Source organism: Humulus lupulus, chromosome 1 (assembly GCF_963169125.1).
Source record: "Humulus lupulus chromosome 1, drHumLupu1.1, whole genome shotgun sequence".
NCBI lineage: Eukaryota > Viridiplantae > Streptophyta > Magnoliopsida > Rosales > Cannabaceae > Humulus > Humulus lupulus.
Genome location: NC_084793.1, coordinates 290,367,870 through 290,439,958, shown reverse-complemented (window position 1 = coordinate 290,439,958; position 72,089 = coordinate 290,367,870). Strand labels below are relative to the sequence as shown.

General features: G+C 37.8%; 1 protein-coding gene and 1 non-coding gene across 2 annotated transcripts; one reads left to right on the top strand and one right to left on the bottom strand.

Moving 5' to 3' along the window:
- The first annotated feature begins 39,272 nt into the window (after positions 1-39,272).
- On the top strand, positions 39,273-41,076 carry LOC133778892 (uncharacterized). The gene is made up of 2 exons (XM_062218907.1): positions 39,273-39,768; positions 39,845-41,076. Exons 1-2 carry the CDS (start codon positions 39,273-39,275, stop codon positions 41,074-41,076), a joined length of 1,728 nt encoding a protein of 575 aa, XP_062074891.1.
- A 25,767-nt stretch (positions 41,077-66,843) lies between these two features.
- LOC133813016 (small nucleolar RNA R71) lies at positions 66,844-66,950 on the bottom strand. The gene has a single exon (XR_009884066.1). It is a non-coding gene; the product is annotated as a small nucleolar RNA R71 (small nucleolar RNA).
- Positions 66,951-72,089: the final 5,139 nt, after the last annotated feature.

The window sequence follows — 72,089 nt, the reverse complement described above, 5'->3', positions numbered from 1 at the left end:
ATCAGAAAAATTCCTAAGTTCATATATGTGATCTCAAACACGTATTGGTACGGGAGGATTGTGTTTGAGATAAATGAACTTGAATAGTTTGCAGTAAAATAAAGTTATGGAATCTTTAGATTAATTAGTGCAAGTACAGTCCACAAGTATTATGAATACATGTGATCTATATCCGGATCACTCGTGTGGTAAGACACTTTAGTGGAGGTGCTTTATATATTAGAGAATATATAGAACTGGACCAGATATGTTTATTAATACTTAGTTAAATATCGTTTCGAATTATTAATTAAATATATCAACTGATGATCATATACAAATAAATCTTAATCCTGAAGTTACTATGAACTTTTGTTTATGTTATATGAGTTCTTTGATTCACTCATTAGGGTCTGTCAGAATGATCAGGCTAAAAACTTTTGTTTTGGGAACTCATTAGTGCAGATGGCTGGGGACATAGTATACATATATGGAATCTATGCCTTCTCGTAAGAGATTGAATAATGATTCTCTTAAGGGTTGACTTTTGGGACTGAAAGGTTATTAAGCTCAAATTCATAATTAAGTTATGAATTAACATTCACTAGTAAAGTCAATGGTACTTAAGGAAACAAGAGATAATTAAAAGGGTAAAACAGTAATTTTATTCCCAATTAATTATGAATCATTATTAGAGGGTCAATTTGTATGCAATGATTATATCAATGGATGCTTTATAATTATAAAGTACTCAGTAAATGAAATGTCTATAATTACAAGAGTGCAGTCTCATATTTATAGTGGAATAATCATGAGATTAATAAATTAAGATTATTTAATTAAAGATTTTAATTAATAATCTCAAATTTTTTGGAGCTTGGAATTATAGGTCCATAGGTCCCCATAGCGGCTCTATCAACACTATTCAAGGTAAGAGTTTATATGAAGGGAAAAATAGTTTAAAGATATATTTAAGAAGAAATTTGTTCTTCACGCCAAATATGCAATTATATGATAATAGTGATTAATTAATTAATTACAAATTAGTTGTAGTTAACAAAATTAATTAATATTTAATTATTGTATCATTTTCAAAATTATATTAAATAATTAAATTAATTTCGAAATTTAATTAAATAATTAATTATAATTTTCAAAATTATAGTGAATTAAATATTTATTTTTAAAAATATTGGATTTAATTAATTGATAAAATTAATTAAATATCTTTATTTGAGTGAGAGATAATAATCTGATAAGTTCAAATTGGATTTGAATTTAAAATATTGATATTTATTCAAATAATTAATTATATTTGATAATTAGTTAAAAAGATATTTAATTTAAATTTGAATTAGTTATCAGGTTGTTAGATCTTATCTGACAAAGTAATTTGAATAAATAATTAAATAAAAATAGAAAAATCAAATATCCCTAAAAATAGGGGTGGTACACGTGCGTGTACTCCTATTTTTCAGGGATATGATTCTCATTTTATTTATTTATTTAATTCATTAATGGATAATTCAAAAAATTAGTTTTTTGATATTTTCATGAATAAATAAATTAATTAATTAAAAAGTAAATTGTATGTTGGTTACATATTTATTTTTTAAATTTGAATATTTTCTTTTAAGTATGACTAATCATAAAATATACAGATAACCAAGACAACTAAGTCTATTCGCTCTGTGAAAAATAGAATGATATTTTTCTCTCCCTGAAAAATAAAGAACCAATTCTCAGGCCTATTCTCTTGATCTCATGTGTTGAGTACATCAAGTAGAATCACAAATAAACTATCGTTCATTCTCTAAGTGCCCACACACTTCTTGAGGTGTAGAGAACGCTTTGGAAGATCTTGGTGTGAGTACGCAACTTGGATAGGAAGATCGTTCTAATTACGAAAAGATAGCAAGGACACTTAATAGGCTTCAAGAGGTATGATTTCTATTCTTAACTTGCTTATGATTTATGTAAGTATATTAATGGATCTGTATATTTAAAGGTAGTTTAAATATGTTACAAAATTTTTGTTGTACACTGGGCCAACCCCACCACCATTCTGCTACGTATTAGGAAACTCGTTCCTAACAATTGGTACTAGAGCGGTCATTAATCTCTGCATACATTAATTACTGTGTGGGCATAATATGCATTCTTATGTGTAACGCCCTGCTAATTAGGGTCCATTACCAGGTGTGTTTTGAAACCAGTGCTGGACTTACTAACAATTCATTTGAACTAAACATGTGATTAAGCCACTAAGGTACGGGCATTAAAAACTTTTGATCATTTCATAAACATATCCATTAAGTTAGTAACCAGTTCTTTACATGGGATTCCAAAAACATTAGTTTAAAAGCCTGTTACAAAACTCATATTACACATTAAGCCGTCCTAAGCGGCAAAAGCTGGGTTTAACCCTAGTTCCTCTGAGCATCTCGGTCGTGGTGGTCGAGCGAACTGCATATGTACATACCACTGCTAATGCCCTCTCACTCATGGCTGGTTGAGCTTCTCTTTACCTTTACCTACACCACAAAGCACCTGTGAGCCAGAAGACTCAGTAAGAAAACTTAATCAACAGTTCAGCGAATAAAACAACCATCAAATAGTAATAACTGAATCTAGTGCATTCATTAAACCCAATTGGAGACCATAGAGTCACACAAGTGCATGTCGCACTTCCTTTCAAGTTGTTGGCATCCGAGCCAGTCAAGTGCATGTTGCACTCCCAGGGTGGCCCAGCCATGGTGGCCTGCACTCCACGTGCATTATGCCAATCTTAGCTTATAAACTAAGTTCCTTATGCCCTTGACTTATAAGTCAAGCCACCACGTGCCTCCAACTTATAAGTTGAAGCCTTGGGATTTTCAACTATTAAGAATCTCCCAGAGCCCATCATATTCTCAACTAATAAGTTGATCCCCATTTAACATTCTAATTATACCCTAGTTTATAAACTAAGCCTCACAGTCATAGCAGACAGCCACATGTTTCACATAGCATACTTAACAGATAATCACACAATGCATTATAATACATTCACTCAACAATCATAAGCATAATCATAATTATGCACGTTACAGCATACCTAATCAGACATTCGCAACATAATTATAATCATGTTCATCACCTTAACTAAGCTCTAATCATGCATTCACATAACAGGTGCAGTTTTCTTACCTTTGGTTCGTATGCAGGTTACTAGTGACAACCCTCTGAGCACGATCCCCAATTCAAGCCCTTAGCAAAAACCTAGTCACAGCCGCGATAAGGAAGTTCCTATCAATAACAAGTAAATAACAACTTCCAGACCAACTCTTAGCCTCCGGGACATCGAATTCCACTTAACAAGGAAGTAGGATCGATCCCGAGCCCAAATGGTTAAGTTCCCAATCTAAAAATCCCATTTAAGCCAATTTTCCCCTTAAGAGCCGCGTCCCCTCACACCCGAACCGCGGCCCGCCTCTAGATCCAGAGACTTGGCCTCCCTGGAATCCAACGCGCACCGCGGCCCGCCCCTGCATCTGAGCCCTACTAGCTCCAAAATCTTCTTCGCAGGCCGTGGCTCACCATAGAAGAGTCGCGGCTCATCACCACGAACCCAGAAATTTCTGGGTTTTTCTTCAACCAAATCTAACCAAAGCTTAACCAAATCCAACCCACACCTCCAATTCAATTCCCACAACATACATATTCATTCTCACCAATAAAACTCAACTAATTATCCCACTAAAACTCATCAAACTTACCAAACCCAACCTCTCAATTATCAAGCATGCATAGACATCTTCACTCTAAATTATTCAGCAAAATTAACCAAACAAATTTCTGTTCAGAGTTCATACCTCAGCTGTGATGAAACCCTTGAGCTAAACCTCTAGTTTCCCCAAGTTTGGCACCTTAATTCCCAAGCTTCACTCTTTGAATTTTCCAAAAAAAACAACTTAAGCTTCCATGGCACATAGAGAAAACGAGAGAAAGAGAAGGGAAGCTGCTGAGTTCTTTTTCCTTTTGTTTCCTTAACCTTCTCAGCAATCCCAGCTCACCAAAACACTAAACTTAGCCCAAAAATGACCATTTTACCCCTTGCCCTTATCTTATTTTATCAAGTGTTCACAAGGGCAATTTTGTCCTTTGCCTTAAATCCCGCTATCCACAATTTGCATCCTATAATTCCTGCTACTCCCAATATACTCACACAATCACCAATAAATTCCCATTACCCACTAATTCTCGGTAATGTACTAAATTACTAGAATACCCCGAATCGGGTATTTAGACCCCGTTGTGACTTTTTCGCTAACTTGCTCATCGGAATCGCCTCTCGTCAAGTAACCCAAATATATCCACATAATAATGTGGTCTCAATCACACAAGCACATATTCGCATTTATACCTCAAACCGGTCAAATTACTAATATACCATTCTTGTTAAAGCTAATTTGAATTAACCGATATTTGAAATTTTTCCCGCATTTTTTCTCTCGGTGATTTCTGCACCGGCGCCATGGCAAAGGGAACCAAGGTCGGGGGGAAGGGCAAATCGAAGAGCAAGGGCAAGAAAACAGGGCCAACTTCTGCAGATAGGGTCATGAAAACTCGATCTATGGATGCTATTCTTGGTGTCCAGGAATTGGAGTTGTCAGAGGATGAGCAAGGACAAGGGGCAGAGCGAATCTGTAGTGATATTCCTTTGCCTCGAACTGGAATTTGTACGAATGTTGACGATTGGAAATCGGCTACTCAGCAAGCTATGCAAGATGTTCATATGGGTAAGGTTGTATCATCTCCGATTTTACAGACTTCGTATACTAATAGATATGCTAATGGAGACAAAGAGAAGGTTATCGCAGGGAAGGGTCTAGATCAGAAGAGGACCGCTGGAGTCAAAATTGATATTGAGGATATTGCTGAGGAGGTGAATTTTTGGCAATCCTCTTTAGTGTGCTATGTACTGGGTGCGAATCCACCAATCCGAATTCTGGAAGGCTTTGTGAGGCGATTATGGAAGGACCAGGTTGATAAGGTAGGCATTCTCTCATCTGGTATTTTCATCATTCGATTTACGACAATGGAAGTTCGAGATAGAATATTGGAGGGAGGATATCTGTTCTTTGGGAATAAACCTCTCATAATGAAGGCATGGAATCCGATTGATGATTTTACCAAGGAAGATATTGATTCTGTTCCAAATTGGATACAGTTGGGAGGATTGGATATTAAATACTGGGGTGATAGGTCTCTGTTCAAAATAGTGGGACAGATTGGGAAGCCAATTCAAGTGGACTCCATTACTAAAAACAGAGATCGCTTAGCTTACCCCAGAATTCTCATTGAAGTGACCATGACACAGGAATTTCCATCTCGAATCAGTTTCCTGAATGAATTTGATCAAGAAGTAGATATTTTCATGGAATATGAGTGGAAGCCTACTGTCTGTATGAATTGTTCTGGTTTAGGACATGAGGCACAAGTTTGCAGGAAGATAAAGTTGTGAAGTAAGAATGGGTTCCTAAACAGAAGGCTTCATCGCCAACTGTAAGCAAAGTTAATGTAGATCCTGATGGTTTTCAAACAGTTACTAAGGGGATTAAGATACAGGATTCTATTGTCCTCCCAACGAGTGTGAAGAACAAGTTTTGCCTGCTTAAGGGTGACCCTGAAATGGAGACTTTACAGAAGAGAAATACAGTAAGAGAGGGGGGAGGATCCTCTATACTAGATGGATAGAATTTTAACTTGGAATGTTCGGGGGATTAACAGCCAACATAAACACAGAGAGATTAAACAGTTAATTCAGTCAAAGAAGGTTGGCTTGGTTAGTCTTCTCGAGACAAAAGTGAAGAATAAAAATATGGGGTCTATTTACATGAATCTGTTTTCTTGATGGTGTTTCACAAATAATAACCCTTGGATTGATAAGGGTAGGATCATAATTGCTTGGAATCCGAGTGCATTTACTTTGGATATCAAGTTATGTACAGCACAATTAATCCACTGTCAAGTACAGGTCCCTAATCGAGCAAGAAGTTTTTTGATTACTTTTGTATATGGGTATAATGATGCAGCAGCTAGGGAGAGCCTTTGGACTGATTTACAAAGTTTGGCTAGGAGCATATCTGTCCCTTGGCTGGTGGTTGGTGACTTCAATGAGATTTTATCCATGCATGACAGGATAGGCAAAAAATCTGCTATGAAGTTCTCAAGTAAATTTTCAGATTGTATGTCAGCTTGTCATCTGGAAGATTTGAAGTTCTCTGGATGTTTCTATACTTGGAATAATAAGCAGAGAGCTGATGAGAGGGTTTATTCCAAGATTGATAGAGCTTTAGTGAATTCCAATTGGACTGATCAGTTTCCTAACTCAGAGGCTGTGTTTTTTCTAGAAAGGATCTTTGATCATTGCCCAATTCTTGTCCATTTCACGTTGGAATTGCAGATGGACAAGAATCCATTTTGTTATTTTCGTATGTGGAAAGAGGCACCCTATTATGATGATAAGCTTAAGGCAAATTGGGAACTATCAGTGGATGGCACACCAATGTTCCAGTTAGTGTCAAAGCTTAAAAGATTAAAGCAGGTGCTCAAGACCATCAATAGAGAAGGTTTTTCTGATATTCAACAGTTGGAATTCAAGGCAGGAATTGTATTGAGGGAGACTCAGGAGCAGTTACAAAAAGAGCCATTAAATGACAGATTGATCTCTCAAGAGCGAATATATAGAGAACAGTATATGGCTTACCAAAAAGCGTACATGAGCTTTTTAGCACAAAAAGCTAAAGCCTCTTGGATGATTAATGGTGATGAAAACACTCATATCTTTCATGCTTCTCTTAAGGCAAGGAGACTTCAAAACATAATTTTATCCATCAAGAATGAGGCAGGGGATTGGGTAGATTCTCCTACAGCTATAACAAATGCTTTTTTGGAGTATTATAAAGGTTTGTTAGGGACAGTAATGGTATGCAGGAAGAAGGTGTCATGGTCAATCATGAAGCTGGGACCAGTCTTAAACGCAGGGCACATTCAGGCGCTTACAATGGAGTTCTCAACTCAGGAAGTTAAGAACACGATATTTTCCATCCCAAGGTTGAAAGCTCCAGGCCCCGATGGATTTGGTAGTTTTTTTTACCAGGATAATTGGGGATTGGTGGGTTCGGAGGTCACTACTGCTGTGTTATCCTTTCTTACTTTAGGTAAAATTCTTAGAGAAATAAATAACACAGCTATCACACTTATTCCCAAACATATATGCCCAGATTCGGTGTGTGATTTCAGACCTATTGTAACGCCCTGGCTACCCCAGAACAGTTACGGTGAACGGTGGACCGGAAATTTGACTCATTGCCTGAGTCCTTTGGTCTAAAACTTGCTCTAGGTGTAATTAACGGGTTAAGGCATAAAACCAATGAAAAGGAAATGGAGAATTTATTACAAACTGCTCTGCAGAGCTAAACAAAACATTTACAAGTGGTTCTCAGTACAAAATGGTCATTATAGTTTTAAATTTACAACCCCGCCGACCTAAGCGGCAAAAATAGGGTAAACCCCCTAGTTCCTCTGAGAACACCTTGACCGTGGCAGTCAAGCGGCTGCATATGTACACACCATCACATCAACTCTCCACTCAAGGCTAGGTGAGCTTTTCTTTCCCTTTACCTACACCACATAGCACCCATGAGCCAAGGCCCAGCAAGAAAACATAACACTCTATATAACATTATCAAATGATTATCGTTATAATCACACTGAGCATAAAGCTTTTAAACAAATGAGCAAACACCACATGAGATCCTGACAAACCACATTGAGTGACTGACAAGCAAGTCACTAATTCAAGTGGGAGAGTGGCTGCTGAGTAAGCCACTAGCCTCCAAGCGCTTATTTCATTCATCGACCCCCGGGGTCGGTCTGGCATTAATGCTCTTTGAGCCATTCAATGCTGATAATTGATTTGATCCAATCTTACTGACTTGCGTGACACACGCCAAAGTCGTCCTGACTAATAAGTCAGCTCATCGTGACCAATGCCCAATACCACTACCGAACCTGACTAATAAGTCACAGCTTCACAGTGATACTAGCACCCTTGTCAAACCTGACTAATAAGTCAGTGCCATGCACAAATGAGCAACATATGCTAAGCATTCCATATATAATCCATGTCCACATTCTCACATTCAACATGCCTCAGGAATATCCACGCATGTCACACTTGGGGTGCAGTTTTCTTACCTCTGGTTCGAGCAAGAACGAATAAAAGAACAACCCTGAGAACGATCGACTTTTTGGTCCTTTAGCGGTTACCTGGTCACAACCAAATCATGGGATTCCATCAATAAAATGAATAATAAAAGGTTCCTAAACCAAAACCTAACCTCCAGGACCTCAAACACTACTCAACCGGGTAGTAGGTTCAATCCCGAGGCCTTAGGCTTGCATCCCCGAGCCAAAACACTCTCTTTGGCCAAAAATGCCTTAAGGGCTGCGGCCCTCCTTGGCCATGCCGCGACCCACCCCTCAAACAGAGGCGCCCAAACTCAGATTTCACCAAGGGCCGCGGCACACCCTGGCCATGCCGCGGCGCAACGCCCTTTTCAGCCAAACCCCTATTTTTCTTCCTCTACGATTTCACTTAGAACCAACCCTTCAAACCCAACTTAAACACCACCCAAACCTCTCTTAAACACCCATTAAAACCCCTGAACAACACTAAAAACTCTCCCTCATCATAACTCAAGGCAACCCCCTTAAAACCTCCATAAATTCCAACAATCCTCCATAAAGACAAAAACTGAAACTTATATTTAAAACAGGGCAAAACCAGAAAAGCTATGATCAAAGCTTACCTCAAACTTAGTATTGAACCCTCTCCAATGGCTGAACCAAAACCACAACCTTAGCCCCTTGATTTCCTAGCTTAGCTCCACACTTAAGCTCAAAATTCCAAAGAAGAGAACTATAGAGATGAATGTACGGGAAGGAGAAGATGAAGCAAACTCTGTTTTGGGTTCTATTTCACAGCCATCCATACATCATATATATCCACATACCAAAAGACCATTATACCCCTAGGCATAATAAAGATTCTAAAACCTCTCAAGGGCAATTTTGACATTTTCGACCTACACCGTTAATGATAATTAACGCTTCCCAATTCCCGCTAATCTCAAAATTCTCAAACACCAATATTTCACATCCTGTTACCCTTTAATGCCCGGTAACACTCTAATCATTAAAAGACCCCGAGACTCACCCCGAGCCCCGAGCTTAAGCCTGTTATGACCAAACCGATATTTTCCTTGATCGTCTCATGCCAAATGGCTCGAACGAACCCACATCATAATGTGGTCTCAATTTATATCACCAACATGCGTTCAAATAACCAATTTACCCTCAACGGGCCAAATTACTATCACACCCCTGTATAAAGAAATATGGACTCACATGCATGCATTTCACATCATATCATAATATAATCAATACATACATGCATTTTATCAACTAATAACATAATTAAGCAAGTACGGCCCTCCCGGCCTACTGTTCACACCGTTAAACACAATGGAGAATTCGGGGCATTACACCTATATCCTGCTGTAATGTCATTTACAAAGCTGCATCTAAGTTGATTTGTTCAAGGATAAGGAAGGTGCTACCTGAATTAATTGCAGACAATCAAGGGGGTTTTGTTCATGGTAGGTATATAGCATACAACATTATGATATGTCAAGACCTAGTTCGGCACTATGGGAGGAAAAATAGTAAGCCAAGTTGCTTGATTAATTTGGACTTGAGGAAAGCATATGACACCATTGAATGGGAGTTTATTGAAGAAATGCTCACTAGTTTTCGATTTCCAAAGAAGTTGATTCAGCTCATCATGGTGTGTGTGAGTACTACCAGATTTTCCTTGATGATTAATGGCTCATTAAATGGGCATTTTGAGGCTAAACGAGGATTGAGGCAAGGAGATCCAATCTCCCCCTTACTTTTTGTACTTGGCATGGAATACTTATCTAGGATCATGCTTAAGGTTGGTACTCACCCTAGTTATAAGTATCATGATCGGTGTGCTCCTTTGCGGTTGAACCATCTATGTTTTGCTGATGACATTTTGATGTTCAGCCATGGTGATTTTAATTCTATACTTTTGATGCTCAGAGGTCTCAAGTTGTTTTCAAAGACTTCTGGACTCTTTCCAAATGAGGCAAAGTCTGCAATATATTGCAGCGGCATGAAGGAAGCTGAGATTGAGAGAGTACTAGCTGCCTCAGGATTTTCAAGATCTACATTACCCTTTCGATACTTGGGCATTCCTATTTGTTCTAAAAGGATTTCTAAGGTTGAGTGTGGGATCATCTTAGACAAAATGGTGGGCAGAATTAGACAATGGAGTTCCAGGAATTTGTCATATAGTGCCAGAGCAATCTTGATAAATTCGGTCTTAATATCCATTCACTCTTACTGGGCTCAAATCATGGTATTGCCAAAGAAATTACTGAAGGACATAGATGCAATTTGCAGGGCATTCTTATGGAAGGGAGTTGCAGAAGCTCACGACCCAGGTGCAGTTGCTTGGGCTACTATCTGCTCTTCAAAGTCTGCAGGAGGGTTAGGCTTCAGGAAAGTTATCGAATGGAATTTAGCTGCCTTGGGGAAATATGTCTGGGCAATTACAACTAAAAAGGACAACTTATGGGTGAAGTGGATACATAGCATTTATCTGAAGGATAAGGACTGGTGGACATATTCAGTTCAGCAAGGTTGCAGCTGGTACTGGAAAAAAATAGTGGAAATTAAAGAACCTTTTCGAGCAAGAATGGCTGAAGCAGTGTTCAGAGCAGTGAAGTATGGAATACACTCGGGGCATACATTGCTGTATGATCAACAAGCTAAGGTTCAATGGAGTAAATTTGTTTGGGAGAGATGCAATATACCAAAACACAGGTTCATCCTATGGTTGACGATACATCAGAAGTTGAAAACCAGAACTTTTCTTAGTAGTCATGGTCAGGTAATGGATAAACTATGCGTACTGTGTGGAATGCATAATGAAGAGATCTCACATTTATTTTTCCAATGTGATTACAGCAAAATCTGTCTAGTGAAACTAAAAGAATGGATCGGTTGCAGAGCTCAAACAGGGGATTATATTGCATTACTGAGTTGGATATCCAAAGCCAAACACATCACCAAATTAGGAGAGGTTGCTATATAGCTGCTGTATCAGCTTTAGTGTATCATATTTGGAGAGTCAGGAATCAGGTTCTATGGTCCTCAAAGTTGTGGCATGTTAATCATACAATGGAAGTCATTAGGAGAGAATTAAAGCTGAGATTTTCTGTAATGTATAAAGAGAAACCAAATAGGGATAAGGAATGGTACCAAAATTTGTAAAGTTAGTTGTGGATTGTAAGTACTATAGAAGTAGGGAAGATCTATATTGTACATGACTTGTTTTTTAGCAATACAATGATTGTTATTCACCAAAAAAAAAAAAAATACCATTCTTATAAGAAACGGGCCCACATACACATATTTAATATCTTTAAAAATACAAGCATGATTATATTATAATATAATTCACATAATAACGCAATTATTGCCTCCCGACCCCCTAATCTAGGCACTAAGCCCTATTAGGAAATTTGGGATTTTACATTATGTTATTGTAATATATGTGAATGGATGGATGTATGTATGATTATAGTTTATTCTTAAGGGTCGTTAATTATATGGTGTTTTGGGTTTAGGAAATGTTCTTAAAATTCTAGATGAAAAAATGTAAGCCATTTTGGGACATAGGAATTTTTGTAATTTTAATTTTATGCGTTAAAATTATTTGAAAATTTCTATAAGGCCCGAGCCCCGGGTTCCGAGCCTCAAAGCTCGAGCCTGTGCCCAGCACCTGTTGCTGCCAGCACGTCCCTGCACACCACGCCAGCCGCGCGCCCCTGCACCTGCATCAGCCGCGTGGCCAGCGCACCATGCACCTCGCCCAGTCGAGCGCCTCTGCATGCCGCACTCCGCGCCTGCACCTGTCGCATGCGCACCGTGCGCCCCATCCAGCTGCTACCGTGCCCCATGTCGAGCCACCATATGCAGCCACCCCTAGGGTTTCTAAACCCTAGGGCTTACATCTAAAATTATCCATTTAAATTATGGGCTTAATTAATTTTAGCTCATAATTAAAATTGTTTTATTTTGAATTAATTATATGAGCCCAAATTCAAAACTAGGTCTAATAACTTACCGGGCTTTAAAGCCCAAGTTAATTATTCTTAAAATTTGTTTAAGATAATTAAAAGTTATTTCAATTCAAAATTAAATGGATAAAGTGACTTAATGAATCAAGACTACTTGTGAAGGCCCAAAGTTAAGATAGAGATCCCTTTAGATCTTATTTAGTTTCTTATATTTTTTGTGTATATTTTTGCAAGTATTGTAATTTTTCTAGAAATACCCAAGACAGTCGGCCCGCATTTATTTATTTATTTAGTTAGTATTTATTTATTTAAATATTTGAATGTGATTAAATTGTTTAATACTTTATCATGCATTATTTGACATGCCATACATATTACCCACACAGTATTTAAAATTGTGCATGCATCTCATATGAGTAGAAACATGCCTTAGGATTGTCCTATGTGATTATATGCTGGACCATATAATAATAAATCTAGTTTTTAACTAGTTCAAGAGCGGAAATAGATTTTAAAAGTTGTTTAATTTCTACTATTTAATAAAAATGTTTTATTAAATTATAAATGATATTCTTAGTAATTATAGCAAAATAAAATTGAATTAATTAGGGCATAGTTCTATAATTTTATTTTTGCTTAATTGATTAGTAATTATTAGAATATCATTTGGTAAAAATAGATCACTTTATTTTTACAACCAATTAAAAAGCATAGGATGTTTTGAGAAAACACATATTCTAAAATAGTCAGTGGGAGAGGGAGTTATGACAATAAGTCCAATGGTCTCCATTATTAGTTAGCATCGAGGTAGCATGGAGAAGGCCTCGCGGCACCATTGCTTGTGTCCCCCTAAGGAAGGCTTCCAACTGTGTTATTCTCAAGGTGAACTTCTTTTTCAAGAATAGGATTTAATGATGTATTTCAAGTTTGACTGACCCTAAGTACACTCTTGAGTTAAGTCATTGATCTAAAATAATGGGTTACACTCACAAGGTTCATTAGGCTTTCGAGCAGACTAGTGTATTCTTGACCAAACAAGCGATTGTTTATAAGTCAAAAGAGAAATATTGATTTAAGCTTTCACTTATAAATTTGAGAACTTGTATCAAAATTAATTTGGAATTAGTCTGACCTACCCTAAGGCTGGTCCATTAATGTTCAAATTAATTAATCGTGGAATTAGTAATTATTTTTATGTGTTCTTTAATTACTGTATTCATGCATCACGTTTACTATTCCGAAAATTACTGATATTTATTATATGCAGAAATTCATTTTGTTTATTTATTTATCCCAGCAAATATGTCTATTGGTGAATTACACACCGATGCCTTTCTCAATTCCTTGGTTTTTGAACCTGAAAATATGCAACATTGGTTTCGAGGCATGTTGACCATTTTTTCTTATAAAAAAATGATGTCAATCCTCTGTAACAAACCTCCAATGGAACCCCCTTTGGCTACTAGCTATGAAGCAGAAGAAAAATATGCAAATTGGATGAAATCCGATCGGTTGGCACGTTATTGCATGCTTTCAACCATGCCTGACGAAACAAAGGAAAAATATATACACTATAACTCAGCACATGAGATGTGGCGAGCAATGACAAAGGAAGTCTTTGCTGAGTGTCATTGCTTATATCAAACGTAAAAGGTAAATAAGATTTACATATATTTTTCAACTTTGAATAGTAGATTCAAATATTATGAATATCATATTCAAATTTTTGGATTGTAGATTAAAAAATATATGCCACTGATCTATTTTTCTTTTGTTTTTCCTTTCGCAGAATCAGAACCCTGAAAAGGAGGAAGAGACTGATGAGGATTTTGATAGCGAGTAAAGAACTGGAGGAGTTGGAGTGTAGTTTTATTTAGTAATTTTATTGTTAGTTGAACAATTTAAATTTCTTCATTTTGTTTTAGAAATTTTAGATTTCTTTAAACAAAGAAAACTACAGTCTAGAAATTTAGTTTATTATTAGTAATTTTGATTATTAATGTTTGGAAACTTATTTCTATTTTTTGCATAACATTTATTTCTTTTATTAATAAAGTAGTTATTATTTAAAGAAATTATCTATTTACTTGTTATGGAAATGCTTTGGGATAAAAAAAATTTACATACTTACAATGAATGACAAATTTTTTATAATTCTGAATTATTTAAAACAGCTAATCCTAGATCTATTAAACGACAAAAAACTGATTCCGAAAGTGAAACATATTTGTGACACTTGAGATTGGGCCATATTGGTCTAGACAAAATAAATAGGCTTATGAAGGATGGTCCTTTAAGAGAACTATCTATTGGATCTCTCCCTGCTTGTGAATCCTATTTAGAAGGCAAAATGACCAAGAAACTTTTCTTTGCTAAAGGTTCAAGAGCCACAGAACCACTTCAGCTAGTACATACATATGTTTGTGGTCCACTTGATTTACAAGCAAGAGGAGGTTATGAATACTTTGTCACTTTCATTGACGATTATTCAAGATATGGTTACCTATACTTAATGTAAAGAAAATCTTAAACTTTTGCAAAGTTCAAAGAATTTCAAGCAGAGGCTGAAAAGCAATTAGGTAAATCACTAAAAGCTCTTTGATTTGATCAAGGAGGAGAGTACTTGGATTTTGAATTCGAGGACCATTTGCGTGAGCATGTCATTCAATCCCAACTCACAGCACCTGGAACACCACAGCAAACTGGTGTTTCAGAAAGACGGAATAGAACGTTATTAGATAAGGTTAGATCAATGATGAGTTTCTCATCATTACCACTGTCATTTTGGGGCTATGCGATTCAATGTGCTCTATACATGTTGAATGTTGTTCCATCTAAGTCTATCCAAAAGACACCCATAGAATTATGGAATGGTTGTAAACCTAGTTTACACCATTTTCGAATTTGGGGGTGTCCTGCACACCTGCTTAAAGGAAAGACTGGAAGTTAGAATCACGCTCTGAAGTGTGCATGTTCATGGGATATTCCAGAGAGACTAGAGGTAGAATTTTCTATAGTCCAAAAGAAAATAAAACATTTGTATCGACAAATGAAACTTTTCTTGAACATGACTATGTTAATAACCACAAACCTCGCAGTGAAGTTATTCTGGAGGAGATGGTCTCGAATGAAGTTGCAAAGTCACCAGCAACAACCAATGAAAAATGGCAAGAGGAAACTGCTAGTTGTAGTCAGAATAGTAGAGAACCTCGTCGTAGTGGGAGGGTTAGTAAACAACCCACACGCTATGAACACGAAGTTCAAATGCTTGTGTCTGACACAAACAAAGAAGATCCATTGACATTTTAAGATGCAATGAATGATTCTGACAATGAAAAATGGCAAGAAGCCATGAACCAAGAAATGGAATCAATGTATTCCAATTCTGTCTGGGTTCTATAAGATCCACCTGAGAATATCAAACCCATTAGTTGCAAGTGGATATTCAAGAAGAAAATGGGAGCGGATTGGAAAGTAGAGACTTTCGAAGCAAGGCTTGTAGCCAAAGGTTACACACAGAAAGAAGGGGTTGACTATGAAGAAACCTTTTCTCCTGTAGCCATGCTAAAATCCATTCGTATACTCTTGTCCATAGTTGCATGCATGGATTATGAGATTTGGAAAATGGATGTCAAAACAACTTTTCTGAATGGCTACCTTGATGAAACCATCTACATGTCTCAACCAGAAGGGTTCGAATTAAAAGGTCAAGAGCAAAAGGTTTGCAAGCTTCTTAGGTCCATTTATGGACTCAAACAAGCTTCTAGATCTTGGAATCTTAGATTTGATGACACAATTAAAACGTTTGGTTTTGAACAAAACGTTGACGAACCTTGTGTCTATAAACAAATCAAAGATGGTGTAGTAGTATTCCTCGTTCTTTACGTAGATGATATATTACTGATTGGAAATGACGTAACATAATTATCCAAGGTAAAGAACTGGTTAGCTGACCGATTCCAATTGAAAGATTTGGGAGAAGCCAAGTACGTTCTGGGCATTAAGATTCTTAGAGATAGACAGAGCAAAACTTTGGCACTGTCTCAAGCAACTTATATTGATAAGGTGCTAGAACGCTTTAATATGCAAAACTCCAAAAAGGGTGATATGCCAATCCGTTCTGGAGTATTCCTTTCCAAGGAGCAGTGTCTCGAAACACCTTAGGAAGAGGAAGACATAAGACAGTATCCCTATGCCTCAGCAGTAGGCAGTCTGAAGTACACCATGTTGTGTACAAGACTTGACATTTGTTATGCAGTAGGGATAGTCAGCCGTTATCAATCCAATTCTGGATTGAGTCATTGGACTGTAGTGAAGAATATTCTCAAGTATCTTAGAAATACTAGAGATTATATGCTTGTATATTCAGGTGAAAACCTGAACCCCACTGGTTACACTGATTCTGATTTTCAATTAGATAGAGATAGTCAGAAATCGACTTCTGGATCAATGTTTACTCTTGGAGGAGGAGCGGTAGTATGGCGAAGTATTAAACAAACCAGCATTGCAGACTCCACCATGGAAGCCGAGTATATAGCGGTTTGTGAAGCAGCTAAGGAGGCTGTGTGGCTCAAAAAGTTCTATTCCGATTTGGAAGTTGTACCAGATATGGATAAGTCACTAGTCCTATACTGTGACAACAGTGGGGTAGTAGCTAACTCAAAGGAACCATGGAGTCACAAGAGGGGAAAGCACATCGAGAGGAAGTATCACTTGCTAAGAGAGATAGTTCATCGAGGAGATGTTGCAGTTATGAAGATAGCTTCAGAGCATAATCTTGCAGATCCTTTCACAAAGACTTTATCCATAAAATCTTTTAAGGAGCATGTAAGAAACATGAGAATGAGAGAGATGCCTCATTTTCTTTAGGGAAAGTGGGAGATTGTTGGGAATTGTGCCCTAAAAGCATATGTAGTAGACATTGTTTTATGAAATAAATAAATAAATTGAATTTGTTATGCATATATTTTATGGACTATATTATTCTGTGATAATATTATGTAAATATCAGAAAAATTCCTAAGTTCATATATGTGATCTCAAACACGTATTGGTACGGGAGGATTGTGTTTGAGATAAATGAACTTGAATAGTTCGCAGTAAAATAAAGTCATGGAATCTTTAGATTAATTAGTGCAAGTACGGTCCACTAGTATTATGAATACATGTGATCTATATCTGGATCACTAGTGTGGTAGGACACTTTAGTGGAGGTGCTTTATATATTAGAGAATATATAGAACTGGACCAGATATGTTTATTAATACTTAGTTAAATATCGTTTCGAATTATTAATTAAATATATCAACTGATGATCATATACAAATAAATATTAATCTTGAAGTTAATATTTAATTATTGTATAATTTTCAAAACTATATTAAATAATTAAATTAATTTTGAAATTTAATTAAATAATTAATTAATTATAATTTTCGAAATTATAATGAATTAAATATTTATTTTCGAAAATATTGGATTTAATTAATTGGTAGAATTAATTAAATATCTTTATTTGAGTGAGAGATAATAATCTGATAAGTTTAAATTGGATTTAAATTTAAAAGATTGATATTAATTCAAATAATTAATTATATTTGATAGTTAGTTAAACAGATATTTAATTTAAATCTGAATTCAAATTTGAATTAGTTATCAGGTTGTTAGATCTTATCTGACAAAGTAATTTGAATAAATAATTAAATAAAAATAGAAAAATCAAATATCCCTAAAAATAGGGGTGGTACACGTGCGTGTACTGCTATTTTTCAGGGATATGATTCTCATTTTTATTTATTTATTTAATTCATTAATGGATAATTCAAAAAATTATTTTTTTGATATTTTCATTAATAAATTAATTAATTAAAAAGTAAATTGTATCTTGGTTACAGATTTATTTTTTAAATTTGAATATTTTCTTTTAAGTATGACTAACCATAAAATATACAGATAACTCAGATAACCAAGACAACTAAGTCTATTCGTTCTGTGAAAAATAGAACGATATTTTTCTCTCCCTGAAAAATAAAGAACCAATTCTCAGGCCTATTCTCTTGATCTCATGTGTTGAGTACATCAAGTAGAATCACAAATAAACTATCGTTCATTCTCTAAGTGCCCACACACTTCTTGAGGTGTAGAGAACACTTTGGAAGATCTCGGTGTGAGTACGCAGTTTGGATAGGAAGATCGTTCTAATTACGAAAAGATAGCAAGGACACTTGATAGGCTTCAAGAGGTATGATTTCTATTCTTAACTTGCTTATGATTAATGTATGTATATTAATGGATCCACATATTTAAAGGTAGTTTAAATATGTTACAAAAATTTTGTTGTACACTGGGCCAACCCCACCACCATTCCGATGCATATTAAGGAAACTCGTTCCTAACACATGTCACCTATGACAAATCATTGTTCAAGACCATTGAAGAGTCAAAGGGAAACCATGAGATTCGAATGGTCAATGAGGGCAAATCCATGGTACTTGGAAAAAGTACCATTGAAGTCTTTTTCACCTCCGGCAAGAAAGTAACATTAGTGAATGTACTTTATGTTCCCGAAATGAGTAGAAACTTGGTAAGTGGTGATTTTCTTGGCAAGCCCGGCATTAAAGCCATTTTTGAGTCTAGTAAACTTATTCTTACCAAATCCAATGTATTTTTGGGAAAGGGATACTCTTGTGGGGGTATGGTTAAGTTGTGCACCAATGATATAACTTTCAATGTTATCAATAAAAATGTTAATTCCACCTATATTGTTGAGTATGATTCTGTATTTTTGTGGCATCTTAGACTATCTCACATAGGTTTTTCAACCATGAAAAGAGTAGTAAAATGTGGTATGATTGCATGCAATATTAAAAACTATGTTAAATGTGAAACATGTGTTAAGGCAAAAATGATTAAGAAACCATTTCCTAGTGTAGAAAGATCATCTAATTTACTAGATTTAATCCATAGTGATCTTTGTGAATTAAATAATGTTTTAACTAGAGGTGGTAAAATGTATTTTCTTACTTTTATAGATAATTTTAGTAGATATACCTATGTGTTTCTTTTAAAGCATAAAGATGAAACTTTTGATGCTTTTAAAGTATATAAATTAGAAGTTGAAAATCAACTCAATAAAAAAATAAAGGTGCTAAGAAGTGAAAGAGGATGAGAGTACTTCTCTAATGAATTCAATACATTTTGTGAAAAAAATGGTATAGTTCATGAGTGCACCGCACCTTATACACCACAACACAATGGTGTTGCCGAAAAGAAAAATAGGACTTATCTAGAGATGATAAATTCTATGTTGGTATTTTCTAAGTTTAACTTCAACTTATGGGGTGAAACGTTGTTAACCGCTTGTCACATTCTTAATCGAATACCGATGAAGAAAGAAGAGATATCTCCATATGAGTTATGGAAATGAAGAAAACCCAACATAGGGTACTTCAAAGTGTGGGGGTGTAACGTCCCAAAATTACCTAATAAGGCTTAGGGTCATGATTAGGGGGCCGAGATGGCAATATGTGAAAATATTGCTATATTAATTGTTAATATGTGAATTATGTGATAATATGATTAATTAAATGCGCATATTTAGGGATATTAAATATGCAGGTGGTCGCTTCTTATTAGAAGGGCGACTTTGGTAATTTGGCCCGTTGCAGGCATAAATGTGTATCTATGTGCATGATAACTCTACAAAATAGAGTTATTTTACCATCTTTTATGTGCTAATTGTTGCTTAATTCGTGAGTTTTTAATTGATTTATTAAGTTTTTAAGTAATTTTGAATTTATTAGGTTTATTTTGATTTTATATATTTTTGTGTGTTTTTATAGTTATTTTGTTGTAAAATGTTGTAGTTAATTATTTGAATGATTATTGTTAAGTTAGTGGTAAAAAAATGTTGTATTATTAAACTTAAATGTAAAATATAAATTAAGTTATAATTAATATTTTCAAAAAATTAAATTGATTTATTTTATAGTTGAAAATATTGTATTATGATTTATTTTATATTTATTTTGTAGGGAATTTATGCTCTTGAAAAGTAAAGAAAATAAAGGAAAGGTGGCATTTTTAAGGAAAAGAAAGAAGGGAAATGGCATTTAAAAAAAATGCCATGATCAAGTCATGGGCCCAAGCCCAATTTCTCCTTCCCAGCAAGCTTCCACGTGCCAACAAAACTCCAAGCATCAAGACTCCAAGCATCAATCCTTTATTCAGCAATTCTCTCACCTGGAACCAGCCTTCATCACGCCTCTCACCTGCCGAAATGCCACAGACCATGCCTGCCTCAAGCACAAAGCAGCCCCTTTTACCACCAACATTTTGAGCCCATAAAAATGTCACTTTTGTACCCTTGTTCCATTTGCCAAAAATACCACATTTTTACCCCACTTTCTACACATTTTACCCCAAAACATCATTATTACACCCTATAATTTACCCCTATTTTTCATATCATTATTAAGTTAATTAATTTAATCAATTTAATTCATTTAAATTGATTATTTTAATTTACTCATTTTGGCTATAAATAGGGAATTTTGAAAACCATTTAGGGTGTCCATTTTAGAGGGAGGTTACTATACCATAGTTTCTACACATTCAAAACCTCTCAATTCTCTTCTTCATCTTCTTCTTCTTTTTATTTTTTTCTATGTATTTTTAGAGGAAAAATTTGGGGGTTTCTCCTCCAAATTTTCCTATTTATGTTTGTAATTTTTAGTGTGTATTTGCTATTCTAGTTATGTGTTTCTAATCTTTTTAAGATTATTAAGGTGATGATGAAACATTTTGTAACTAGATAGTATTTATTTTGTATGTTGATTTCCCATTTTGTACAACAAAGTTTATGGAATTTTCTTCTTCAAATATCTTCTTTCATCTTAAATATCATGTATTTTGGATTGTTAGCACATATTTAAACTTTGTTCTTCATTAGTGCAAATACATAATATTCTTTGTGTAAGATGTGTCATTAAATTGTACACATCCATGCTTAGAACAAAAATATTATGTTTTGCCTTATAAATAATGTTCATTGATTTATTTGTTATTTCATTAGATTGATTTACACTAAATGCTTTGAAATTATAATTTTGAAAAGTGAAGAAAATTCCTATATTTTTAGAAGTAATTTGTGCTTAAAATTATTAAATCTATTTAGAAAATGATAGTTTGATTTATTTTAACTATCACTAAAACTTGGGAATCAATGTACTTATAAATATTATTGAACTTATATTTTGTGGATTCTAATCCTTAATAATCTTATTTTACCATCTTCATTTCTATTATTAATTTATGTTATATATATATACATTGTCTTTAATTTCTGTATAATTATTATCTTTTATTTTATTTTTATTATACAAAAATCTCATCAATCTTTGGAACTAGGTTAGAATTTATTAATTTTGATTTAAAATAGTTTTTTTTTCGATTTTAAGACAACTCCTTTGGGTTCGACATCCTTGCTTACACGATCACTATTCTATATGAACGATTCGTGCGCTTACAATACATAGATATTTAAAACATACCCGTTTTGGGTCCATCAGTGCATATATGTGATATATGTGAGAGACCACATTATTATGTGGGTTTATTTGAACTATTCGGCACGAGGCGATCCTGGGGAGCAAGTTAGCAGGAAAGTCACAACGGGACTCGATACCCGACTCGAGGCGAGTCAAGGGGTATTTTGAGTATTAGATATTTATTTGGGTTATTGGGTTATGAAAATAAATATTTTTGAGTTAGAGAGTATGGGAGGGAATGTTGGGGAAATTTACCATTTTTCCCTCAGGGACGTTTTTGTCACCCCGAGCTTTGGGATTAACTTAAGTGACTTAAGTTAGATAAAACAAAACAAAAGAAACATTTAGAACTTTGCCTAAACCAACTTCCTCTCTCCTTCCTTCTACTCTTCCTCTTTCAAGAAACTTTTTCAAGAAAACATTTGAAGCTAAGAAGGAATTTTGGGCTAGGAATCACTTGAATTAAAGCTAAGGACTTGGGAATCACCTTAGTAACTTCTTGGGGGATTCAATCTTTAGCAGAGGCAAGCATTTAAATTTTGTTTTCAGGTCATTAAATTATGGTTTCTATTGAGCTAGTGTTGGGTGTTCTTCAACCTTTAAGCTCAAGGATTGAGTTGGAGTTTTAAGCTAGTTTTCCTATGGGTTTTATTACTAGGAACATGTTAGAGTGATTAGGCTAGTTGAATAATGTTTTGGGGTGAAGTTTGGTATGGTTAGGATTGAATTTAGCTACTGAAATGGAGGTTATTTCTGGGTTCAAGGGGTCAAGTCGCGACTTAGCTTGAACCAGGCACCTTGGGAGGGCTCTGCCTGGGGGGCATGCCGCGACTTGATAGGCCAAGTCGCGACCCGTACCTCTGGACAAAGAAGAGGATGAGGCTGGCTGAGGGGCGCGCCGCGACCCACAGGGGGCAAGTCGCGGCCCATCTGGGCAGTTTTTCCTTGGGGAGTTTGTTTTAAAATAAAACCTTTTCCTTAGGGCCCAGGATTGTTTCCACTACCCCGTTTGGTGGAACCCGAGGTCTTGGAGGCTAGGACTTGGTCCGGAAGCCTTTGATCACTCGATATTAATATAATCCTATTTTATGGTTGTGACTTACGGTATTGCTAAGGGCTCGAAATTGGGATCGTGCTCGAGGGTCGTTCTTGTTTGTGCTTGCTTAGACCTAAGGTAAGAAAACTGCATCCAGAACATGTTGTATGTGATTAGGGCTTGGCCCGTCTGTTGTATATTAATATGATTATGGCTTGGGCCCCAGGATTGATTATGTTTGGCTATTGTTCTAAATGCTTGTTGATAAATGCTTAAGTGCTTATATTCGTTACATGAATTCTATGATTAGGGCATGCGACCCCTTATGTGAATATGTTTAGTATCGTGGGTATGGTTATTAAATGGGATTATATGATTAGCATGAATATGTGCTTAATGGTTGGGATGTGCCTATTCACATCTGTTCCTTATAAGTAAGGTATGAAATCCTGGATCAGGGCTTGACTTATGAGTCAAGGACGGCAATAGCGCGTTGTGCTCTAGTCGAAAGGCATTGGCCTAAACCAGCAACGTATTATTACGTTAATTGACTCTAAGGTCGAAGGTGAACCACAGGGGTTAGGTTAGCTCTATGGCTAGTGAGACAGAGCTAAGGGCGACGCCCCAGGTGACTCTATGGTCACATAGCTAGGTCATAGGCTCGAGAGTTGGCTTAAAAGCCAACTAAATAGGGCGACGACCCCAGGTTGATCCAATGATCGTGTGTTTGTACTAAATGACATTTGATATGAAATTAATGTTGTTGACTATTGTTGAATGGTTATTTAAAGTTGTATTCTCTATTATTGTACGTTCCGTTTTCTTGCTAAGCCTCGGCTCATGGGTGCTTTGTGGTGCAGGTAAGGTAAAGGGAAAGCTTGACCAGCCATGAGTTGGAGAGCTTCGGTGGCGGCGTGTACATATGCGAAAACTCGACCATCACGGTCGGGGTTATCTCAGAGGAACTAGGGTTGTAGCCTATTTTGTCACTTAGGTTGACTGATGTAACTTTTGATATGTATCTATCCTTTTTAACAGTTGAGTTGTAATATTTTGGGATCCCATGTTATATAAAACTTTTGGAGTAAAAGTCAATGGTTCTTTGACCAAAATTTTTAACCCTAACCCTTGTCACTAACCTTAATTACACGTTTTAAGCCAAATGACCTGATCAGCAGATCTGACACAATTTTAAGTACATATTGTAACGGTCCTAGATTAGGAGGGCGTTACAACTTGGTATCAGAGCTGCCAAGGTTTAAGGGTTCCTAAAGACTGGCTGGGTATGTACACTCACCACTAAAGACAAGGTCGACTCAGGGTTCGGTAACTGTTATATGTTTATATGTGTAAATGTTTAAACATGATGTGAATGTCTTATCTGCATGCCTGTTTAGGAAGCATGAGATTATCTGATAAGGCCTGGCCCTTAACTGGTGCGTGAATGTTAAAGAACGTGCTTATTAGCATCGTTACTGCTTGTGGATGCAAGGGAACCACTTATTAGCACTATTATTTGTATATAGGCCAGGGGAAAATGTTTTTTAGCATTATTATTACTAGCAGGAATCAAAGAACATGCTTATTAGTTATGTTGGATTTGTGGAAAATAGTTGGATATGCCTATATGTATTGTTATTTGTTGATGGATATCATGAGGTGCTTATTAGCACTATGAATGAACAAGTATATATATTATGTGATGGCATGCTTATTATCATTGCATATGTGTGTTTTCTGATGATCTTGGACCATCAGGCGGCAAGTGGTATAGTTAAGACTTACCTAATGGCCGATTTGATCTCTGTAGGGTGGATAGAGTGTCAAAATGAACCCTCGAAGGTTAGAGAGACTGGCTAGCCAAGAGTTACAGGGCAGTGAAGGGAATATTTAAGGTCATGTCCCACCGCCAGCTCCAGAAAGCTGGCAGCAAGTGCTTGCTAACATGCAAGCTAGGTTAGAAAGGCAGGAAGAAGAGTTACGCCTCTTGAGACAGCAACAGGTTCTAGCAGAGAACCTACAGGCCGCGGTGCCAGCAGTGGTACAACCTAAGGTATCGGCAGTTGTACAGTCCCAGACAGGGGGAGATAGGTGGGAACCCCTATATGAGAGATTCAAGAAGCATCACCCTCTAGTTTTTTAGGATAGTTCTGATCTACTAAAGGCTGAGCAGTGGAAGACCATGATAACCACTATCCGGGACTTTATGAGAGTAGGTGGTAATGAGAGAGTGACCTGCACCACTTATATGTTGCAGGGGGATGCCCGAATATGGTGGGAGGTGGTATCCCAGACTAGAGCAGTTACCACTATGGAGTGGGAAGAATTCAGAAACTTGTTCAATGAGAAATACTACAATGACGCAATTAAGGCTGCGAATGCTAAGGAATTCAGCAGGTTACTTTAGGGTAACATGTTAGTGACCGACTACGCCTTGAAGTTTGACAGATTGGAAAAGTTTGTCGAGGATCTGGTGCCCACTAATGGGACCAAAAGAGAGAGATTTCTACAGGGGCTACAACCTATGATAGCTCGGGATGTTCGCATTACTACTATGCCGGGAGTGACTACCTATGCACAGGCTGTAGAGAAGGCGCTTAAAACTGAGAACAAAATCTGGCGTGATAATGCAACCAGAAGGGATTCTAGGAGGCTGTGACCTCCATTTTTAGGTTTTAGTAGGGGCGGAGGCCCTGGTGATCAGAAGAGGAAGACCCCAGACACAGTTTCAGTTCCAGGGCCAGATAGGAGGCCATGAGGTATGCAGATGAGCCACCAGGGTGGCGATGAGACATGGAGGGCATTCCCAGAGTGTCCTAGGTGCAGGAGGCGCCATGTTGGTGAATGCCAGGCGAAGGCCTATTTTGTTTGTGGTAGTACGGGGCACCTGAAGAAAGACTGCCCGAGAGCCAAAAAGGAAGAGCGAAAGAAAGTTGACAGCCTGATGCCGGCTCGAGTGTTCACTTTGACCCAGACAGAGGCCGAGGCTAGTCCATCGGTGGTTACAGGTCAGCTTTCTAGTGCTGGAACCTTTTATAATGTTCTTATTGATCCGGGTGCTACGCACTCCTTTGTTGCTAGTAAGATTATAGATGGGTTGTGTAGACCATGTGACTTCTTTTCTTTGGGGTTTGGTACGGTATTGCCTGCTGGAGAGTTAGTGGTATCCAGGAGATGAATTAGGTCACTACCAGTTATAGTGGATGGCAAGGAGTTGTCAGTTGACTTGGTGGAGTTAGAGATGACTGATTTCAACATAATTCTTGGTATGGATTGGCTAAAGAAGTATGGAGCATCGATAGACTGTAAGAAGAAGATGGTAACTTTTGAGCCAGAAGGTGAGTATCCCTTTGTTTTTGTTGGCACTGTGCATGGACCCCGTATACCTATGATATCAGTACTTAGAGCTAGAGCCTGTTGCAGGGAGGATGCATAGGGTTCTTAGCTAGTGTGGTAGATACTACTCAGGTCGTGCCAGTGGGACCAGAATAGACTCGGTTAATCTGTGAGTTTTTGGATGTGTTTCCAGAAGACTTGCCAGGGTTACCTCTACACAGGGAGATTGAGTTTGTGATTGAATTGGCGCCAGGGACAGAACCAGTGTCTAGGGCACCCTACAGGATGGCTCCAGCAAAGCTGAAGGAACTGAAGGTTCAACTATAGGAGTTACTGGAGTTGGGTTTTATCAGGCCCAGTTTCTCGCCATGGGGAGCACCGGTTCTCTTTGTGAAGAAGAAGGACGGTTCTTTGAGGATGTGCATCGATTACAGGGAACTGAATAAGTTGACTATCAAGAACAGATATCCTCTACCAAGGATTGATGACTTGTTTGACCAGTTACAAGGTAGAATGGTATTCTCTAAGATAGATCTTCAATACAGTTATCACCGGCTGAGGATCAAGGAGGAAGATATACCGAAGACAGCTTTTCGCACCAGGTACGAGCATTATGAGTTTTTGGTTATGTCATTCGGATTAACTAGTGCCCCGGCAGCATTTATGGATCTGATGAACAGAGTGTTCAAGGACTATGTAGATCAGTTTGTGATTGTCTTCATCAACAATATATTGATATACTCTCGGACGGAGATAGATCACGATCATCATCTCAAGTTGGTATTACAGAGGTTGAGAGAGCACAGGCTGCATGCAAAGTTCAAGAAGTGTGAGTTTTAGTTGCCATAGGTGACTTTCTTAGGTCACATAGTCAATAAAGATGGTATTAAGGTGGATCCAGCAAAGGTTGAAGTAGTCAGAGATTGGCCAAGATCGAAGAACGCTTCAGAGATCAAGAGTTTCTTGGGTTTGGCAGGTTATTACAGGCGCTTTGTGGAAGGGTTCTCCAAGGTTGCATCATCATTGACAGAGTTGACACGCAAGAATCAGAGATTTGTTTGGTCAGATAAGTGTGAGGACAATTTTCAGAAGCTTAAGGAGAGTTTGATTATCGCACCAGTTTTGAGCCTTCCTACAGATTAGGGTAAATTTGTGGTTTACTGTGATGCTTCGAGGCAGGGTCTGGATTGTGTACTTATGCAAACAGGAAAGGTGATTGCCTATGCATCATGTCAGTTGAAGGATTATGAGAAGAGATATCCCACGCATGATTTAGAGTTGGCAGCGGTTGTTTTTGCACTAAAGGTGTGGCGACATTACTTGTGTGGTGAGAAGTGTGAGATATACACTGATCACAAGAGCCTGAAGTACATTTTCACTCAAAAGGATCTGAACATGAGGCAGAGACGTTGGTTGGAATTGGTAAAGGATTATGATTGTGAGATCCTCTACCACCCTGGGAAGGTCAACGTGGTAGCAGATGCCTTGAGTTGGAAGGGACCATGATAGTTATATAGTGTCAGACAGATATCGAGGAAGTTGGCTGATGAGATGACTCGAGCGGGGATAGAGTTAGTGGTCGGTCGGTTGGCCAACATCATTTTACAATCGACTCTCTTGGAAAGAATCAAGCAGAGATAGTTATAAGATCCGCAGTTGGGGCAGGTTAGAGAGGACGTCCTAGCTGGAGTAGCTAAGGACTATTCGGTGTCGAGTATGGGTTTACTGAGGTATAAGGGTCATATTTGTGTTCCGATGGACACCGAGATTAGATGAGAGATTCTAGATGAATCTCACACCACCTCGTATTCTCTTCATCCAGGCACCACAAAGATGTATCAGGACCTGAGGGTTTTATATTGGTGGCCTGAGATGAAGAGGGATGTGACCGAGTACGTAGCGAGGTGTCTAACCTGTCAGTAGGTAAAGGCTGAGCATCAGAGTTTGACAGGGCTGTTGCAGCCTCTGGATATCCCAGCGTGGAAATGGGAAGATATCATGATGGATTTCATGGTAGGCTTGCACAGGACAGTGGGCCAACATGATTCTATTTGGGTCGTTATGGATCGGTACACAAAGTCAGCTCATTTTCTACCAGTGAGAATGAATTACACAGTTGACCAGTATGCAAATCTCTATGTGAGAGAGATAGTTCGCCTTCATGGGATGCCGAGGTCTATCGTGTCTGATAGGGACCATATCTTTACTTCTAAGTTTTGGGGGAGTTTGTAGAGGGCGATGGGTACACAGCTGAAGTTCAACACAACTTATCATCCTCAGGCTGATGGTCAGATTGATGGTCAAGAAACTTTTTCAAGAAAACATTTGAAGCTACGGAGGAATTTTGGGCTAGGAATCACTTGAATTGAAGCTAAGGACTTGGGAATTAGCTTAGTAACTTCTTAGGGGATTCAATCTTTAGCAGAGGTAAGCATTTAAATTATGTTTTCAGGTCATTAAATTCTAGTTTCTATTGAGCTAGTTTTGGGTGTTCTTCAACCTTTAAGCTCAAGGATTGAGTTGTAGTTTTGATGAGTTTTAAGCTAGTTTTCTTATGGGTTTTATTACTGGGAACATGTTAGAGTGATTAGGCTAGTTGAATTATGTTTTAGGGTGAAGTTTGGTATGGTTAGGATTGAATTTAGTTGCTGAAATGGAGGTTATTTCTGGGTTCGAGGGGCCAAGTCGCGACCTTATTCTTGACAAGTCACGACTTAGCTTGAACCAGGCACCTTGGGAGGCCTCTGCCTAGGGGGCACGCCGCAACTTGATAGGCCAAGTCGCGGCCCGTGCCTCTAGACAGAGAGGAGGATGAGGCTGGCTGAGGGGCGCGCTGCGACCCACAGGGGGGCAAGTCACGACCCGCCTAGGCAGTATTGCCTTGGGAGTTTGTTTTAAAATATAACTTTTTCCTTAGGGCTCGGGATTGTTTCCACTATCCTGTTTGGTGGAACCCGAGGTCCTGGAGGCTAGGACTTGGTCTGGAAGCCTTTGATCACTTGATATTAATAGATACCTATTTTATGGTTGTGACTTAGGGTACCGGGATTGTGCTCGAGGGTCGTTCTTGTTTGTGCTTGCTTGGACCTAAGGTAAGAAAACTGCACCCATAACGTGCTGTATGTGATTAAGGCTTGGCCCATCTGTTGCATATTAATATGATTAGGGCTTGGGCCCCAGGATTGATTATGTTAGGCTATTGTTCTAAATGCTTGTTGATAAATACTTAAGTGCTTATATTCATTACATGAATTCTATGATTAGGGCATGCGACCCCTTATGTGGATATGTTTAGTATCGTGGGTATGGTTATTCAATGGTATGATATGATTAGCATGAATATGTGCTTAATGGTCGAGATGTGCCTATTCACATCTATTCCTTATAAGTAAGGTATGAAATCCTGGATCAGGGCTTGACTTATGAGTCAAGGACGGCAATAGCGCGCTATGTGCTAGTCGAAAGGCATTGGCCTAAACCAGCAACGCATTATTATGTTGATCAACTCTATGGTTGAAGGTGAACCACAGGGTTAGACTAGCTCTATGACTAGTGAAACAGAGCTAAGGGTGAGGCCCCATGCGACTCTATGGTCACGTAGCTTGGGCATAGGCCCGAGAGTTGGCTTAAAAGCCAACTGAATAGGGCGACGACCACAGGTTTATCCAATGATCGTGTGTTTGAACTAAATGACATTGGCTATGAAATTAATGTTGTTGACTATTGTTGAATGGTTATTTAAAGTTATATTCTCTATTATTGTACGTTCTGTTTTCTTGCCGAGCCTCGGCTCACAGGTGCTTTGTGGTGCAGGTAAGGGAAAGGGAAAGCTTGACCAGCCATGATTTGGAGAGCTTCGGTGGTGGCATGTACATATGCAGTTGCTTAACCATCACATCCAGGGTTATCTCAGAGGAACTAGGGTTGTAGCCTTGTTTTGCCGCTTAGGCCGGCTGATGTAACTTTTGATATGTATCTATCCTTTTTAATAGTTGAGTTGTAATATTTTGGAATCTCATGTTATATAAAACTTTTGGAGTAAAATTCAATGGTTCTTTGACCTAAAATGTTAACCCTAACCCTTGTCACTAACCTTAGTTATACGTTTTAAGCCAAATGACCTGATCAGCAGGTCTAACACAATTTTAAGTACATAGTGTAACGGTCCTGGATTAGGAGGGCATTATAGGGGGTGTCTTGCATACTGCAAGAAAAATCAACCTAATAGAACAAAATTAGGTTCAAGAGCCACAAAGTGTGCTTTTGTTGGTTATGCCAACAATAGTAAAGCTTATAGGCTATTAAACTTAGAGTCTAATGTTGTGATTGAATCTAGAGAAGTTGAATTCTTTGAGAACATGTTATGTGACAACAATTCTCAAGCTTCAACATCTCTAAAGGAGAATTTGTTATATGAGAAAAATTCTCAAGCTTTTACTTCCAAAAATGATTCTCAAGAGGAGAACTCTCAAAGGAATGTAAAGCAACCCATTGAACTTAGAAGAAGCCAAAGGCTTAGAAAGGAGAAAAGTCTAGTATTGGATGAGATAGATTCTCAACGAATTTCTTTCTACATGGTAGAAGGAAATAGAGAGGAAGTCATTAGGAAAATTCCTATTTTACTTCTTATTGAGGATGATCCTAAGACTTATAGAGAAGCCATGCAATCAAGAGATAGTGCATTTTGGAAATAAGCCATCAATGATGAGATGGATTCCATTCTTTCCATCAACACTTGGGAATTGGTAGACCTCCCACCGGGGTCTAAGCCAATTGGGTGTAAGTGGATATTTAGAAGAAAATACCACACTAACGACACTATCCAAACCTTTAAAGCTAGATTAGTAGCTAAAGGGTTTAGGCAAAAAGAGGGTATTGATTATTTCGATACCCATGCGCCTGTTGCAAGAACAACTTCTATAAGAATTTTGTTTGCTTTGGCTTCTATACACAACTTGTATGTTCATCAAATGGATGTCAAAACGACATTTCTTAATGGTGACCTCAATGAGAAGGTCTATATGGAACAACCCGAAGGGTTTGTCCTACCAAGATATGAACATAAAGTATGTAGACTTGCAAAATCCTTATGGATTGAAATAAGCTTTCAAGCAATGGCATGAGAAATTCGATCAAGCCATCATGTCTAATGGAGACAAATGTTTGTATTCCAAAACTTGTAAGGGATATGTGATCATTGTTTTCTTATATGTGGATGACATGCTTATTCCAAATGATAGCATGAAAGAGATAGAAGAAACGAAGAGGTTTCTATCATCAACCTTCAAGATGAAAAATATTGGAGAAGTTGACACCATACTTGGTATCAAAGTGAAGAAACATAGTGGGGGTTTTGCATTAGGGCAAGCCCACTATGTTGAGAAAGCATTGAACAAATTTAACCATCTTAAGGTTAAAAATGCCAATACTTCATTCGATCATAGTGTAAAACTAGAAAAGAATGAAGGAAGAGCGGTAGCTAAATTGGAGTACGCTAGTGCTATAGGGAGTCTTATGTACGCTGCCCAATGTATTAGACCTGATATAGCATTTGCGGTAAGTAAACCTAGTAGATTTACAAGTAATCCAAGTGTGGATCACTAGAAGGCTATTGGGAGAGTCCTAGGTTATCTCAAGAAAACCAAAGGACTAAGCCTTCACTACTCCAAATTTCCTTCATTCTTAGAAGGATATACAGATGCAAGCTGGATATCCAATCTTGGGGACAACCTGTCTACAACTGGTTGGGTATTTACACTTGGTGCGGGTGCAATTTCTTGAGTTTCCAAGAAACAAACTTGTATATCTCATTCCACTATGGAAGCGAAGTTTATAGCTCTAGCTGCTACCAGCAAAGAGATTGAATGGTTAAGGGATCTCTTGATAGAGATACCCCTAATCGAATAAAATGTATCCACTCTATCGATACATTGTGATAGACAGGCAACATTGGCTAGAGCATACATCGGAGTGTACAATGGGAAGTCTAGACATATTAGTCTAAGACATGGATATGTAAGAGAATTGATTCAAAGAGGAGCCATCTCAATATCCTATGTAAGAACAAGTGCAAACCTGGCGGATCCTTTCATATCCACTAACGAGAGATTTAGTGGCTACATCATCTCGAGGGATGGGACTCAAACTCTCTAAAGAGTTTCACGATTGATGGTAACCTATCTTAACACTAGTTATTGAACTAGTGTTAGGTTCAATAGGTAACAACAAGTCAGTCAAGTGAAAATTAGTTGTACTCAAAACAAGTCCCATCTGAGATGTTGAGTACTTGTGAGTTACCAAATTGAGGGTTAAAACCGAGAGGTTTTTTTTTTAATAGAATTCAGTCTTGTGAAGACAAGTATTTTTGGTAACAAAATACTATAAGAGTTCTACCTATATGGACCTAGGGGTGGTGTCGTCTCTCATGAGAATTGAGAGTATTCTCAAGAACGTCCATGAATAGAAAGTACACATGGCCATTAGCAAGACATAGAGGTCTCAAGTGAATATGACAAATGTGTGTGTTATCACTGATTTGTTATCATGGAAAGATGGTTCAATGCCTAGTGCAAACAAATTTTCAACAAATTTTGTGATAATTATACTATAGTAAAGTTCAAGTTGAAAAACACTTTATTTTATGCACCAATGCAATGACTCCTATAAGAGAGAGTTATTATTTAATCAAGTGGGGGATATGTTATATTTTAAAATAAAATGTTGATTGATTAAATAAGTGTTACAATAGATAACTATTTAATATAGTGGGGGAATGTTATATTATTTTATAATATAATGTTTTAGATTAAATAAATGTGACAAAGAGTGTCACATATTGTAACATATAATAGAGAATTACAATAGTTAGATATATGTGAATATCCAAATGTGTAACATATTTGGTATTACAAATTCAGTTACAATTTTGTAACTTCCAAATATTGCTCATTATTGTGTAGATTTGTTGTTACACAATATTGAGATGAACTTCTTACAACCATATGTGAAATGGATGTTAGACATATGATTTTAACCCCAATAATGTGTTTTGGGGGTTACAAAACCATTTGGGAGTGGATTGGAACCATTTGGAAAAACAATACATTTTCATGTGCTGAAATTGGCCAGTGGCCACGGCCAGGAATGTTTGTGGCCGCGGCCTAGGGAACAGAGACCAGTGGTCGCGGCCACAGGTGCTGACTGACCAATTTTTTCAGTTTTTTCCAACCTTTTTGAACAATTCCAAAAACCCAAATAACTCTCAAATCTCATTTTTAATTCCATAAACATCCAATTAATTATTGGTGACAGCCATGGGGGTTGGTGGAATTTGAAAGTCAAAGGGTGTCTCCAAACTCTATAAATTAGAGCCTATTGCTCACTTGTAAGACACAACTTTTCTATCCATTAGAACACTTGGCTAGAAAACACCTACATACTTGATTATTCCAGAAAGCAATTTCCAAAATTTGTGAGAGATCTCTTAGTGCTTGAGTTAGGGGGAAATAAGCTTTGGACAAAGGTTTCAAACCTTGTTCAAGTTGGTGATCTCTAACACTCTTCACTTTGGTAGTGTGCGTGAGAGTTGTTTGTTGTTTGTTTCTTGTTCATTTCTTTTATTCTATTGATTTTCATCTTCATATTCTTCTTCTCTATTTATTTGTATTTCTTTTTTAGAGTTGTAATATTTTCTTTTCTTTTTGTTACAAACACTTTTGCTTTATTTGTATCTTTTTGTTTAGAGTTGTATTCCTCCATTCTCTTCTTCTAATTCTTCTATTGTTTATTTGTATTTTCAGTCATAGAGTTGTAACACTATTTAATCAATAGTATTTATTTGTATTATTTTTTCTAGAGTTGTAATATTTCTTACCAATTTCCATTGAAATAAAATATATTTTCCTAAGATTTGATGAACACTTTCTCCTATTTCTCAATTTGGTAATATGACATCTTCGAATATTCTAAAATTTCGTGCAAACATATCCATAAATATGTCATATTTATCTTCAATAGGTACATCATGATGAAATAAAACTTCATTCCATACTATCTTTAAACTCGATGATTTTAACAAGGCTACATGACTACCAATAATATTTTCTATCTCCTTGTGAGTTCAGTTAATTTTAAGTACAATATTTTTCTTCTTGCACGAGCATTTCCTAAAATTAAAGAATGAGAACTCAATGGGTTCATCAGCACCAACGAGCAAACTGTTAGCTACTCAAGTACTCACAATTTTATTAAGCACATTATTAGTTAGTGGGCTCAATAGCACTTACTCTTGCCAATATTTATAGTTGCTTATTATGCATGTCAATTAGTTTATGAATGTTGAAGAAACTCTTAACAATCATCTTCTGCGTTGATTATCATATCTCTTATCTGCAAAGTTTGGGTTGCACTGTGGCCCCTACATCATGTCTCCATGATTCTCATCTGGTTGAGAAATACAAATCATTGTGATTCTTGTTCATTGATGGTTGGTGTTTCACATTTCCAGAAGTTATGGATAAATTTTGGTCTGGTTATCAATATATCTTAAGTTGTGAATGAATGTATCAGTTAATGTTGTAAATGACCATTATTTGTTTGGGTAGCTTTAGCCCTCATTCAGAATTAATACTGGATCTCCTTTTGCTTAAATATGTGTAAAATTATAGTTGCCGAACAATGAGAATCTAATCACAATAGTTGTGTGTGGCTTTAAAAATATTTAATAATGTTAGTGTTATAAATCAAAGAAATTGTAATGTGTTGTTGATATGTGGTAAAACGATAATAAATTATTTTAAAATTTCTCAAAATAAGGGTTAAAACTAGTATTTAAGATTAATAACATAGTTTCCCCCATATGAAAATTGAAAGATAAGATAGCCAGCTGTATACTTAGAAGAAAAATGACCAGTAATTTTTTTTTATTGTTTTGTATAAAAAAAAAAATAATAAAGTAATGATGAATATCTGTTGGTATATTTACAACATATTTTTATTTGGGTTATTTGCGGCAATAATGCCTATGTAGTTCATTTTGTTGCACTTAAATGCTTATGTAAAAAATTTGGCGGCAATAATGCCTACCGTTACGAATTTAGAGCAGACGTTGGTCCCTGGGCCGTTAAGGGTATATTTGATACACGTGGCACGACCCGATTGGGCTAAATTATTAAAATTTAAAACAAAACTCTATTTATTATTCAGGTTTCTAATTTGAAAAAAAAAAAACTAACCTTGATTAATTAATATAACCAAAAAAACCGATTGTCTAAAACCAAGTTCTAAAACTAATCTAAAACAAAAAAACTCATAATTCCATACCCAGAAAAATCATCTTTCCCCCCACGATCAAAGAGATGATGACAACCGAAAGAGACGACAACGACACTATTGCAATACAATGCCGACCATTCGACAACCAGGGGAACAACCACCCGACTACGGTGAGTTCTTTTCTATTGTACAAAGTTCTTTCACCCAAAGTTTTTTTCTGTTGTACAGAGTTCTTTTACCCAAAGTTCTTTTCTGTTGATTGGGTTTCATTTCTCAAAGTGTTCATGCAGTTATTTTTGGGGGAGAATGATAATGATGCTCTATATAGAGCAGTTTGGGCGGGGAAGGGTGTCGATTTTAAAATTTTTTGGGGGTGAGAATATATTAAATTTGGGTAAAAATGTTGTTGGGAAGCATGTGCATACAATTGACAGAGTGGGGTCCATTGAAATATATACTTTGTTTATTGAAAGGAATCTTTGTTGTTGTGGTCCATGGTTCAATCGTGTGGTAGACTATGTTGCTCTTCAAGTGTGTGAACTATATTATGTTTCGGTTTGTGTGTGTGTGAAGTGTTGACATTGCATTTTTTATTTCTATTGACAGGTGGTCATACTAACATCTTCACTATTGCAATACACCATGGGGGAAGCTGGTTTACTCCATTCGGCAATAGAAGATATGAAGGAGGTAAAGTTGATTATGTTGATTGGGTGGATACTGATTACTTCACTAGGATGGAATTGGATGGAATGGCCTTGGACTTAGGCAAAAACTTCCAGTGGGTTTTATGTACAAACCAATAGGAAAGGTGCTTAATATGGGCTTCATGGTGGTAGGGGATAAGGAGATCCTAAGAATTGTAGAGGATATTGAGAGGAATCGGGCTACAAGGATTGACATATATCTTGTTTTTCCTGAAACAGTTCTACCTTTAGATTGGAAGGAAGATTCAGAAGCTATTAAACATGTCCCTGCTAACATTTTACCTCCTCTGAAAAGATGTATTATAGAGGAATTACCAGATGATTGTGATGTCCCTACAAATGTTGTTGGTATCCCTGTTGATGCAACCATTGATGGGGAACAAGAAGAGTTTGATGCTGATCAATATTCTGAGGAATTTCATGATGTTGCCTTTGATGAACCTGATAAAGAGGAATATGAAGAAGAGTTTGACTACATGGATGATGAAAGTGATATGGAAGACCAAATACCAGAGGTGGTTGTGTAATGCCCCGGATTCCCTATTATGGTTAATGGCTGGATTAGTAGGCTGGGAGGGCCATAACTGTTTAATTATGCCGTTAAATGTGTTTATGCATGCTTATGAGAATTATATTATGATATGATGTTAGATGCATGCATGTGAGTCCACATTTGTTTACAGGGGTATTTTGGTAATTTGGCCCGTTGAGGGTATAATTGAATATTTGTTTGCGTGTTAATGATATATTGTGAGACCACATTATAATGTGGATTGGTTCGAGTATTTCGACATGAGACGATCTTTAAACGTGATTTATCAGTTTGGTCATAACAGGTTTGAGCTCGGGGCTCGGGGTGAGTCTCGGGGTGTTATTAATGATTATAGCGTTACCGGGGATTTTAGGGTAACGGGTTATGAATTGTTGATGTTTGAGGGTATTGAGATTAGCGGGGATTGGGAAGCGTTAATTATAATTAACGGGTTTAGCGGAATGTACCAATTTTGCCCTTGAGTTGGTTTAAAAGGCTTAGGATGACACAAGGGTATTTTGGTCTTTTTGGGAGGATATATGTGACTTAAGTGGCTTAGAAAGCTGTAGAACAAACAGAGCAAAAACAGGGGTTTGCCTCCTTCTCTTCCCGTACCTTCTCCTTGCTTCATTCTCTTCATTTCTCCTTTGAGGTTTTGAGCATTAGGTGTGGATTCAAGCTAGGGAAAACTTAAAGGCTGGGTTGGGGACTTGGTTCAGCTTGTAAGGGAGGTTCAAAATAGATTTCAAGGTGAGTTTTGACCATTTTGCACAGCTGGTGTTCTGTTTTCGTTTAATTTTTTTAGTTCATGGTTTTTGTTGTAGGGAGTGAGGATTAAAGGGAGTTTTTATGTTGTTTTGATTGGGGTTTGATGAGGGTGAGCTATGGGTGTTATTAGGGGGTTTAATTGTGTGTTTGGAAGAGGTTTAGAGAGGGTTTGAAGGACTGGTTTGAGAGGAAAGAGCTCAGGGAGAAAAACTGGTTCGTGTGGCTGACTTAGCCATTCTGGGCTGAGCGCCGCGGCGCAGCAAGGGAGCGTCGCGGCCCTTGGCGTCTGGCAGATGGGGAGCCTCTCCGTTTGGGGGCGCGCCGCGGCGCAGCAGAGGGGGGCCGCAGCCCTTAAGGCCAATTTTGCTAAAATGTGGTTTTTAGCTTAGGGATTCAAACCATAGGCCTCGGGGTTGGATCTAGTATCCGGTTGGGTAGTTTTGATGTCTCGGGGGCTGGGATTTGGTTTGGGAACCCTGGGTTATCATTTTTATTGATAAATTCTATAATTTGGTTATGACCAGGTGACTGTCAAGGATTTTAAAGGTTGATCGTTCTCAGGGTCGTTCATATAATAATCCTCACTCGAACCAGAGGTAAAAAAACAGTGTATGAATACAGTTGCACCCTGTACAGGTATATGACATGCATGGTTGGATATTTGAGGCATGTTGGTTGATATATGTGGACATGGATTGCATATTAAATGCTAGTGAACGCTGATTACCTGCTTGAGACACTGACTAGTCAGGGACCGACTCTAAAGTCGATGATCACGCATTGAATGGCTCTATGGCATTAATGCGGGACCGACCCTAAGGTCAAAGAACTTATAAGCGCTTGCCTGGTCTACGACCAGATGACTACAGCCAAGGTATATGACCCCGGTGACCGTTTGTCACGTGGCTAAGGGACGTTGTCCATAGTTTCGACCCTAGGGTCGTGAGGAAGGTTATGTTGGTGACCAATCACCATGCACCTGTCCCGAACGAGCTTATGAAAGAATCACCTATCAGTTAAGCCCTGGTGACCCTATCGTCACATGGCTAGAGGGAGCGATGCTCATTATTGTGACTTTTGGCTATTGTCACCTATTTGTTGGACTGATAGTCCTGAACGGTTATTATGATCGTTGTGGATATTACATCATGTTTTATTACGTTTTCTTGCTGGGCCTTGGCTCATGGGTGCTATGTGGTGCAGGTAAAGGAAAGGAAAAGCTTGGCCAGCCTTGAGTGGGGAGCTTGGGCGATGTGATGTACATACAGGGCCGCTTGACTGCCACGGTCAAGGAGTTCACAGAGGGACTAGGGGTTTACCCTATTTTTGCCGCTTAGGCCGGCGGGGATTGTACATTTGGAACTGTAGCAACTCTTTTGTAGTACAAACTACTTGTAAACATTTTAAAAGGCTCATGAGCATTTTATCTACTTAATGAAATGTACCCTTTCATTTTTATTGGTTTTTCACCTTAACCTGTTAATAGTACCTAGATCACGTTTTTAACCAAAGGATTCGGGTAGCGAGTCAAATTTCTGGTTCACCGTTCACCATAACTGTTCTGGGGTAACCAGGGCGTTACAGGTTGTGCTTTCAGATTCAGAGGATGATATTGGTGATGTGAGGAAGGATACAGTTGAGGAGAACCAAGACCTGGTTCAAAGTGACAGAAATAGGAAAGGAAAGCAAGCTGATGTGAGGGAAAATACATCTGAGGATAGCCAAGGCAAAGTTCAAGCTGATGTGAGGGAAAATACAGTTGAGAAGAGCCAAGACAAAGTTTAGCGTGACAGAAAAGGGAAAGGAAAGCAAAGTGATGAAGATTTCATATTGGAGGAGGAAGAGTTTGAGCAAGATGTTGAAACTGAGATAGAGATGGGTACACAGTCTGACCCTAGGAAGTGGTCGCGATCAGTTTCAGATTTTTGTAATCAAAATCTTGATGATGGAGACTCAGATGGTATATATTTTGAGGAGGAGTTACACGAATTGAAGTCAGATGATGAGTTTGATGCTGGTAAAAATTCCCAAGAATTCAACCCGAAAACCAAAATGCAAAACTTCCAATTTGTTCTTGGCATGGAATTTGCCACTGTTACAATTTTAAGGAATGCAATAAGGGAGTATTTTATTGAAGGTGATCGAGAATATGTATTTATTGCCAATGATTCAAATAGAGTTAGAGTTAAGTCCAAGGGTGCAAACTGTGAGTGGATGTTGTTTGCTTCAATAGTTAACAAGATAGATGGCAAAACAATGAGGGTCAAAACACTTGTTGACAAGCATAGTTGTGGCATTGTTTTGGACAATAAAAAGCTGACCTCAACTTGGCTTGCAAAATACTTTTTGGAGCAATTTAGGCTAAATCCGAGTATGGAATACAATGCATTTAGGGAGATAACTGCAAAGACCAAGTACTCACGTGTGTCTAGCTGGACATTTTACAGGGCCAAGACAAGCAAGGAAGATGTTGGATGGGTCTGTCAAGGAACAATACGCCATTCTTGATGACTACTGTAAAAGGTTGTTGGCTACCAATCCTGGCTCTACTGTGAAGTTGAAAACTGATTTGGTTAATGGGAGAAGGCAATTTCAGCGTATTTATATTTGTCTTAAGGCATGTAGAGATGGCTGGTTGGGGGGTTGTAGACCTCTAATTGGTCTTGATGGCTACTTTTTAAAAGGATATTGTAGGGGCATTTTATTGGCTGCAGTAGGCATTGACGGTAATAACTCCATGTTTCCCATTGCCTACTGTGTTGCTGAAAAGGAAAACACTGAGGTTTGGACTTGGTTCTTGGAGCTATTGAAGGCTGATATTGGGAGTTTGAGTCCCACCAAGGTGACAATGATGAGTGATCGTCAAAAAGGATTAGAAAATGCAGTGGGAGCCATCTTTAGTGGGTGTGAGGTGAGGTATTGTGTTAGACATCTTCAACACAAGCTGAGTTTGCTCGAGCTTTTACTTAAGCAACTTTTGTGGGCAGCAGCGAATACTACAACACAAGCTGAGTTTGCTCGAGCAATGCAAGAAGTCAAGGATGTCTCGGATGGTGCTTACAATTGGCTGGCAGGGAAGAACCCCACAGAATGGACTAAGTCACATATTTCAGAGTACCCAAAATGTGACATTTTGGTGAATAATTTGTGTGAGAGTTTCAATGCAGCCATACTTGATGCTCGCGACAAGCCAATTATAACTTTACTAGAGAAAATTAGATTTTGGTTGATGTCTCAGTTTTATAACAAAAAAGCTGAGTTGGAGAAGATGACTCAACCTGTGGGGAAGAGAATTTTGAAGATAATTGAGAAGCAAAAAGAGGTTGCAAAGCATTGTCTGGTTACTAGGTCTGACAAGTTTCAGTTTCAGGTTCAATGCAGTAATGGTAGTGCCTTGGTTGTCGATTTGGAATTCAGAACTTGTACATGTAGGAGGTTTCAACTATCTGGGCTTCCTTGTGGCCATGCACTAGCTACTATCTGGTTCATGGGAGGTAATGTCTTTGATTATGTCCACGGATTCTATAAAAAAGAATCATTGCAAAAATCATATGAACAGAGTGTGCATCCTATGCCTAGTCCAGATATGTGGCATCAGACAGGACTCAACCCAATTGATCCATCACCTGAGACGAAGCTGCCTGGAAGACCTGAGAAAGCTAGGAGAAGGGACAGATGAACCTCCACCTGCTTTAAAGAAAACTTGAAGAACTGGACAAGTTAAAACATGCAGCAATTGTCTGAAAACAGGCCACAGGAGAGAAACATGCAAATCTGCTAAGGTGGTTGAGGTATAAAATTTATGCTTTCTTCTCTTCCTAGATAATTTTTATCATTGATTAGTTGCTTTATCATTGTTTTGTGAATTTGGAGCTAAATATTTGTTTGTTCAACCTATTTTAGAATCATGTGGTCAAAAAGCGAGGTCGTCCACCACTGCAGAACCCAACTGAATCCACACTTTTAAGGAAGGAAAGAAGATTGAAACAACATGCTAAAGGAGGAACTAGTGGTGCAAAGAATGCTCAACCTGATACTGTCTGACTGGAAGGAGTTTCATCTTTTGATTTTATTTTTAACTAGTGGTGGAATCTTGTATTTTGGTGTCTGTTATGTTGACCATTTTAGAGTCATGTACAAATCACCTTTTGATCATATCTGTTTTTTGAGTCATGACAGGGTCATGCTGGCCATGATATTGGTCATGTACAGATCAGATACATTTGGCTTTTTAGGCCTATATTTTTGTACCTATCTCTTATGGTAATGAATGTAACTAGATGTTGATCATATTTATTTCACAAAATACATAAACTAGAATACTGAATTCAAAATAGACCAAGATAGACTACATTGATTCGGGGTTTCATTTTACAACAAAATTCATTACAAATCAATGCCTAGGGTGCAATAGCTTTGTCATTGTCAATACTGCACATGAAGATTACCCAAAAATAAACTAACAATACCATAAACTTCTACTTTGATTTTGTAGCCCAAATAACCACAACCAATAGAATTACAGCAAAATGCATAGTATTCAAAAAGTAGTAACACTGCATTCGACCTCCATCATTTATTCTACCCCTGCTTTCTGCACAACTTTCAAAACTTTCTCTTCCAACATTTTGAAGGTTGTGAGATTGTGTCTCAAATCCATTTGAAGAACCACTGCATTGCCGATGACTTCCAATGTCAGTTGTCGTACTTAGGGATGTGATTTCAGTTTCAAGGTCACCAATTTTTCTTAGTAGTCCAGGGATGACCACCTTTGCTCGATGGCACATTGGAGGGTCTATCCATTTAAAGAAATTACACCCACCATGAATCTGAGTTGACCAAAACATACAAAATTTCTAGTGAACACCCATAACCATTTATTCAATGAATCAGATTACAAAAACAAATGGAGACCAATCTTACCCGATACTTGTTGCATGTTCTGAATCTTCGCCCAGGATTTTTGTTTGTCCAAGCCGTTCTTTCTACCACTGGCCTTGGTGGTCGACAATGGCAATTTTTTCCGATCTCCATTAACCCGATGCAAAAGATGCCCTAACCCCCAATTCGAAGGAATTACAAGTTTTCTTCTACTGGGTTCACATGCTATACTGTCAGGGGTGGATCGTCTGGGTGTGGTCGGGGAGAAAGCTTCATCTTCATTGTTTTTCTGGGTATGGAGTTTTTAGTTTTTTTTGTTCTAGATTAGTTTTAGAACTTGGTTTTAGAAAAACGGTTTTTTTGGTTATATTAATTAATCACAGTTAGGTTTTTTTTTTAATTAAAAACCATAAACATTAATTGTTTTTGTTTTAAATTTTAATAATTTAACCCAATCGGGTCGTGCCACGTGTATCAAATATACCCCTAACGGCCCAGGAATCAACGTCTGCTCTAAATTTGTAACGGTAGGCATTATTGCCGCCAAAAATTTTACATAAGCATTTAAGTGCAACAAAATGAACTACATAGGCATTATTGCCGCAAATAACCATTTTTATTTTAATGTATTTTTATTTAACGTGCAATGTACGTTTGCTTAGTTTAAAGTTGTAAACATGTTTATTCAAACATGTATTTATTTTTATTATTTTTAATTATCATATAAATTTTAAATAAATAAACAATATCATAAAATAAATAAAATATATTTAATATAACACATGACATAAATGTATTAAAAAATTATGGCAAAACATTATCTATAATTTTAATAAAAATTGGTTCACTTTTTTTTCTTCAATATATAGTAGAGTGAATTACGATTTATAGTATATATAAATATTTATATAAATAATCTCTACATATATGACATTTAAACACAACATCGACATAAATATATATATATACATGGCTACATGACATATATATATAAATTACAATAGTATTTAAAAAGAAATTAATAATAGAAAAAGTCATAGTGTAGAGTAGTATACATGCATCAACTATTTTTATTTTCTAATGTATCTCGCACTGTCCTTTGGTGAATTTGATGAAGAAAAATAGCTTAAATCACTTGATAAAAAATAAATTATCACACAAATTTATAAGATAAAAAAATGATATGTATGATTTTATTATTTTTAAATAAATATGATTTAATTATTTAAATTATCATAAAATATCATATTTTAATTAATTAATTAATTAATTTTTTTTTAAGTTCATGTTTGTTCTAGTTTTTAAATTTGGCAGTGACATCAAAAGATTATATATTATATGTTTAATATGATATTAATATTATACATGAATTTTAAATTTAATTTTGTTGCTTTTTTTTTAAAAAAAGTTTGTTTCTAGTTGATAGTAAATTATATCTTTAATATGATATTATTCTATTACGAAGTTTAAGTTTAAGTTTAATTTTATTTAAGTTATAAAACGTAAGGTTTTATTATTTTTAAATGATTGTCATTGTAAAATATCTCAAAAATATCATATTTTAATTTTTTTAATTATTTATTTATTTAATTTGATTTAAGTTTAAATCATGTTAACAATGTTCCGTTAAATATAAGAATATTTCGTTAAAATTAACGAAAAAAATAAAAACCCGTTAAAACCAATAATTTCCATTATCTACACACTTATTATATAGAAGAGATATACCTTAAAAAAAAAAAAGATTAAGAAAATAAAAAACACATGTAAAACAAGTACTTCCCTTTCACAATCCTTCCAAGTAAGGATTGATTTTTTTTTTTTTTTGCACCATCTCCCTTTCTTAGATCTTTCATATCTACAAAATAAATGTAAGTTAATGATTCATCAATCCAATCTATAGCATTCATAGTTCGTCTTTTAACCCCTCTTACCAAGAGACGGAAAGCCTCTAATGTATTTTAGAGTATGTTGGTGCACTATGTAAAAGCACTCCCAACAACTCTTTTCCTCTACTTTAGAGTAAACAAGTATCAAAATGAGTCAGAAATAGCACACAACAAATGCTCTATTTTACATATTTTCTACGGTAGTGAATAGTAACTGCTCCACATGTATAGCAAAACAATTCATTGCTCTAAAATTATTTCATTAGTTTTTAATTATTTTTTATGTGTATACATATATTACTATTATATATTAAAAATGAATAAAATATATAATATTAAAATGACGTAGAGAAAAAAATTAGAAATTTTTTGGTGGTGGCATGATGTAAATTAGAAAAAGTAGGGTTTTGGTGATTGTTGAATTTATTTGTTAGTGAACAAAATTATTCACAAGATATAAAGTTGAGTATCGAACACATAGAGAATGTTTATGATACTCAACTTTTATATCTATATTATTATTCTTAATTTTATTTAGATTGCTATTTTGAATGAAAAGTTGAATTGCTGCTGAGTTGCAAAGCTCTGTTCAATCCAAAATTATTGTTGAAGATTTTCTAGATTGGCTGTCCACGGTCGAGTGATTCTTTGACTGTATGAATATCCCTGAAATCTCTGAGGTCAAGTTAGTTTCTTACAACCTCAAAGTCAACACTTTTGCATGGTGGGAGCAACTCCAAATGCAACGTCGTTGCCTGGGTAGACTACCCATTCCCTCTTGGCCACGGATGCGATGCTTGTTGAAGCATTGATTCTCACCCCTGGACTAGGTGCAGACATTATATTGGCAATGCCAGTTTTGTCGTCAACAGACTTGTACTGGACTATGAGCAGACATTATACCAGAAACACCAATTTTGTCGTTAATGGTCTCGAACTGTTGCTCCCTATTATGAGGAATTCTACCGATTAGGTGCTCATATAGACTTGGTTGAGATGAGACACCAACAGGTTGCCCACTTTCTTTCAGGTTTGAAGGAGCCTATAAAAAACCAGCTCACCTTAGCACCAATTTGGACTTTTTCCGATGCTGTTAGTTTAACTACTAAAGTAGAAACTCAACATGCTCGCGTTGACGCTTGCTTTATCACCTCGTGGCGCAACACATCTGACCCTGCTAGTGACACTCAAACTCGTTTGCCTCATTTTCCTCAAGATCGGTATTATTAGCCTCATTTATGGATAGATGTTTGTTGAACGAAAAAAAAAAAAAAAAGAGCAGCAACAAATTGTTATTATTATTATTAATATATAAATATTTCCTTTATAAATTAGTTAAAACCGGAAAGGAATATTTAATTATTAAAATAATAATAATATATAAAAAAGGAATGAGTCAGTCAAAAGAGCAAATAAAAGAGATCTTTTCTCCACTTCTACCACTTTTACGTTGAGTGGGTTTTTATTAAAAATAAAAATAATAAAAATAAAAGGCTCTGTAAAAAGGTAGAGAGCATAACAGTTAAAGGGATTTTTTTTTTTTGGCTTTTGGGCAAAAAGAAAATTGATACGCAAAAGTGAACCAGACAAATTGAGAAGAAAAGAACACTGCATATTCTAAAGCCTTCATTCAAGCTTTACAAGGGTAAGTGAAGATTCATAAAAAAGATCTATATCTTCTTCTCTTGACTCTTTTATTTTTTTAATCTATGGTGATTAAGAGTCATTCTAATCCCCTTTGATTCACTAGACTTCAGAAAATAAGTCGATGTGATATATAATCAAAGGGGAAATGAAAAGACTGATATTTTTATATTGTCAATTTCATCATGGATTCTTATATTTCTCTTTGATTCACTAGACTTCAGAAAATAAGTCAACATGTGATACATAATCAAAGAAAAAAATATATATATGAATTTTTCATGGTGTTATGCTGCTTGATTTATTGTAAATCTTCATGGCTTTCTTTTGGTTCACTAGACTTCAGAAAATAAGTCAATATGTGGTACATAACCAAAGGAAATAATAGGAGATTTAAAGAAATTGTTATGCTGCCAAAATTATCACTAAGTGTGGGTTTTAATGAAAAATAACAAAAGCAAGAAAAAAAAAAACTTGATTGAATATCTCATACCTCACTGAAATTGCAAATAATCAAAGTATTTGTCTAAGCAGTGTTGGGATTGGCTAGTCAATTTCCTGGTCAAGTTCAAAAGAGATAAAATCACTCTGAAAATTTGAATGAATATTGACATATATTTGTATACCCCAAAAGAAATAATGGGCTCATGATTCTTAGAAGATAGAAGGAAATCGCCTGGTCTCGTATACATATATATCAAAATTTATATGATATTCAGATTTATAAATGACAGAAGGAATCGTCGGTCTCGTATGCATATATATGCACTAATTTTTGCTTAACATCTTTGTATGGTATATATATATATATGTATATCATATATATAAAAAAAGACCCACTAAAAGTTATTATATATGTATTTTGTTTTATATAGTAAAAGCAAAATTTGGTAACAAAAATGACTCAGTGAAATTACAGATGAATATGTGACTAAAAGTTGGTAACAAAAATGACTAAAAGTTATTATAAATGCATATGTCATGCATATGTCCTATAGTAGGCAAAAGCAAAGATATGTGTGATGCATTTTGTTTTATACGGCAAAAAAAATTTCAAAGTATTTGGTCATTATATATATATATGAAAAACAGGCTCAGATATTAAATATGGACTCAAAATATATATATATATATATATACATATGTATATATGCATGTTTTCATGGATCAGTGCCAACGTAGATAAAAGTGTTCGCAACGCATACCGAAAAGGTACCAATGAAGCCGACCATGTGTTTGTCTGTGTGTGGTTTCTGAGCTAGGAGTGCTTGGAATTTTAGTCCTATATATATGTATATATGATTTCAGCATGAGTCGAATAAGCTAAATTCAAAAAATGTATATACAAATATATATTAGATTAAATCAAGAAAGAGACTGTATATATGATACTTTAAAAAAAAAAAATTAAGTACCATGCATATACAATATATATATAAAGAGACTTACCTTGAGAAAAAAAAATTGTGCGTATGCTCTGTCAAATAATCGCAACTCATCATATGACTCTTACTTTATCTCTGTAAGTCTATTAAATAGACTCAGAGATATAACTAATAATCAAATAATATAAAACAAAAAAAAACAAAATATCTTAAATTTGAAACCAAATTTAAATTCAAATTTTAAGATATTTATATTATTTGAAAAATTCAAAACATAAATACAGACAGATTTTTATCTCAAAATTTTAAATTCAAATTTTTAAATAATAAAATTTGAATTTTGAAATAATGATATTACCTGATATAAAATTTTAGATTATTCCCTACAAATTTTGGAATAATCAATTAAAATATTAGTCAAATAATCTCTTTATATAAAATAAATTATTAAAAATATATATAAATAAAGAGATTTCAAGACGTAAAATTGTCGCCAAAAATGACAAAATTCTAAAACCATGTGAAATGGTATGAAATTTCAAAATCCCAAATGAGCTCATCAAAATCAATTCAAATGATGAAATGTCATTCCAAAATTTCAAAGAGGTCGTTAACCTCACAAAATCTCAAAATGGTTATTTTACCTACAAATTCAAAAGTGCACTAAAACTTAAAAGCCATAATAAATGGTATCTCAAAAAGAGGTCATCCACCTCTTAATTATCAAAGTATCATAAAATCTTTGAAAAATCCGGAACTACGTTAAACTTGATTCCTAAAAAGGGATACGTAGGCAACTTAGTTGCTAAAACTAAGCGCAGTCACCAATACCGCAAAATGGTATAAAAACACAAATCTCAAAGTTCCATAAAAGGTCATCCACTTAGGAATTTCTCCAAATTTTCAAATGGCAAAGAATTCTTGAAAATGGTCATATACCGGAATTCTTATATTCAAATTCTAAAATATCTCAATTTGAACTACAAGTGGCTTGATCCTTCACAAAGAAGGTATGTAGGCAACTCAGTTAGCCAAAAGTACTGAGTTCAGCTGCAATTCCAAATCCATCACCGTTCTCCCTAAATTATTTAATATCATCGTAATTAGAATCAAAGGGTATTTCCTTTAAATAAAAAGGATTGTAATTAAGAGGTTATTCTTATAATTTTGGATGGGTCGAACTTAAATAAATAAAATCTTGTGCTATAAATTTGGCATAGGTGAAATTGTGTTTCGCATTTATTTTTTTATTTTCTAAATATGAAATTTTTGCTTAACAATATTAATTACTCTATGCAATAATGTGCTTTGCTAGTCTGCTAAGGGCGATCATCAGAACACCGACTTAAACATGCCCCTGCCTGTGCCAGTGAACATTTGGGATGACTTGTTCTAGAATTTCGTACTCGACTCACCTTGCATAACCAGGCAAATGGACTCGATCTTTGTTGTTGTTGATAGATTTTCAAAAAGGCCCATTTTCTACTGTGCAAGAAGTCCGGCGATGCCAGCTATGTGGCGTGCTTATTTTTCAAAGAAGTTGTGGACAAACACGACATTCCCAGATCCATTACCTCAGATCGAGATATTAAGTTTGTCAGCCACTTTTGGAGAGTATTGTGGCAGTGTTTTGATACTACCTTGAAGCTCAGTAGCGCCACCACCCCCAAATTGATGGCCAAACAGAGTTGGTCAATCACACGCTCGGAAACATGCTGTAGAGCCTCGTCGGTGACAAGCCAAAGAAATAGGACATTTTTCTTCACTTAGCAGAATTTGCTTATAACAGTATCCTTAATCGTTCCACCTTTTAACATTGTCTATACCAAGGAGCCAAATTTATGTGTTGATTTAGTCTCACTCCTTGACCCCAAGAGTGATGTTGCTGTAGAGTTTACTGATGTTGTTGTTAGGTCACCAAGGCTATCAAGAGAAAGTTGGAAAAAGCTATTGCCGATGCTCACCGCTGACACAAATCATTCGAAGTTAATGACATGGTCATGGTGCAATTACTGATAAAACGATTTCCTGTAGGTACTTATCACAAACTTATGGCTAGAAAGATTGGTCCCTGTTATATTGAAGAAAATTAATGACAATGCTTATGTGGTTGACCTCCCACCCAATACGTTTCGAACACCTTCAATATCATTGATCTATTCACCTTCTACCCACCCAATACGGTTAACTGAGAACTCAAGGATGAGTTCTTCTCTAGGAGAGGAAGATTGATGCACTATATATATTATTACTTTCTATTTATTTGTTACTTGTTGTTTTCCTAAGCTTTATTGTTGTGTGTTGTTTATTTTTAGCGTTGTTGTTTACTTTCTGCTGTTATTGTCGTTTATTTTATTATTTAGTAAACCTAGCTAAAAGAGCTAGCCGTCATTGATGTACGAGAGAATTTTTAGAATTGCTTTTTTGAATGAAAATTTGCACGGAGCTCTGCAACTCAACAATTCTTTAACTTTTCATTCAAAATAGCAATTCTAAAAAAGCTCTCGTACATCAATGATGGCTGGCTCTTTTAACTATAACAACAGAGAGTAAACGATAAAGGCTTAAAAGGAACTATACGCAACAATAAAGCTTCGAAAAATGACAACTAATAAATAAAATGGAAAATAATAATATATACACACCGTATCATTTAAAGTCGGTATAAAAAAACTTAATTACTAAAAAATTCAAAATTTACACACTTAATCATTAAAGGCAAAATCTTAGACAACAAATTATAATAGTATAATTTAGAGAACAAATTGGAACTAGTAGTATAATTAATAGCCACAACAAATTATGAAATCGCAAGACTAGAAAAAAAAGTGCCACTTTCTAATTTTAGTTTAAATTTATGATTCAATTTGATTTGATATTCTCACCGCACGAGTTGAGTACAAATACCTGTTAAGATTAAGAAAATGGTCATTAAGGCCTTGCTTAGAGCATTGGACAATAACTTAGGATTTGATAGTATTTGCACATTTTTCAATATATGACAAGACGGGACAATCATACCCAAATTTCAAATTTTATTCCTTAGACAAGAGGCTATATTAGCATGCCAAAAAGGTAGGTTATTTTAGTCCCATATCAAAGAGGTATTTTTTTCTTTTACTATATAGGATATTATATTTTATTTAAAATTTAAAAATGATAAAAATTTTAATTGTAAAAATAATAAATTTTGTCTATCATAATTTTTATTAAAATAATTTTTTAATTCCTATTTGTTTCTTTATCTATGATTGTTTTTCATAATATATAAATTTTGAAAATTAAAATATATATCATTTAACTTTTTTCGTAAATATTATTTAATTTCACAAATTATTATTTTCATTAAAAGTTATTTAATTTATTAATTTTAAAAATATTTATTTTTATTAAATATTTGTTGTACTCTCAAAATACGAGCTAAATTGTCTTGTTCGAGGTACAGTTGGCGACGCAATAAATGAAGGTTTCTAGATCCTGGGGACATTGCATTAACTCCAGATTAAATAACTCAAGATTACATCACCAAGGTTGGTTATCAAAAGATCCTTTAGATCGCCCAAGATGTGTGTGATAGAGATCGATGAACATAACTTCCAAATCACCCTTGTACCGCTCTAGTCCCTTATAGTCATTACCATGTGAGTTATAAATATACCATTAGCTCGCTAATTGAGGTTTTAGGTTAAAAAGTGTGACTAAATTGAATTAAAGACTTATTTGGCAATAATGAATATAAAGATTTGGACATTCATTAAAATCATAAAAGTTATACATTTGGGATCCCAAAAATACTGTTACAAAATGTATTACAGTTCAGAAGTTAATAATAATAAAGTCGACCTAAGCGACAAAATCAGCGATTTACAGTAATTCCCCAAACAACCCTAGTCGTGGCAGCTAGGTAGGCCGAACATGTAACCGTCGCTCCACGCTCTCCAACTCATGGTTGGTCGATCTTTCCCTTGCCCTTACCTGCACCATAGAGCACCCGTGAGCCGAAACCCAGCAAGAAAACTCAACGCATAACAAATCACATATCAATCCAACAATATACAGTAAAACAATCAACATACTAAACACATAGTGGCCTACGCCAACCCAGGTGCTTTACCAGGTCCTGTGTTCGCGGTCTTCACCAAGCAGGTGGATACAACACCCTTGGAGGGTCTCGCCCTGGCAGCCTGCACTCAGCGTGCTTAACGCTGATTTCGGCCCCTTGCGTACCCGACCTTCACCGTTCTCAGCCTTCGCCATTCTCGGCCTTTGCCGTTCTCGACCGTCGTCGTTCATTCATAAACATGTATAACACAGCATAACAATCACAAATATTCACACATATATTAAACACAATTAATAGGGCGATGCCCTACTCTACGGGCACAAACAATTTTCTTACCTGTGTCTCGAGTTGACAAGTTAATGCGATCCCGAGCACGATCCCCTAACCCAAGCTTGGACGTAAAAACCTAGTCACAATGCCATAATAAATAGATAGCCATCAATTTCTAATCAATTTAGAACTTCATAATATTATTCTAGCCTCCGGAACCTTGAATTCTACTAAACTGGGTAGTAGAATCCTTCCCAGCCTTAACATTTGGGTTCCCGAGCTTAAAAACCTTCAATTGCCTTTTTTTCCCTATTTTGAGCTGCAGCCCGCCCCCTAGGGTTGCGACCCACTACTAGTAAAAGAGCAAAGATCTCTTTGCTGAAGGACACAGGTCGCGGCGCACCATCTCCTATGTCGCGGCGCCTGGGCAATCTCAGAGGCTCCCCAGGCCTCTTCGCACACACGGGCCGCGACACCTGTAGAACAGGGTCACGGTACAAGCCCCAGAAACCAAGGTTTTCTACTGAGCCTAAATCACTAATTCACACTCCAAACACCATTTAGACCTATAATTGAGTATAGATTTCCTATCCACACAGCCTAGGCATCAGAACAATCCATAAATAATTTCATATCCTCACCAAACTCTCAAAACCAAACTAAAATCCAACTCCCATGCAAGCTTAAGGTTTACAGTAGAATTCAACATAAACAATAACGTAAAATCCTTACCTTTGTGATAACCTCAACATTGAGCTAATCCCCAAGCACAACAAGTCTCTAATTCTTCAATTCCTTAACCTAGAGTCCTCAAAACTTCATCAACTTCCAAACACCAAAGAGAGGGAGAGAGAGCCAAGAGACAGAGTGCTGAGAGCTTCTTTCTTTTGTCTTTCCTTTGTTCTAGAGTCCTACGCTGCTGTCTAAGTTCAAGTTTATCCCCTAGCCTCCAAAATGTCTAAAATACCCCTAAGTCTTCCCTTGGCCTCTTAATGCTTCCAAGGGCAGTCTCGTCAATTGTCACATCCCGCTAAATCCTCGAGTGTTCCTATAAATCCTCATTTAATCCCGACATACTTAATCAGTCACTAAATCACTACTAGTTACCCGGTAAATCCCGAACACCAACTATGTTCCCAAAATGCCCTTAGGCTCCTCCCAAGCTGGGTATTCGACCCTATTGTGACTATTTAGCTATTCCGCTCCCTAGGACCGTCTCGGATTGCACATTACAAATATATCACCACAATCTCGTGGTATCAATCACAACACACACATATATATATAAATATATATTGCATTTATGCCATCAATGAGCTAAAATTACAAATATGCCCCTTATAACCAAATTGGGCCCACATGCATATTTAATTCACCTAAACATGCATTTCTAATTACATAATCATTTAATTCTCAGATAGTAAATATACACAAGTAATGATTTGTAACATTTGCCTAATAAATGTACAATATCAAGACAATTGTTGTATTTAAGGAATTTATGTATATTTGGAAAGTTACTCATTTTTGTAAGTTATCGAATATTATTTTGTTACCCAATTTTATCCATCGATCCCCTATAAATAAAAAAGGCAATGGACAGTAGAAGGAATGGAATTTTGTTTGCTAAAACTCTGCAACACAATTTCTCAAAGAGTGCCTAAATAATATAACATAAACTTGTGGACTAGGTAGATTTTAACCACTAAACCACGTAAAAACTCATTGTGTTCTTTATTTACGGTTTACAAAAGTCCAATCATCTTTTTTTTTTCTTTCAGATTTCTTAATCTACTGTTGGCGAAAAACCATGTCAACAATATCTTATATTATTTTTTTAATAAAATTATAAATTTATTAAAAAAAATAATTTATATTTAATCTATATATTTATATAAAGTAGAGCACCAAGAAGATGATTTGTCACTCTAACATTGCTCCAAATCACTCTTTCTATTTTATAATTTTTTCACATTTTTAAATTATTTAAGAACAGTTAAAAAATCACTGACTTCAATATTTTTGTGTGTGCTAAAATTGATTTCTTTATTAAAATTTTTGCAGTTAATATATTTTTGGAATTAATAAGTTGAAGTGGAAGGACCTCAAGGGGCTAATGTCTTAGTTGTCAATAGCAATGCTATTGTCTTTTGATGTTTTTTTTTTTAAAGTAAAGGAAATACCCATTAAGAGGTTAATCGGACATAATCCATTTTGAGATATTTTAATTATTCTTAATAACTTATATATATATATATATTTATATAAATGAGAGCAGCATGGAGATGACGTGACACTCTAACATTGCTCAAAATCACTTTCTAATTTCTAATTTTTTCACATTTTTAAATTCTTCAATAACAGTTCAAAAATCACTGACTTCAATGTTTTTGTATGTACTAAAATTTATTCCTTTATTAAATTTTTTGTAGTTATTATATTTTTACAATTAATAAGTCGAAGTGGAAGGACCTCTAATGTCTTGGTTGCCAATAACAAAGCTATGTCTTTTGTGTGTGTGTGTGTGTTTTTTTTTTAAAGTAAATGAAATACCCATTGTTACACCCAGATTTCGAGCTATGTTAAAAATGACCTCGAAAGTTGGATTCGCAAACAAGTGGACTCATAAGGTTGGAAATATGCTCCAGGATTAAATATCGAGCTTGCAGGACATGGACGACCTCGAATGTGGTGACCTCAGAGTGTTCATGATCTCGAAAAGGTAGCTCCGGAGATGCTTTCATCTTCAGGGATGACCTCGGATCAAGGGTCCCGAGCTCGACGCACATACGATCTCGAAAGCCATGTGACCTCGGGAGATATCTCTAGCTCGAAAGATGACGGGAGACCTGGGAGGCTAAAGCCTTAGAGATACGTGATAACCACCTTGAATATCTATAAGTGTTGTAAATACGAGATGTAATCCTCATTTATTACTGTAAATCCCCTAGAATCGTGGGATATTATTTGGTCAGTTATGCGTCCCCTGGTCTTCAGGGGACGTTTCCTTTTATATCTGATTATAGGCATTTAAAGCCATTAATTTTATTCACAAAAAGGGTAACTACCCAAAATATGTGGGATAGTATTCTGCAGCCTTCTCTATAAATAGAGAGGTTAAGCACCATTGTAATGGACCAAAATTCTAAACCTTGAGAGAAAACTCTGGAGAATTCATTCCTGAAGAATTCCCAGAGATAATCTTGAGTTTAATAACAGAGACTCGTGGACTAGGCAGATTTAACTGCTGAACCACGTAAAAATCGTGTGTTTGTATTGTCTTATTTCAATTGGCCATTATCAGTTATTGTTTATGTGCTCTTCTTTCACTGTTTGACGAAAAACGACGTCAACAGTTTGGTGCTTTCATTGAGAGCCTTAAGCATCCATCCCTGAAAAAGTCATGGCCACTAACAATCAAAACACACCTGAGGAAAGTTACCCAAGACGTCCTGGAAAACAACCAATGGAGAACCTGGATGTTGAAGAGAGAAGTGGGTCCTCTGATTCCCGGGGACCACCTCCTCCACCAAGAGATGAGGATATGTACTACAATCCTGAGCGGTACGTTCCTATTGTGGAACTTGAAAACCGACAACTGAAGCAGCTGTTGGCAGAAGCCAACAAACGGAATGAGGAGTTGACAAGGATAGCCGCAGAGGCGCAGGTGGCTCAGCCCCCGCCTCCGCGTGAAAACCAAGTCCCTCCTCCAAGGGACGTACATGTTCCTCCCCGGAGGCCCCGCAGGCGTCCACGAAAGGATGCTACTACAAGGAGGCCGACTCAACCTCCGGCACCAGCAGAGCCATCCGCTCCACCTAGGCCCCAGAGGAGTACTCGAGCTCGGGCCCCGGCTAACCCGCCTGTAGAAGTGCCTGCAGGAGCTGAGAATAACCGAACCCCTGCAGAGGCTCGGACTCAGGTACCTGGGAGCGCACCGAATGCGACTGACCCATCTCGGGCAAATTCTGGACCCTCCAGGCCGCGACAAGGGTGGCAGTCACTGTCGCCTATACGGTTCCCTCCGTCACCCATAAGATATCCTTCGCCCCCACACAGAAACTCTCAACCTGTTCGAGATCAGGATCAAGGGCGTGCAAGGGAAAGACAAGGAAACAGAGACACTTTCCAGGAGCGGAGAGGCGCTCCATCTGAGAGAAGTCAGACGTCTCGGTCTCGCACTGTGGAGACGAGGCGATGTGGAAAGAATCCATCGCGAAATAACCGAGCAATGAGTTTCACCAGTGATGAGTCCCGAGAGACCAAGTCTGTCAGTAAACACGACCGAGGTCGTAAGAATACTGGAAGTCGCAAGAATCGTCCCGACCTACGAAATCATCTAAATCAGAGTCGGGGGAATGGAGATCAAACAAATCCAGACCTGAGGGATCGCTTGAATAAACGTAGAGATCCCTTGCGGAGACGCGAGCCTGGAATCATTATCAATGACAGTCAATTCCAGACAGCACCTCCTACTGACCCAGTCCAAGAAAGAATCGATCAGCTCGAAAGAGCCTTTAGGCTTTTAAAGAATGAACGAGGAAATGGTCGATATGAGGACTCTGATGAGGAGCTCAAGCCGTTTGCTCCCCATATTTCTGACACTCAATTTCCTCAAGGGTTTTGGATTCCTCACGTTCCTACGTTTGAAGGAAAGACCGACCCGTGTAGTCACCTGAGCACGTTCAACACTATCATGAGAGCCAGTAACGTGGGTTACGAGCTCAGGTGCATGTTGTTTCCAACATCATTGGCAGGACCTGCCAAAAGTTGGTTCGAAAAGTATAAGAGACACTCAATAACCTCATGGGAGCAGTTATCTAAAGACTTTAAGAAACAGTTCAGAGCAATGGTAGGGGTCAGACCAGAAGCGTCCACCTTAAATAACGTCCGGCAGCAACCGGGCGAAACATTGAAGAGTTACTTAACAAGATTGAATCTGGAAGTAGCCCGAGCTCGGGATGTGGATGACAGTGGACACCTCATGGCTATCCGAGCTGGCGTATTACCAGGAAGTGCCCTTTGGGACGACATGCAAGGGAAACCGGTAAGGTCAATAACCGAGTTTAACAGACGAGCACAGAGGTTTGTCAATGTAGAGGAAGCGAGGTCGACGCTCAAAGCGACCTCCCAGTCCGAAACTACAACGATAAACATCAACTCTGCCTCAACCTCGGTGGACCCAGCAGCACCAAAGCCTGCCTCGGAGAACCCCTCCAAGAGGAAAAAGAGCGAAGGAAGTAACCCCGAAGCTGAGGGAGGAAAGAAAAAGAAAGGGGAGAGGTATTTCTCCGTGTATAAGGTATACACCGAGCTCAATGAGTCTCGGGAGAGCATATACCTGGCTAATGAAAACCAGGTCCCCTTTAGGCGTCCGGACCCCATGAGAAACCAAAAATCCAAGAGGGATTCCAATAAGTATTGCCAATTCCACAGAGACACCGGGCATATAAAGGATGAATGTCGACAACTGAAGGACGAGATCAAAGGGTTGATCTCAAGAGGTTACTTCCGGCATTATGTCAAAAACCAGAGTACTGGTCAGGCGGCTGCGAGCCAGAGATTAGTCGCGCCTCCGACGACACAAAACAATAACTCCCGAGCTCGGGAAGAGAACAGGCCCTCGCCGATTGATGGAGCAGATGTAATAACCATCTCGGGAGGGCCTCACCTCGCAGGAGGGGGCAGGAATGCCCAAAAGAGGTATGTTAACGAGTTGAAGACAGGGGACGGGTCTCCTTATGAACCCGAACCTAGGGCACCAAAAAGCCAGAGAATTGAAACACAGCCAATAACATTCACCGAGGAAGACGCCTCTCATGTTCAGTTCCCTCATCATGATCCGCTGGTCATTACTCTTCAGCTGGCCAATAAAAGGGTCCACCGAGTTCTCATAGATAATGGGAGCTCAGTCAACATCCTCTATAAAGCAACCCTCGAGAAGATGGGACTCTCCCTTCGCGACCTGAAAGCATGTGCAACTACTTTGTATGGCTTTTCAGGAGAAGGAACTGCCTGTATGGGATCTATTGAGCTCCCCTTAACCTTGGGAGACTACCCAGTCTCGGTGACCAAAATAATGGAATTCGTAGTAGTAGACTTACCATCTGCCTACAATGTGCTGCTCGGGAAACCCGCCCTGGTCGGGCTGGGGACAGTCTCATCAGTAAGGCATCTGGCCCTTAAGTTCCCGACTCCTAGCAGGGTCGGGACATTAAAAGGAGACCAATGGGCAGGGAGGGAATGCTATAGCATCTCCTTGAGAGGAAAGAAACAAACGAACGCTTAAGCACTCATCATCATACGAAACAAAGACGGAACGATCTTGGAGATTGACGAAGAGATCGATCCGAGGATTGAGGAGAAAGTTGACCTCGAACCTTTAGAGGAGCTCGAAGAAATTCAGCTCGAGGAAGCTGATCCCTCGAAGAAGGTGAAGGTCGGAAAACATCTCCAAGACGAGGTAAAATAGCAATTAATATGTTTTTTGAAGAAAAACCAGGATGTCTTCGCATTGTCGCACTCAGACATGGTGGGGATAAGCCCGAATGTAGCAAGCCACACACTAAACATAGACAAAAGCTTTCCCCCGAAGCAACAAAAGCGAAGACAACTGGATGAAGACAGAAAGAAGGCATTAAAGGAGGAGGTTGACAGGTTAAAGGCAAACCATTTCATTAGGGACGCCTTTTACCCTGACTGGGTAGCCAATCCAGTTTTGGTCCCAAAGCCCAATGGGACGTGGAGAACTTGTATTGACTACTCAGATCTCAACAAAGCTTGCCCAAAAGACTGTTTTCCATTACCAAGGATTGACCAGCTCGTAGATGCCACGGTGGGGCATTGCCTGATGTCGTTCATGGATGCCTATTCTGGATATAACCAGATTCCCATGCATGCCCCCGACCAAGAACACACGAGCTTCATCACGGATAAAGGGCTATATTGCTATAATGTCATGCCATTCGGGCTCAAGAATGCTGGAGCCACATACCAGCGGCTCGTAAACATGATGTTTTCAGAACAAATAGGGAACAACATGGAGGTTTATGTTGATGACATGCTTGTAAAGTCTCAACTCAACAAGAACCATGTTGATGACCTCGAAGAGTGCTTTGGCATGCTCAGGAAATACAACATGAAGCTAAACCCTCAGAAGTGCACTTTCGGGGTATCTTCAGGAAAATTTCTGGGCTTTATTGTGAACTCTCATGGAATCGAGGCTAACCCCGACAAGATCAAAGCCCTGATTGACATGCCCTCACCTTGAAGGCACAAAGATGTCCAAAGTCTGACTGGCAGGATGGCAGCCGTAAGCAGATTCATCTCAAAATCTACAGATCGCGGTCTTCCATTTTTCAACTTACTGAGAGGAGGTAAGAAGTTTGAATGGACAGAAGAATGCGAGCTGGCCTTTCAGGAGCTCAAAAAGCACCTTGCGGAACCACCCATCCTGTCAAAACCTGAAACGGGGGAAATATTGTACCTATACCTTTCAACTACCGAACACGCGATAAGTGCGGTGCTCGTCCGAGAAGAAGAGAGGGTGCAAAGACCCGTTTATTACATCAGTAAAAGATTACTGGGGGCAGAATCAAGATATCCAATGATGGAGAAACTCGCGCTCAGTCTAATTCATTCATCCCGTAAGCTCCGCCCCTACTTTCAGGCACATCCCATCCATGTACTGACTGATCAACCACTTAGGCAAGTCCTGTCTAAACCAGAAGCTTCAGGTCGACTTCTTAAATGGGCTGTTGAGCTCGGACAGTTCGAGATCACCTACCACCCGAGAACGACCATTAAGGCACAAGCATTGGCGGACTTTATAGTGGAATGTACTGGTATAGGCAACGACGAGGTAATAACCACGGCCCACGAGCTGTGGAAACTTTACGTCGACGACTCGTCAAATGAAAATGGAGCAGGGGCAGGGGTCATTTTGATTACCCCCGCAGGAAGCAGATTTCATTCTGCCCAAAGATTTGACTTTAAAGCATCGAATAATGAGGTAGAATACGAGGCTCTACTCGCGGGACTTCGTATAGCTAAGGAGCTCAAAGCTAAAGCTATACATTGCTACAGTGACTCCCAGCTTGTGGTTAATCAAATCTTGGGTGAATATCAGGCTCGCGGCACGAGAATGGTAGCTTATTTGGAGAAGGCAAAATTCGCGTTAGAGTGTTTCTAATTCTATACAATCGAACAGGTTCCCCGCGAGCAGAACTCGAATGCAGATGCCTTAGCTCGACTCGCCACGTCCACCGAAAATGAAGAGCTGAATGTTGTGCCCGTAGAACACCTATCAGCACCTAGCATTAATGTGCCAGAAGAGGAAGATGTGTGTATGATCGAAACAGGGCCGACTTGGATGACCCCCATAGTTGATTATCTCGAAAACGAAGTTCTTCCAAAAGATCGGAGCCAAGCTCGAAAGTTGATGTATCAACTTCCCCGTTACACAATTTTGGATGGAAGGCTATACCGAAGGGGATATTCCATGTCGTTACTCAGGTGCGTAACCCCTCCCGAAGCTAAGAAAGTCATTGAAGAAATTCATGAAGGGTTCTGCGGAGATCACACTGGGGGGCACAGCCTGTCCAAGAAGATAATACGCCAGGGATATTTCTGGCCAACCATTAAAACGGATTCTTTCGAGTATATGAAGAAGTGCGACAAATGCCAGAGATTCGCCACTATACCCCGAGCCCCACCATCCGAGCTGACCATGTTGACATCCCCCTGGCCTTTCGCGGTATGGGGCATCGACCTCATAGGCTCTCTCCCGACTGGCAAAGGCGGAGTGAAATATGCTGTAGTCGCCGTGGATTACTTCACAAAATGGACGGAGGCTGAATCGTTGGCAACTATAACCTCAAAGAAGATCCTTGATTTCGTTGTAAAGAGCATTGTGTGCCGATACAGAGTGCCGAGGAAGATCGTATCCGACAACGGAACCCAGTTCGATTGCGACCTATTCACCAATTTTTGTGAAAAGAACGGTATAATAAAGAGTTTTTCATCAGTGGCTCACCCTCAAGCGAATGGCCAGGTCGAAGCTGTGAACAAAACTCTCAAGAGTTCTCTAAAGAAAAAGTTGGAGGAAGCAAAGGGACGGTGGCCCGAAGAATTGCCCCAAGTCCTTTGGGGATACAGGACAACGGCTCGAACCTCGACAGGACATACCCCGTTCTCTCTAGCATACGGCTGCGAGGCAATGTTGCCCATAGAAGTCGAAATCCCAACGATCCGAACTCAGATTTACGACCAAAGTTCAAACCACACTCAGCTCAAGGGAACCTTAGACTTGATTGAAGAAAAAAAGAGAAGAGGCCCAGCTGAGAAACGCTGCCTACCAGCAATGAACTACCAGATATTTCAACAAGAGGGTTCGAGATCGAAAATTCGGAATGGGAGATCTGGTGTTAAGACGCGTATTCTTGGCGACTCGAGATCCGGCAGCTGGAGTGCTCAGGCCGAACTGGGAAGGACCGTACCAGATAGAGTCAGTCATCCGACCTGGTGTGTACAAACTTGCGAGATTGGACGGGAGCCTAGTACCGCGAGCATGGAATGGCAAACACCTTAGACCTTACTATCAGTAGTGTAGGAAAAGTGTTGCCTATAACCATGAGCTTCTATTTGTATTAGCTTATTTTTTTTTGAATGTCATCAAATAAAAGATCCATTTCGTTCAAATATGTTATTTCTTTTTATTTTTGCAATCTCTCTTAATTTAATAACCTATGGTCACACTCATAGGATATTAAGGGGGGCATCATTGGTACATATACCATCAGCTTAAAAAATAAAATAACATATACAAAAAAAATATAAAGTATTTGGATGTAACCAAATACGCGAGCCTAGATAGTTCGGACATAACCGAATTATCAAAAAAAAATATAAAGTATTTGGATGTAATGTAACCAAATACGCGAGCCTAGATAGTTCGGACATAACCGAATTATCAAAAACATATAAAGTATTTGGATGTAACCAAATACGTGAGCTTAGATAGTTTGGACATAACCGAATTATCAAAAACATATAACATATAAAGTATTTGGATGTAACCAAATACGCGAGCTTAGATAGTTCGGACATAACCGAATTATCAAAAATATATAAAGTGTTTGGATATAACCAAATACGCAAGCTGAGATAGTCCGGACATAACCGAATTATCAAAAACCGAAAACGTTTGGAATTAACCAGATGTGCAAACTTAACAGGTTTGGAACAAACCAGCCAAAAGAAAAAAAACTAATCGATGGTAAGTAGGAACCTAAACCTATTTCGAAATCGAGGCTGGAATATCTTAAAGAAAATAGTTTCGAACTCTTAACCTTGGAGCAAAAACTGAGGATGAGAAAAAGTGACTAAGCAAAAATGATATAACCAAATCATCCACATTACATACCATATAAGTACTTTTGGGTTCATGGTTGAAGTAATACCCGACTTTGAAGAATAACGAGGTCGGATGCGGATAATTTGAACAAACTGTGCATGAATGCATTGAGCTTCGAACCTAAATTCACAATATGTTTGTATGACTAAATAAACATAACTGATTCATCAATATAAAATGTGCCAAATATTTCGAGCCAAGAAATGTAAAACATATATAAGTAATATTTAAAGAAATTGTATCAGCCCCGAGGGCATAAATTAAAATAATTACAGAAATAAGGGGACGCAGCCCCAATAAATGGTTCCCCCGAGATCAGAGTCAAGGAAGAGGAGTCTCCTTGGCCTTCTCAGCATTTGCAGCACCGGATTCCTCAGGACGAATAACATGGCTATCCTCCTGGGCTCCCTCCGAAACGGCGTCCCGAGCAGCCTTTTCCTTCTCGAGCTAATCAGCCTTCTCCTTCTCGAGTTGCTCAGCCTCTTCCTTCTCGAGCCGAGCATTCCACCTTTCAAGAAGCGGTGCCTCGTGAGGACCTAAGAAGCTGGTGTCCAGATCTTCATTGTAGGCCCACATTCGGTACATAGCAGAGTCAACCGCTTGATCCTTCTTCTCTTTGTATTCAGCAAGGAGGCGAGCTTTTTCGTCCTCCATGATGTCGAAGGTGGTAGCCTTTTCCTCTTCAAGCTTCTTGTTGGTCTCCTAAAGCTGGGTGACCTCCTTCTTATGCTCCTCGAGCTCAGCTTTCTGCTTCCCGAGCTCGGTGGCCATGTCCTCACGTTCCTTGGCTCCTGCCTCAAGCTTCGCATTCGCTGCCTTCAGATCATCGCTCACTTTGAGATGGAGATTCTTCGCCTCTTGGGCATGAGACTTGCTCGAATGAATCTCGTTGTTCAACTTATAATTGAGCTGGGCAGTGAAGGCAAGAGCCTGAAAAAGGAAGAAACCACCATTAGCTCCAGGTCAGTGTGATTATAAGCAGAAAAGGAAGGACTATAGAAGGATACTCACTGCGGCAGTATGCTCGATACTCTTCTCGTAGAGAACAGTGCAGTCTCGGGTGTCATTTAAGCACTGCCATTGGGGAGCTTCGAGACTGCCATAGCTCTGGCCGATCCGGGACATAACATCCGAGACCAGCGTAGATCTGTGGGGCCCAGCGGCATTATCGACCACATATGCATCCATGTGGGTGGAAATTGATAGCTTCTGAGCTCGAGAAGCAGAAGGCCTTCTAGAAGGCGGACCTAAGGATGACTGACCTACCATAGGAGGTTGGGACTCGGCCATAATGGAGGGACCAAAGTCGGCGCCACAGCAGAGGCGACGACCTGCGAGGACGGCGCCGTTGTGGAAGCGCCGGCCTGGGAAGTCGCCGCAGCGATGGAGCTCGAAACCGGCGGAGCAAGGGGAGGTGTTTTCTTGGACCTCTTGGGGTGATTAGTGGTGAAAATTGCATTATTTATTTATTTTAATAGCCAAAATAAATTAAGTTTAATTAATATTTTCATTAAATTAATATGATTTATTTTATAAATGAAAATATTTAATTATGATTTAATTTATTGATATTTTGTAGGAATTAAATATGTATTTTGTTACAAATAAAAGAAAATAAATAAATAAGTAAAGTTGAAGAAAGGAATGAAGAAAATGACATTTTTGAAGGAGTTTGGCCCAGTCCCGAAGGCCCAAACAGAAGCCCAGGCCCGCTGGCCTCCTTCTCCACCTTCAGTGCCAGATGTCTGCATCCCAGAGCGCCACGTGTCCAGTCCCCTTCTCCTCCAAATGCATTGATCCAAATGCACCCAACTCTTCATTCCTTCAGCAAGCTCCCCACGTGACCTCCCTTCTCCTCCAAATGCATTGACCCACATGAAGCTCCTTCAGCAAGCCAACGTGACCCAAGCATCCCCATCATCCCAGGAGGCCCAATACTCCAAAAGCCCAACAAGCAGCCAACTCCCATCAGCTCACCCAAAAGCCCAACACGCCCAAGCAACCCAGCCTTCTCTTCTTCAGCCCAGGCTACCTACGTGGCACTCTTTCATTGGTTGAAAGTGGGTCAAAACCCTCTTGTGTCACCAGCCATGTTTTGTGGGTATTGGGCTTTGTAAATTGCTATTTTGAGCTTTATAGATCATGTCTTTGTGGTATTTTAGAAAAAGAGCATTTTGACTATACACAAAAATAGCTAGGGTAATATTAATAATAAGATTTGATTTTTCAAAATCATATTTTATTATTAATATTTCAGATTTATTTTGTAAACCCCATTTTGTTGTTTAATTTCTTTTTAGTCCTTTTCCCCATCTATAAATAGGGACACTCTCTTCACATTATGGATGTAATTTTTAGAGTAGAGAAACTATAGCAAAATTTCCACTCACTTTCTTCTTAGAATTTTGTGAGAATCATGAGCATAATGGCCTAATCTTCCTAGGAAGGTTAGGAATGATTCCATATGCAAGTGATGTTATTTTGCTACTTTGATTTACTATGTTCTTAATGTAATATATTTGAGTTATTTATGTTCTTTCATCTCTATCTTTATTTTGCTATCTTTATTTACTTATGCTAATAGTATATAGGATTAGTCATGCTCTTTCTATGTGCTTCTAATTAGTAAAAGTAATATTGATACATAATTTTATGTCTAATCTTCTATTACATTATTGCCCTTGGGTATTTTGTCATTTTTAGATTTTTCATAAGATTAACATTGTGCTTTTAAAGTAAAGAACTTTATAACTCAAATGAACTTTTGTTAGAAAAACTATGGACTTTAATGTTAGATTTTCCAAGTAAATGTTGGGATGTGAACTATTTACTTGTGTATTTTTAAATCAAGTAACCAAGTAACTAAGCAAGCATATGGATGATTCTTGAAACCTTTCCATTTCTCAAACTCTTGATTACATCTTACATTTATCTCACCTATCTCACTTTATCATTTCATCAAAAAAATACAATATCAAAATCTCAAACCTCTTTCCATTTACAATTTTATTTATTTCTTGTTACAAACTTTTTGTGTTATTTTCTACTAATCTTTTGATTTAGGTTATCTCCTTGTGGATCGACCGCCCGATTATACTACAACCACCGCTTAGTGGTTGTCACATTTTGGGCGTTGAACAAATTTTGGCGCCGTTGCCGGGGAGGTAATTTTCAAAAGTTTAGTGAAATTTTTACAAAAATATTAGTAACTTTATTTGTGTTTTTGTTGAATAAATATTGTGTTAGTATAGTTTTTTTTTACTAATTTTTAATTAATTATATTACTATTATAACAAAAATAAAAAGAAAAAAAACTAAAATATATATATATCTTTATTTATATATATATATATTTATTGTCTTCTTTTACACTTTTTTTCTTTTTCTTTTTTCGGTAACAAAATAAATATATATATATATATTCATTTATATATATATATACATATCTATAAAAGAAAAAAAGAAAAAAAAAACTAAAAAAAAAAAAAGCAAAAACAGAAAAAAAAATTATTCTTATTTTTATTTCTTTTTTCTTCTTTTCCATTTTCTTCCCTTTTTATTTAAAAAAAAAAACTATATATATTTATATAAATTTTTTTTTTTTTTACCTAATTCTTACTCTATTTTTCTTTCTTAATTTCTATTTTTTTTTTAATACATATTTGAAAAAAATAGATTAAGCTTGCTATTTTCTCTTCACTTTAATTGTATTTTCTTTATTTTATTGTGTTTTGTGTTTTTTTTTATTTTGTTACTTAGTTTAAGTTTTTCTTTTCCTTTGCCTTAGTTTTCCTTAGAATTTAGGTTTTTCAAAAAAAAAAAAAAAACATAAAATTGCATACAATTGTTCATAAAATTTCAATCATAAAACACTTTGTATTGGGAACAATTGTGTAATATTACAAATGGTAGAAACCGATATTGTTCTGTCTAGAAAGATTGGTTGTTAAATAAGGTTTGCGATAGCGTTACCCTCCACACTTACCTGGGAACCTCGGGGAGTTCTGTCTAGGCAAGTGTGGGTCTAAAGCGGTACCTTGGCAACCTTCCCAATTGGCCTGGGAACATTTCGAGCATCTACATTTGCACTATTACATTGTTGAACTTATTACTATAAGAAAATCAAGCTTGTTTTGTCAAAATAAGCAATTTCACTTTGCTTAAAGGTTGTTTGGTCGAAAAGGTTGACTTGTGATCCACCATACTTACTCAGTAACCTCGGGGAGTTCTAGTAAGGCGTTGGAGATCACCCGAAAACCTCCAAATCTACCTGGGAACAAGTTTAACAAAAAAATCAAAAAAAATCAAAAAAAATAAAAATAATAAAAATAATAAAATCAAAAAAAATAAATAAAAAAAAATGGAAACATAAAATAAATCTAATTCTGATTTCTGAGAGTGGATGAATTATCACGAAACTTCCAGTGACACTTCTTCCAATTCATCTGCCACTCCTACCGGAACTCCCTCCACCATTCCTGCTTCTCCACAAACTTTCGCTGATAATAACCCATTCGCAATGGCTCGCAATGATGAAATCCAACCAAGAACTCTCAATGACTACCTCCATCCTACTCGCACTTCCACACCTTCATGCATTATCTTCCCTCCTAATATGCCCGCATTAGACTTTAAACCTGGCATGATTCAACTCTTGCCTACATTTCATGGAATGGAAAACGAAAGCCCATACGTGCATATTAGAGAATTCGAGGAGGTGGTAGCCACGTTCTATAACCGAGCCGACAATGTCGATGCTGTGCGACTGAAGTTCTTCCCTTTCTCCTTGAAGGACAAAGCCAAAAGCTGGTTGTACTCTTTGAGACCTAGGTCGATTGGAACATGGGAGGAGATGACCAAATCTTTCTTTCTGAAACACTTCCCCAGCCATAAGACCAACAGTCTAAAACGACAGATTTCCACATTTTCCCAAAAAGACAATGAAACGTTCTATCAAGTCTGGGAAAGATTCAAAGATCTGTTAAATCAGTGCCCGCACCATGGCTATGAGAACTGGCGCTTGGTCAGTTACTGCTATGAAGGCCTCACGAGTCGTGAGCGCCAGTTTGTATAAATGCTATGCAATGGTGAATTCCTCGAAAAAGAGCCAGACGATGCTCTTGAATATCTCGAAGAAACTGCAAAAAAGTCTCACACCTGGACTGGTCCAAGTGCTACTGACAGCACCAATCGACACAAACCATCTGGGATCTATCAACTTCGAGAAGAGGATAGTATTAAGGCCCAACTCGAAGCTTTGAAAAAGCAGTTTGAGGTCTTAATGACGAAAAATGGGCAAAAGTCGCACATGATCGCTCAAGCGGAACCGCAAGAACCTTGCTTTGTTTGTGGAGGGACAGAGCACTTAGCTAAGGACTGCTTAGCTTTGAATGAAATGAGGGGGGTTTATGAGGAGCAATGCAATGCCTTAGGGGCATATAACAAGCCATTCTCCCATACGTACAACCCTGGTTGGAGAAACCACCCAAATTTCAGTTGGAGAGATTCCAACCAAGCTCAATCGTCTGGAGGCCAATGGAGAAACGAGTAACAAGTTCAACCATCAAAGGCGTATTCTGCACCTCATTACAATGCTCATCCACAACGAAATTCTCTCGAGAATACTCTTCATGCATTCATGGAGGAACAATCCAAATTGAATCGCCAAATGATGGAGGAAATCAAGGAAATGAAATGTCAATTCTCAAATTTGACTGAATCCTTGGCCATTCCGGAAAAAGGCAAACTTCCTTCCCAACCGAAATTCAATGTTCAAGGCCAACACATGGCCCAATCTTCAAATTCAAATGATCAAAACGTCAAGGAAGTGAATGCCATCACGACGAGAAGCGGTAAAACTTTGCCAGACCCACCCATTAAATCCAACTCTCCCAGTATTCCAAAAGTCATTCCTGAAAATCCACCACTCAATGCCACTCCAAAGGTACCATTTCCCCAGGCTTTGAAACCTGTTGGGAAACTTCCTGATAACCGAGCTGAACTCCTTGAGCACTTGACACAAGTAAAGATTAATCTTCCTTTGCTTCACATCATTAAGCAAGTGCCTGCTTATGCCAAAATCATCAAGGATCTTTGCACTGCAAAAAGGAAGCACCATGTCAAGAAGACTGCTTTCTTGACCGAGCAAGTGAGTGCGGTGATTGAACAAAAGACACCGCCAAAATACAAAGATCCTGGTTGTCCCACCATTTCTTGCCAAATTGGGACCCATGAAGTCAGCCAAGCCTTACTTGATCTTGGCGCGAGTGTTAATCTCATGCCTTATTCTTTATACTCGCAACTCGGTCTTGGAGAAATGAAGCCAACATCTGTTGTACTACAGCTTGCTGGTCGTTCCACCAAAAAGCCTAGGGGTATCGTTGAGGATGTATTGGTTCAAATTGAAAAATTCTATTACCCCATGGATTTTCTTATTCTTGATACCCAATCTGTGGTGAACATGGAGTCTAAAATCCCTATTATCCTCGGAAGACCATTCCTTGTTACTGCAAATGCTTTGATCAATTGTCGGAATGGTCTAATGAAGATATCGTTTGGAAACATGACTCTTGAAGTCAATATCTTCCACATCGGGAAACAATCCCGAGAAGATGATGAATGCTATCAAACATTCATGATTGACTCTTTAATTCCCGAGGAGGTTCAATTGCGCAACAACTTTGATAATCTTGATGAACTCCTCCTTCTATCCGACAACGAAAGTCCAAGCTCTATTAAGTCTACTCTTGCAATATCAGATCACATAGACTCACGCAATAGACGGACTCAGTTTTGGCAACCTCGCTTTGAAGAGCTACCTCGCGAGAGGGCACAGCCGAAAACTTCAGCCGAAGAGGTTCCAATTGTTCAATTGACCCAACTTCCCGAGGGTTTGAAACATGCCTTCTTGGGAGACGGTGAAACCTTTCCAGTTATCATCTCATCCAACCTTCAAAATTCTCAAGAATTGCAGTTACTCGAGCTACTGCGAGCACATAAATCTGCGATAGGTTGGACGCTTGCTGATATCAAAGGTATTAGCCCGTTAATTTGCTCCCATCGGATCAATCTGGAGGACGAGGCTATCCCTCGAAGAGACCCTCAAAGGCGACTGAACCCCACGATGAAAGAGGTTGTAAAAAATGAAGTTTTGAAATTGCTAGATGCCGGTATTATTTACCCGGTAGCAGATAGCAAATGGGTCAGTCCAACTCAAGTTGTGCCCAAGAAATCTGGTGTCACCGTTATCCAAAACGAAAAAGGGGTCCTTGTCCCCACAAGAACGGTGACGGGGTGGCGCATGTGCATTGATTATAGAAAATTGAATGCCGCCTCCCGCAAAGATCATTTTCCACTCCCATTCATTGATCAAATCCTTGAACGTGTAGCTGGTCATCCTTTCTATTGCTTTCTTGATGGCTATTCTGGCTATTATCAAATTGAGATTGCATTGGAGGATCAAGATAAGACCACTTTCACTTGTCCCTTTGGCACGTTTGCTTTCCGGCGTATGCCATTTGGCTTGTGTAATGCACCAACTACTTTCCAAAGATGCATGATGAGCATCTTTAGTGACATGATTGAAAAATCAATGGAAGTATTCATGGATGACCTAACCGTTTTTGGAAACTCCTTCGAGACCTGTCTTCTTCATCTTGAAGCTGTTTTAAAACGATGCGTCGAGAAGGGACTTGTCCTCAATTGGGAGAAATGCCACTTCATGGTATCTTCTGGCATAGTCTTAGGTCGTATTGTTTCTGAAAAAGGAATTGAGGTTGATCAATCCAAAGTTGACCTTATCTCCAACCTGCCGACTCCTAAGACTGTCAAAGACGTTAGGTCATTTCTTGGTCATGCTGGTTTCTATAGGAGGTTCATACAAAATTTTTCAATGATTGCTCGTCCGCTGAGCAACCTCCTAGCCAAAGATGTTACCTTTGAGTGGACACCTAAGTGTGAGGAATCTTTCCGAGCGCTTGTCAATTCGCTCACTTCCGCTCCCATCATTCAGTCACCCGATTGGAGTCTTCCTTTCGAGATCATGTGTGACGCCAGCAACTTTGCTGTGGGAGCTGTGCTAGGGCAACGAAGGGAGGGGAAACCCTTTGTTGTCTATTATGCAAGTCGAACTCTCAATAGTGCTCAAATGAACTATTCCACTACTGAAAAAGAGTTGCTTGCCGTTGTCTTTGCCCTTGACAAATTCCGATCTTATTTGATTGGATCGCCTATTACGATCTTCACAGATCACTCCACCCTTAAGTATCTCCTTTCCAAAAAGGATGCTAAGGCGCGATTAATACGGTGGATTCTTCTCCTGCAAGAATTTGATATAACAATCAAAGACAAGAAAGGTGTTGAAAATGTCATCGCGGACCACTTGTCCCGACTTGAATTCAGCGATCCCGATGACAGTCCACCTATTCATGATGATTTCCCCGATGAACAATTGCTTTCTGTTGCTCAGTTGCCGTGGTACGCTCACATTGTAAACTACTTAGTAACAGGTGAACTCCCATCTGAATGGAGTTCACAAGACAAACACAAATTTCTGGTCGAGGTGCGCAATTTCTTTTGGGATGACCCATACTTATTCAAGTATTGCCCCGACCAAATCATGCGAAGATGCATCCACGACAATGAGGTGTCTAGTGTGCTGAATTTTTTCCACAATGATGCTTGTGGTGGTCACTTCTCTGTGAAGAAAACCGCTGCAAAAATCTTATAATGCGGCCTTTACTGGCCCACCTTGTTCAAAGACACCAATGATTTTTGTCGCTCTTGTGTAAGGTGCCAAAATTTAGGATCCTTATCCCGTCGGCACATGATGCCCTTGAACCCAATTCTTGTTATCGAAATATTTGACTGTTGGGGGATAGACTTTATGGGACCGTTTCCACCTTCTTTTGGCTACCTTTACATTCTTCTCGCTGTGGATTATGTTTCCAAATGGGTCGAGGCTGTACCATGTCGAACCAATGATAACGCTACAGTTGTCAAATTCTTGAAAGAAAATGTATTATCAAGGTTCGGTACCCCTTGCGCTATCATCAGTGATCAAGGCACTCATTTTTGCAACCGATCCTTTGAGGCTCTTATGCACAAGTACGGTGTACTTCATAAAGTTGCAAATGCCTATCATCCATAATCCAATGGTCAAGCCGAGTTAGCCAATAGGGAGATAAAACACATTCTGGAAAAGACGGTAAATCCCGACCGCAAAGATTGGTCTACACGACTTCTAGACGCTCTTTGGGCATACCGCACTGCTTTCAAGTCCCCTCTTGGGATGTCTCCCTATCGGCTTGTCTTTGGAAAAGCCTGTCATTTACCTGTCGAGCTCGAGCATAAAGCATACTGGGCTATCAAAGCCCTCAACTTTGATCTAAATGCCGCAGGTATCAATCGCAAACTCCAGTTGTCCGAAATTGAGGAGTTGAGAAACGATGCATATGACAATTCCAGGATTTATAAGGAAAAATTGAAAATCGCTCACGACAAACAAATCCTGCGAAAACACTTTGAGCCAAATCAAAAAGTGCATCTGTACGACTCTCGCTTGCAATTGCATCCCGGTAAACTACGATCGCAATGGACTGGTCCATTTGTAGTGAAGCAAGTATTTCCCAACGGTTCGATGGAGGTCGAGGACCCAATCGATGGGAGAATTTTTCGAGTCAATGGCCAAAGGCTGAAGCATTACATTGAGAGTGTGAGTCGTGTTGAAGAGGTCCTTCTTAAGGACCCAATCTATACACTCTGAAGTTCTGAACGGTTTGTTGTTGTTCTTTTTATTTTTCATTATCTTTATTTTTCTGTCTTTCTTTTATTTTTGTATGCTTTTCATTTTTGTATTTTGTTTTGGGGTTTTGTTACCAGGCTATTTTCGCTCTCACCTCATGGACATGGTCATCATCCAGGTGTTCTCTTTCCTTATCTTTTTCATTGCTTATTCATTTTGACATTGAGGACACTGTCTGATTTTTGGTTGGGGGTGGTGAACATGCATTGGCTTTCATTTGTAAAATCTTATTGTTACGTCATTAGCAGTCATTTGGAAAACATTATTTTCTTGTTGAACTGTTAAGTCAAATTTTTTTCAACATTATCCAAGCATGAGTAGAATTTGTTGGTTTGAGTCAGTTC

Excerpts from the sequence above, each read along its gene's own strand:
- LOC133778892 (XM_062218907.1), top strand. The coding sequence starts at position 39,273 with ATGGGTACACAGTCTGACCCTAGGAAGTGGTCGCGATCAGTTTCAGAT. Across the intron at positions 39,769-39,844 it reads GCAATTTAGGCTAAATCCGA|GGCCAAGACAAGCAAGGAAG; the intron begins GTATGGAATACA and ends GACATTTTACAG.